Source organism: Lathyrus oleraceus, chromosome 2, assembly GCF_024323335.1.
Source record: "Lathyrus oleraceus cultivar Zhongwan6 chromosome 2, CAAS_Psat_ZW6_1.0, whole genome shotgun sequence".
In the NCBI taxonomy this organism is placed as follows: Eukaryota; Viridiplantae; Streptophyta; class Magnoliopsida; order Fabales; family Fabaceae; genus Lathyrus; species Lathyrus oleraceus.
The window spans coordinates 419,344,908-419,416,996 of record NC_066580.1 but is presented as its reverse complement, the minus strand read 5'-3'; the positions used below and the strand labels follow the sequence as shown (position 1 = coordinate 419,416,996).

Sequence of the window (72,089 nt, the reverse complement as noted above, 5' to 3'; positions counted from 1 at the left end):
ACGCGTATCACCTGCAGCATGTTTTCAAACTTAAAATCCATTTTATTTTCCCTACAATTTCCATATGCATTGTTTTCCAAACTTCAAAAATTCATAAGTTCTTCATTTTTTGTCCAAATTTGATGAGACTTTTTGCATTATTCTCCTTGTGATGTGTAGTTTTTTATGGTGATTTTTAATATCTTTTTCACGTGTAGAAAAATAAATTGCCTAGGGTTTTCTCATGTATGTCCATTTTTGATACATTTTGGCAATTTGGTCATGAAATACTCATATCATAAAATAAATGGCTGAGAATTTTTGTGGTGGTTCTTGACTCATTGAGGATTATTTATATGTAAATTTCATGAATTTTTGATACCTGGTTAGAGAGCAGCAAATTCTGGAACATAGGTGTGACCATTTGTGTCACACCTCTTGATGTCAACTTGTTGAATTTAATTGGATAACCTATGCATGTTAGAATTGAATGAAATTTGGCATGGTGAATTGTTGATATGTTAGGATGTTGTATGAATTTTTGTAGAATTTTTCACTGCCTTTTCTAATTGATCATGATTTTTCATTTCTGGTGATTGAAATTGCAAGCTCATGTGGTACATGTTGGTAGATTGATTGGGAAATCCTCATATTGTATTGTATGGCCATGAAATTTGATATGCATGAACTAGACACATGTTAGGACCTCCCTGTTTTGGTCTCATCCATTTCTTTTTTGTTTTCAATGAGATATGAATTTTTGAAGTGGATGTATGCATTGATGGTGTGAATTGAAGCATGAAATTGTGTCTGTTTTTGTTGATTTTCATTGACATGGTTCCATTTTCCCAATTGAGCTCAAATTTGACATGGTAGACCTTGATTGTCCCCTGTTTAGGTGTATTTAATTTGAGAATTTTTGGATTTATTTTGATAGGGATTTGAATGCAATACTTCTGTTTGTATGCTTGGTGGTTCATTTGACCTCATATGGATTGTTTTGTGCATGAATTGAACTTGATGGATGATATAAACATGAGACCAATGATGTTTGCTTGTGTTTGATGATAATTTGATGTTGGATGGTGGATACCTTGCTGTTTTAAGTTTTTTCTTGCTTTTGGACCCTAGGCTTGGCCTAGTGGTCTAGTTGCTAATATTTGCTTGATTTTTCAGGATCAAAAAAGCAATGTACATGGAGAATGATACAAGTTGATTTTAATTGATGTTGTGGATGTTTGTACACTAACATAACATTGTTTTGTAGGTGTTGGAGTTTGGGTTTAAGCCTTGAGCTTGCCTTGTGTTGTGTATAGTTTGACTGTTTAACTGTTTGCTGTACAATTTGTCTGATTGAATACTGACTGAGTTTGATTGTTTCCAGGTACTTTAGTTGCTCAGTTCCTTGTGAACTATTGCTTTGCTTTGCTTAAGCAACTTGCATAGAGGTATAACCTTCTTACTTCATGTAGTCTGGAGACCCGGCTGTTACCGGGCCGGGCAAATTGTCTGAAGTCCTCCTTAAGAGGCAATGCTTGTGTATGTTTATTTTTAAGCCAAGCAGGAAAAGTCCTTCAAGTAAGGCAATTGGTGGAAGGTAGGGACAAGCAACCTGTCCCCCACTATTCAGTGAGTCTTCTCCTTGCTCCCATTACATGGTTGTAGCATTGAGATCAAAAGCCCAAGATCTGTTGTGTCAGAGTCATCGAGTATAGAAGGGTTCCCCCATTCTGGACCCATGCTCATTTGTCAGCTCTCCCTGGTTAGGGATAAGAGCTGTGAGGTCTGATCCTCACTTCATCCTTTCATCTGCTTCACCTTAGCCTCGTAATGGCAAGGTTAAGAGCAAAACCAGCCTGTACAGACGATTGCTTAGGCAGTCAAACCTGATTGATTGAGCCCCTTGTTTGGCTATAGTGCGTGTTATGTGGATATCTGATTGACATGCTTGTTTGAGATACCTGTTCTCATTTGATGATATATGATTGTATGCTTGTGTGCTAGCTTCTTTCCTGGTTAGGTTAGTTTGCTTATGCAAGTAGGATAGAAAACCGAATTTAGGGTAACTTTGCATGACAACATTAGGCTCGAGTCCCAGCTCCCTAGTGTCGTGTTTTTCCCTCTGTTTCTGGTTAGGAGAGAGTTTCTCCCCTGTTTAGGGGAACTACATCGCCCTGATCCTCGTGCCAGACGAGGTATGTAGGCAGGTGGTCGTGCGAGACCACTCCGGGCGCCTTTTTATTTATTTGTTGGTTTGTTTGCTTTGTTATCTGATTGCATGTTTGGCTCGGATGCCGACGTAAGCCCAGTGATTGGCTGTCGGGCTCCACGTTTGCCCTTTTGAGTGTGTTTTGGTTCGGATGCCGACATAATTCCATCCAGTGGTTGTCGGGCTCCATGTTTGCCACCCTTGTGTGTTTGTATGATTGTTGTGTTGTTTGGCGTGCGTAAGCCGAACTACAGTGGCTCTGATTCTTGTCCCAGACAAGATATGTAGGCATAAGGTGCGATACCTTATCGAGCCCGTTCCTCTTAACCCCACCTGCGTTCCCCGTGTGTGTGTGTGATGTTTAGCAACCTTTTCTTTATTCTAGGACGTGGATCCCGTCGAGTACGACGGACGTGAGGGGTGCTAATACCTTCCCCTTGCGTAACCGACTCCCGAACCTTTTCTCTCTGGTCGCGAGACCATGTCTTTCCAGGTTTCTCTGAGCGTTTCCTTTCCCTATCTTGGGATAAATAACGTTTAGTGGCGGCTCTGTGTGTTTTTATTTTTAGGCTCGCCGGTTGATTTTTCGCAGGATGCGACAGCTGGCGACTCTGCTGGGGACTTGCGATGTAGACCTATGCTGGTCCATCGTCCCTAAGCGAGTCCTTCCTAGCGTTCTAGGATTAGTTTAGGTTGCTTGTTTGTGTTATTTATTGCATTTATTATTCTAACCAGTGTGTATATATTTGCATTAAATGTTTGCATGCATCATACTATCATGTTGTTGCTGTCCTCTGCAGGTGGTTCTGTTGTGTGGGGTGGGTGTTCTGAGTGGGGCTAAAACCCAGGCCCGAGTATACACCTAGGACTAGTGTGGTCTCACGTTGCCTCTTTCATGTTAAGTCAACATGTGCCTGGCGGCGTGATGTGCCACAAGCCGGACGAGGCTCACTTGATAGTGCTCATCTCTGTGGATATTCCGCTTTGTTTGAGTCACTCCATTTGAGTTGTTGACTCTGGTGACCGATCATTCCCGGATCTTTGGTTTAGACGATTTTAAGGGAGCTACAATGGCACACCCGAAAGGGCAAACCCATTGAGTATCTCCGCCCGATTGTCGAGACCATTATCCGCCTTAGGATGACTTGATTAGAACTTACCTGTGAGGGGAGGGTTGTTCTGTCAGATGTTTGTTCAGATAGCCTTCAGATGGTGACTTTTGATCTGTGATTCAGAGACATAATTATAAGTCGGATTTATGGTCATTTATTGCTGTGACGCCGGAGTGCTGTCCGTGACTTATCAGTGGGGATCCGTTTATTTCGGATTCCCCGGGCCGAGATATTTTATCAGTGGGGATCCGTTTATTTCGGGTTCCCCGGGCCGATTCAGATAAGGGTGATGTGTCTACTCGGATATGGTTTGGTGATGATGGTGATGATGATGTATCTGTCTTCCGTTTATTTCGGAACCCGTGGGTCAGAATTGGGATTGTACATTCCTCAGATGGTTATGATCAGTTCAGAGCCCAGATTCAGTACAAATGATCAGATGGCTTGGAGGATGGCAACGCATTGCATTCATTCATCAGCATCATTACATTTTGCATTAATTGCATCTAACCCATGTTTACCCATATGCAGGGACATTTTTGATCGACATCCTGGTTGAGAGATTTCTGCTCCAATATGAGGACCGGTTTGAAGAACAACATTGCTTACAGTTTCTTTGATCCAGAGATTGGTGTGCTCAAGACGATCTCTTTACCTCTCATTTGTCTCACTTTTTGGTCTTCGATTCGCAATGGTGATGTCTCCACAATCAAGTTATCTCGCACTTGCACATCATCCATTTGAATCACATGAGACAGATCTGACACATACTTCCTCAGCTGAGGCACATGAAACACAATATGTAGATTGGAAAGAGACAGTGGTAAAGTAACTCTGTAGGCCACTTCTTCGACTCGCTTCATAATATGATAAGGAACAATAAAACACAGAGTGAGATTTCGAGACTTCAAAGCTTGACCAACACAAGTTATCAGAGTAACTCTAAAAAAACATGATCTCCCTCTTGGAGTTCAAGGGATTTCCTATTCTTATCATGATAACTCTTCTAGCGACTATGTGAAGCTTCCATCATCCATTGGATCATCTTGATCTTCTTGGTAGTCTGGTGAACAATCTCAGGTCCAAGCACAACACTTTCATTATAATCATACCAACACAAAGGTGTCATACGCCTTATACCATACAAAGACTCAAACAGTGTCATTCCAATACTAATAATGGAAATTGTTGTTGTAAGTGAACTCCACCGACAATAAGTAATTGTCCCAATTACCTCCCTGCTCCAAAACCCAAGCCTTTAGCAAATCCTCCAAAGATTGGATAGTTCTTTATGTCTGATCATCCTTCAACTAATGATAAGCAAAACTCAATTTCAGCTTAGTACCCATGGCTTCCTTCAAACTCCCCTAGAATCTCGATGTGAATCTCAGATCTCTATAAGAAATAATGGTCGGAGGAATACCATGCAAGCTAACAACCTTCTCAATATACACTTCAGCTAACTTTTGCAGTGTATAATTGATCTTAATCGGGATGAAATGAGACGATTTAGTAAATTTATCCACTATAACCCACACTGAATCATTCCCTTTAGAAGTATTAGGCAAACCCGTCACAAAATCCATGGAAATACCATCCCACTTCCATTTCGGAATATCCAATGGTTGCATCAAACCCAACGACTTCTGATGTACTCTCTTTGAATTCTTACAAGTCAAACACGCATAAACAAACACGACTATATGCTTCTTCATACCTGACCACCAAAACATTTTCTTCAGATCCTGCTACATTTTAGTAGCATCGGGATGAATACTCCAACTAGTTTTGTGACCTTCCTCCAGAATACTCTTCTTAAGTCCTGGCATATCAGGTACACAAACCATGTCACGGAAACACATAACACCATTCTTATCTGTCATGAAATCATCTCCTTTACCTTGATTGGTTAACACCAAACGATAAAAAAAACTCAAATCCAATTTTTGACCTTCTCGGATTTCTTCGAGAATACCACTAGTTAGCTTAAACATACCAAACTTCACACTATTAAGAGTCATTTCACATACCAAACTGATATCTCTGAACTACTCAATCAACTTTGATTCTCGAACCATAAGCATCGACATATGCAACAAATTTCTACTAAAAGTATCGACTACAACATTGGCTTTACCAGGATGATAACTCAAACCAAAATTGTAATCCTTCATAAACTTAAGCCAACTCCTCTACCTCATATTCAACTCTTTTTTATCAAACAAGTACTTCAACTTTTATGGTCACTGAACACTTCAAATCTGGAACCAAAAAGATAATGCCTCTAAATATTTAACACAAACACCACGACTTCCAACTCTAGATCATGCGTAGGATAATTACTCTCATGAGCTTTCAACTGTCTAGAAGCATATGCCACAACCTGGCCATTATGCATCAACGCACCACTTAAACCCATCTTTAAAACATCACAATACACAACAAAGGATTCACTTGGACTTAGCAAAATCAAAACTAGAGTGGATGTCAACTTCTTCTTAAGTTCTTGAAAACTTTCCTCACATTGAACGCTCTACACATAAGTTTGACTTTTTCTATTCAATTAATTCAAAGGCAATTCCAACTTCGAAAAGCATTTGACAAACCTTCTGTAGTAACCAGCCAAACCCATAAAACTTCCAATATCAATAAAATACTTCATAGTTTCCTATTGCAACACTGCATTTTTCTTCAAAGGATCAACAACAATACCACCACTAGAAATCACATGACTAAGGAAATTCACTTCCTTAAAACAGAACTCACACTTATATAACTTCACATACAACTTCTTTTATTTCAAGGTTTGCAACACAACCTTCAAATGCTCTGCATGCTCTTCATCAGAATTAGAATATATCAAAATATCATTGATGAACACAACCATAAATTGATGTTGATACAGATGGAAAATCCTATTCATATGTTCCATAAGCACACCTGACGAATTAGACACACCAAATGGCATCACAAAATACTCATAGTGACCATATCTCGTTCTGAAAGCAGTCTTTGGAATATCTTCTGACTTCACATGAATTTGATGATAGCCCGCCCGCAAATTAATTTTACTAAATACGTAAGCACCAACCAACTGATCCATCAGAGGATACTTATTCTTGATAGTAACCTTGTTCAAATGTCGATAGTCAACAGACAACCTCATGCTACCATCTTTCTTCTTAGCTAACACAATCAGCGCTCCCCACGGTGAAACACTCGATCGAACAAACTTCTTCTCAAGTAACTCTTCCAATTGTTTCTTTAAATCACTCAGTTCTGAAGGATACATCCTATATGACGCCATAGACACGAGACTAGTACCAAGTACTAAGTCTATAGCAAACTCAACTTCGCGTTCTGACAGAAAATCATTAATGTCATTTAGAAACACTTCAAGAAACTCACACACAATAGGTAAATTCTTTATCATTCTCTTGATTCCCTCTTTCAAGGATGCGAACACCATAAGCACTTGAGCACTCTCTCTCAAGGGCATCCCTACCTGTCTCGCGATCATGAAACTTGACTCTATACTTTCCTCGGATTCAAGAAACTTCGCTGATTTATCAAAGCAATTTACATGCATATGGTTGAACTCTAACCAATTCATTCCCAAAATAACATTGAGTCGACTTAAAGGCAAACAAACTAAGTAAATCCCAAAATCTCTATCATAAATTTTCAAAGGAAAATTCACACACACCGACGAAGTAGTCATTGAACCATTAGTTGGGGTATCAATGACCATGCTATCATTCATAACAGACACTTCCAAATTCAATATTTTCACACACTCAGCAGATATAAGCGAATGTGTTACACCCGTATCAATAATAGTAATCAAAGAAATACTTTTAATAAATCACGTACCTCAAATCAAGTTATTAGATTTCAAAGTCTCTACTCCAAACAAAGCGAAAACTTTCCCTTCATACTGAGCCTTCTTAGGTTTCTCACACTAGGTATTACTATGACCATGCTCTCCATAATTATAGCAAGTCAGACTACTACTCATCCATTCAGCAACTTAGTAATCTGGTTTTCTACACTTGAAGAAATTCTTAATTGTTCTCTTACACTAAGAAATACGATGACGAAACTCACCATACTCGAAACATCTTACAAAAGCAGGAGTCCCTCCCTCACTTCTCTATTTCCTACCTGCAGTATTTGTTGGTGTAAGCCCTAGAGGCCAATACTTTTGGTACTTGTATCGAATTATTTATTAATTAATAAAAGGCTTTTTCTTTATTGTGTTTGATTAATAAAGTCCCTAGAATAGCTAGTCCGTTTAATGTATCAAGTATGACTTAATCATGAGATCATATTAAACATAAGGACACTATTCTTAAAGTATCCGTAGTCGAGCTTTATTGTGAAGTGGGATAACATTAAAGCATTAAGACTATTATGTTTGTAGACTGATGATCACATCTCATGGATCATGGATAAAGAGTTATCAAATCTTAAACATAGGTATGAATATTAAGAGTAATATTTATACCGGATTGACCCGCTATGAGAATACTATATAGAAAGTTATGCAAAGTGTCATAAGTTATTCTCATGGCGATAATGGTGTATACCACTCTTCGACCTGAAACCACTATGGATCCTAGATGTAGAGTCGAGTGCTTTATTGCTGATCCAATGTTGTCCGTAACTGGATAACCATAAAGACAGTTGATGGGTACTCCACGAAGCATGCTGAGGGACATGAGTGACCTAGATGGAATTTGCCCATCCTGCGTAACAGGATAAATGTCTATGGGCCCAATATTGAACTGGACAAGGATGACACAGTCTATACCTTGTGTTCAATATAGACATAAGGGCAAAGGGGTAATTATACACATAATTATTATCACAGGAGGTTTTGTCAGATCACGTGACATTTTCGTGTCTTGGGTAGCAGTGATGTGTTGCTAGATACCGCTCACTGTTTATTATGTTAAATGCGTGATTTAATATAATTGCCAACGTTGCGAAAACCTACAGGGTCACACACAAAGGACGAATTGATGAGAAATAGAGTAACTAAGGAACACCGTAAGGTACGGTGCACTTAAGTGGAATACGAAATATGGTAAGGTACCGCACGCTTAAGTGATTTTGGGCATATTATAAGATATGGGCCAAAATACACTTAAGTGGGCTTTTTAGCTTGAAGCCCACACAAGTGGTTCTATAAATAGAACCCTTGGGTAGAAGCATTGTCACTCAGACTAAAACTCAAGTGAAGACTTAGAATTTCGTTTCCCTCTCTCTCTCACTCAAAGCCTTCATTCGTACCAGCTAGCACTGAGATTGAAGGAACCCGTTCGTGTGGACTGAGTAGAGACGTTGTCATCGTTCAACGTTCGTGATCGCTCTGTGGATTTGTATCCAAGATTTTGATCGTTACAAGATATCTGCACCAAAGGTTTGAATTGCCACAAGAGGTAACGATTCTATCATTGATCATGCCCATTCGTAAGGATCACTAAATGGAGAAATTTTTAAATTCCACTGTGCCTTGGATGGCAATTCTCCTTCAGTGGTATCAGAGCCACTTACGAAACTATGAATCTGATAACTACTTTTTGTTCTGTATTAATATGATTAAAGACAGAATGGATCAAAGATTAAATTGAGATCGACCAAGTTATATATATATATATGATATATGTAATCTTGATGCAAAATACATTATATATGATATAGTGTTCTCGTTTCGTTCATTCAAACACTCAATGATTGTTTTCCTTTGAGCGATCAATGGTCATTTGCTTCTTGATCTGACATTAGTATGGTGAAGCAATGACGTGTTGATCAATCATACCGAATCAACAATCGAGATGTGTTCGACGGTCTAAAATTGGTGCATTAGGGTTAGTGACGGCACAAGGGTTGTGTTGTCAGAGAGTTATGCGATTGGGGTTATGACTGCACAAGAGTTGTGCTTTCTAAATAATTTTTGGAACAGTGTTAACCGGTTAACGCATATGGTTAACCGGTTAACGCAATGCGAAATAAATTTTTTAAGTTTTTCAAACAGTGTTAACCGGTTAACGCATTTGGTTAACCGGTTAACGCAAGACGGAAAACAGTTTTCCAAGAGATTTTCAAACAGTGTTAACCGGTTAACGCATTTGGTTAACCGGTTAACGCAACGCGGAAAACAATTTTTGAACAGATTTCAAACAGTGTTAACCGGTTAACGCATATGGTTAATCGGTTAACGCAAGGCAAAATTCACCCGTTCGGCTAACTCAGTGCCTTAAAATTCACCCGTTCCCGCTGACGGGGCAGCGGACCCCCGGCTAACTCTGCGTAGTGTGATCGGTCGTCGAAATTTAATTTGGTTTTAATTAATTAAAAGAATTAAAATTGATAATAATAATAATGTGTTTATTATTGCCTTGTGGTGATCGGTTATGGCCTTAGTTTTCCTTTATTTTGTTTTGGTTTTTAAAATACGACCTGCGTGTCGTGCCTCTCTTTTAATCTCTCAATGTAACTTCTTTTCTCATCTCACTCCCTCGTATGTAAAACGAGTTTCTTTTATGTAATGTAATGATATGAAGAAAGCAAAGAAGTCAGTGCCAAAGGAGGACAACCTTGAAGATCTTGCTTGGAGAAGCTTAGATCGTTGTTAGGTTAGCTTAGGTTCTCTTATTGGCTTGGGAGAACAATTACGCTAGGGGCCATAACTGTTTCATTATGTATGTATGTATGTTGATGCATGTGAATGTATGTTGATGCATGTGAGAGGCGATTTATATGATAAATAAGCCGGTGAGATCAGAAAAATTGCAATTCCCTCAAATTAAATATTAAGTTTATGCTTTCCAAGTTTTAACACTCATCAAGACTAGTATCGGATAATGTAGGTTTCGCCTACGCGAGGTGCATGTTCTATATTAGTAAGGTGCGATGGGATAATTGTAATATCCAACTGTTAAAACAATGGGTCAAACTTAACTAAACAAATTATAATAATATTATATATGTTTGCTTTCCAAGTTTTAGCACTCATCAAGACTAGTATCGGACAATGTAGGTTTCGCCTACGCGAGGTGCATTTTCTATATTGATAAGGTGCGATGGGATAATTGTAATATCCAACTGCTAAAACGATGGGTCAAACTTAATTATAATAATATTATATATGTTTAGAAGCAAGAGTTGGGAATGATCCATATGATGGATTGGAATAAGGAGTTATTCACCCAACTGAAATTTTCGAGAGTTGTATGAGATACAATTGGAAGGAGTTCCTACCTAAATAACCTAGTTTTGTGTAATCCGCCTACGCGGACTTAGAACGAAGTGAAATATGGATCTCGACCCACTAGAAAATCTTCCAACGGGATTTTCTGAATCAGATGATGAGGGTCATTTGTTTTGAGTAAAATAGTGGGAGCATATTTAATTAAAGGCCTAATTAAATATGTCAATGATACTTATATTTTCATTAATCCTTATGTAGATTACCATGACAACAAACACCTCTAACAACATTTTGCAATCAATCCTTGATAAGGAAAAATTGTCTGGGAAAATTTTTCTGGATTGGCACCGAAACCTAAGGATTGTCCTCAAACATGATAAAAAGTTGTATGTCTTGGAGACACCTGTTCCTGAAGAGGAACCTTCTAGTTCTGCACCTAAGGCAGAAAGAGATGCTTATAAAAAGCATGTCGATGATGCCAATGAAACTGCTTGTCTCATGCTAGCTACCATGAACTCATAATTGCAAAAACAACATGAGAACATGGCAGCGTTCGATATGATCGAACACCTGAAAATGCTCTATCAAGAGCAAGCAAGGCATGAGAGGTTTGAAGTTTCAAAATCCCTTTTTCAAGGCAAGTTAGCTGAGGGAGCCCCTGTAGGTCCCCATGTACTCAAGATGATTGGGTATGTGGAAAACCTTGAGAGATTGGGTTTTCCCCTCGAAAAGGAATTTGCGACTGATTTGATCTTGCAATCGTTGCCAGATAGATTCAGTCAATTTGTCCTAAATTTCAATATGAATGATATGGACAAATCTCTTCCTGAACTGCTCGCCATGTTAAGAACTGCCGAGCAGAATCTGAAGTCAAAAGGGAAGTCCATTCTGATGATCGGAAATGGAAAGAGACAAAACAAAAGGCCCACCAAGCAGGGTGATAAAGGGAAAGGCAAGGAAGTTGCCAAACCCAAACCCACCATTGCTGCTTTAAAGCCTAGTGGAGGCATAGCAAAAGAAGGCACTTGCTTCCATTGCGGTAAGACCGGACACTGGAAGAGAAACTGCCCAAAGTACCTGGAAGATAAGAAGAATGAAGTAGAGACTTCAACTTCAGGTATTTTTGTTATTGAAATTAATTTATCTACTTCTGCATCATGGGTATTAGATGCTGGATGCGGTTCTCACATTTGTATAAATGTGCAGGGACTAAAAAGGAGTAGAGATTTGGCAAAAGGTGAAGTCGACCTGCGAGTTGGCTATGGAGCAAAGGTTGCTACTTTAGCCGTAGGAACTTATGTATTGACTTTACCTAGTGGTTTAATAATTCAGTTAGAGAACTGTTATTATGTACCTGCAATTAGCAGGAATATTATTTCCATTTCTTGTTTGGACAAGTTTGGTTTTTCATTTATAATAAAGAACAATTGTTGCTCAATTTATTTGAATGATATATTCTATGCTTCTGCAAAAATGAATAATGGACTATATGTCCTTGATCTTAAAATGCCTATTTATAACATTAATACTAAAAGGATGAAACCTAATGAGTTAAATCCAACTTACCTTTGGCATTGCCGATTAGGCCACATAAATGAGAAACGCATTTCCAAACTCCATAAAGATGGACTGTTGGACTCTTCTGATTATGAATCATATGAGACATGCAAATCTTGTTTAATTGGAAAGATGACAAAGTCTCCATTCACAGGAAAAGGTGAAAGAGATAATGATCTTTTTGGCCCACATACATACTGATGTATGTGGACCACTGAACATGCCAGCCAGAGGAGGTTTTTAGTACTTCATCACATTTACTGATGATTTCAGTAGATATGGTTATATGTATTTAATGAAACACAAATCATAGTCCTTTGAAGAGTTCAAGGAATTCAAGAATGAAGTACAAAACCAACTAGGTAAGAATATTAAAACTCTTCGATCAGATCGAGGTGGTGAGTATTTCAGCCTAGAGTTTGATGACCATCTGAAAGAGTGTGGGATCCTATCCCAACTTACTCCTCCTGGAACACCCAATGGAATGGTGTATCTGAGAGAAGAAATTGAACCATGTTGGACATGGTCCGATCCATGATGAGTCACGCCGATCTTCCAAACTCCTTTTGAGGACATGCACTATTGACATCAGCTTACACACTTAACCGTGTTCCATCCAAAAGGTTGAAAAGACACCATATGAGATATGGAGTGGTAAGAAACCACATATGTCTTACATGAAGATTTGGGGTTGTGAAGTTTATGTGAAACGACAAATTTCAACTAAGCTTGAGCCCAAATCTGACAAATGCTTATTTGTGAGGTATCCTAAAGAAACAAGAGGGTATCACTTCTACAATCCTTCTGAGGGCAAAGTGTTTGTCGCTCGAACTGGAGTTTTCCTAGAAAAGGATTTTATTTCCAAAGGAATCAGTGGGAGGAAAGTAGAGCTTGAAGAAATTCAAGAATCACAAGGCATTGATACACCTATGGATGAATAAGAGCAGGAAACACAAATAGTTGTGTAAGAGCAACCTGCTCAAGTAGAACAAGACCAGCGTAGGTCAGGCAGGATACGTCACCTACCTGAGATATATGGATATCTGATCAAGGTGATGTATTACTCATGGATTCATCAAAAACGAAGATGAGCCTTGTGTCTACAAGAAGGTTAGTGGGAGCATGATCGTGTTCCTGGTATTATATGTAGATGACATATTACTCATTGGAAACGATATCCCTACCCTGCAACAAGTAAAGTCTTGGTTGGGGAAATGCTTTTCTATGAAGGACCTAGGTGAAGCAGCCTATAAATTAGGAATCGGAATCTATAGAGATAGATCACAAAATGCTTGGCCTAAGTCAGAGTACATAGACAAAGTGCTGAGACGCTTTAATATGAATGGTTCCAATGGTTATGTGTTTTGCTTAAATGGTGGCGCTGTGAGCTAGAAAAGTTCAAAGCAAGATACAGTTGCTGATTCTACAACCGAGGCCGAGTATATTGCTGCCTCAAGTGCAGCAAAGGAAGCTGTTTGGATCAAAAAGTTCATTAGTGAACTTGGCATAGTCCCTAGCATTGTGGATCCCATTGGTCTCTATTGTGATAACAATGGTGCTATCGCACAAGCTAAGGAGCCTAGATCTCACCAACGATCCAAACACATACTTAGGCGTTATCACCTCATTCGAGAGATAATAGATAGAGGAGATGTGAAAATATGTACTGTACCAACACTTGACAATATTGTTGACCCACTAACAAAGCCTCTTGCGCAGCAGGAGCATGATGGCCATACTAGATCAATGGGCATTAGGGGTATGCATGGTTGGCTCTAGTGCTAGTGGGAGATTGTTGGTGTAAGCCCTAGAGGCCAATACTTTTGGTACTTGTATCGAATTATTTATTAATTAACAAAAGGTTTTTTCTTTATTATGTTTGATTAATAAAGTCCCTAGAATAGCTAGTCCGTTTAATGTATCAAGTATGACTTAATCATGAGATCACATTAAACATAAGGACACTATTCTTAAAGTATCCGTAGTCGAGCTTTATTGTGAAGTGGGATAACATTAAAGCATTAAGACTATTATGTTTGTAGACTGATGATCACATCTCATGGATCATGGATAAAGAGTTATCAAGTCTTAAACATAGGTATGAATATTAAGAGTAATATTTATACCGGATTGACCCGCTATGAGAATACTATATAGAAAGTTACGCAAAGTGTCATAAGTTATTCTCATGGTGATAATGGTGTATACCACTCTTTGACCTGAAACCACTATGGATCCTAGATGTAGAGTCGAGTGCTTTATTGCTGATCCAACGTTGTCCGTAACTGGATAACCATAAAGACAGTTGATGGGTACTCCACGAAGCATGCTGAGGGACATGAGTGACCTATATGGAATTTGTCCATCCTACGTAACAGGATAAATGTCTATGGGCCCAATATTGAACTGGACAAGGATGACACGATCTATACCTTGTGTTCAATATAGAAATAAGGGCAAAGGGGTAATTATACACATAATTATTATCACAGGAGGTTTTGTCAGATCACATGACATTTTCGTGTCTTGGGTAGCAGTGATGTGTTGCTAGATACCGCTCACTGTTTATTATGTTAAATGCATGATTTAATATAATTGCCAACGTCGCGAAAATCTACAGGGTCACACACAAAGGACGGATTGATGAGAAATAGAGTAACTAAGGAACACCGTAAGGTATGGTGCACTTAAGTGGAATACGGAATATGGTAAGGTACCACACGCTTAAGTGATTTTGGGCATATTATAAGATATGGGCCAAAATACACTTAAGTGGGCTTTTTAGCTTGAAGCCCACACAAGTGGTTCTATAAATAGAACCTTTGGGTAGAAGCATTGTCACTCAGACTAAAACTCAAGTGAAGACTTGGAATTTCGTTTCCCTCTCTCTCTCACTCAAAGCCTTCATTCGTACCAGCTAGCACTGAGATTGAAGGAACCCGTTCATGTGGACTGAGTAGAGACGTTGTCATTGTTCAACGTTCGTGATCGCTCCGTGGATTTGTATCCAAGGTTTTGATCGTTACAAGAGATCTGGACCAAAGGTTTGAATCGCCACAAGAGGTAACAATTCTATCACTGATCATGCCCATTCGTAAGGATCACTAAATGGAGAAATTTTTAAATTCCGCTGCGTCTTGGATGGCAATTCTCCTTCAGTATTTTGTTCAGCCTTATGCTTACCCTTATCGGGCAGATTCCCATAAGATTTCCCACAATTCTGATCCTTCCCTCTCTTCTCACTAAGACTCTTCTAATGAGCAGACCGGGCTCTGCTATCGTCATCATATATATTGCACTTTTTTACCAGCACAGAAAACTAACAGATCTCTTGACACCTAATACCCTCCTTGATCTTGGAACGCAAGACGATTTTGAACTGGATACACTTTGACCCTTCAGTTGCCGCACTATTATAGTATGGACAAAATTTCACCAGCTCTTCGAACTTAGCAGCATATTCAGCAACTGTCGAATTCCCTTTTTTCAGTCTAAGAAACTCAATATCCTTCTTATTGTATTTATAAGACCCTAATTTTGACCCTAAGATCCCTCATGGCATCATTACATTGCATTTGCATTGCCTCAAGGATCATAAGCATCTTGGTTCCCTTTGCCTTTGGGTTGGGACCTCTTGTGAGTGGTTTGAGATCACCAAGCATGCTTGAATTGTATATCATTGTTTTTCTCATTTTATTAACTCAAAAGCACAAAAATATGTCACTAACATCTTTTGTTTGTAGCTTGAGCAGTCACAAGGTCTAAAGCTTCTAGGAGATCATTTGTGCAATGATATGGTCAAGAGAAGATGAAAGCAAGCATGGTAATGGTCCCCAAAGCTCTCATCCATCAAATATGCCTTCCAAGCATCTCAATTCATCATTTTGATCAAAGCAAGTCAAAGGGTTTGAGGTTTGTTTCCCAAGGAAACCCTGATTCATCTATTCATCAACTGTGCCTTGCTCTTGAAGCAACCTCAGCCCATGGTCAAAAAAAATCAAGGGAAGTTCTTTAATTCATCATTTCATGCATATTTGAACTTATTTGAGTGTCCTCAATCATAAATTCATCAAGATATGAGGTGTGGACTTGAGAAGTTGATCAGTCAATTCATCTGACTATTTTGAAATACACTGAGACCTAACTTTTTATGTGTTAATAAAATGGAGTTGATCCCAAGAGAAACACTGTTCTTAAGGACAATATGAACAACTTTCATGTTCATCAAAATTTTATTTGAAGCTTGTAAGGTCATCATCCATTCTAAGACATTATAGGTCATTTTGACTGAAACCCTAGTTTTGTGTCAACTTCCTAAGAACATAACTCCTTCATTTTTCATGATTTTGAGGTGGGACTTGATTCATTGGAAAGCTTAATGTTTATACTTCAAATGTTATGTTGAGCAAAAGTTCAAAATCTCAAAAGAAATACATGTGATAACGCAAAACATTATAGGTCACTTTGGACCAAATGCATTGAAATGTGAAAAAGTCCAACTTCAAGCGCCCATAAATTCTTCATAAATAATCCAAATGATGCAAAATGTAGATCCAAATTAATTGCCTTGAAAATATATACAACTTTCATGTTGAAGATTTTATCATTTGGAGCTTGCATCATTGAGACAGAAGGGCTTGAACATTGGCCAAATTTGGAAACTTCACATATGCATGTTTTACACCTTACACTTCAAGCTCAAATTTCATTAATTTCCAAGGCCCAATTGGAGTTTTGATCAACATAGCATTTGTTCCTTATGCAACAAGCTTTCCAACCATTACCCATAAGCCTGTGTTTAAATTTTGGAAATATCATTTTCGAAGAAGAGAACCTTTTAGTGCATTTTTGGAAATTCATTTCAAACACATTGCATGAGTTCATGATATCATATTTGCACGTCCATTCCTTCTAATTATGATGCAAGCAATCAATTCCAATCCGAATTGGGCCCTCCATGCACCTGTACAGGCCCATGCATGGAGGCCCTCTTCTCCCATGCACACTTTGTTCATGCATATCAGATGGCTTTGGCTATAAATACAAGTGCTTTGCTCTTCATTTCCTCAACCTAAAGACGCCTAAACCCCTGCTGAATTGAATCCACACCCATACCAAAGGAACAAATCTCAATTTTCTCTAAAAATTTCAGATCTAGAATTCAGTTTCCTCGACTGCTTTCTTAAGATCTAAAGTTCCTAGACCTCTTCACCTTGATCCATTGAAGCTTCTACTTCCAAAAGAACTCCAAGATAGTGACTCAATTCATCTCAATTCCGAGGTTTTGCTCAACTGCATTTTGCTTCGAAACAACTCATATATTGTTCCATTTGCCTTGATTGTGTGTGATCTGAAGTCCTCTGTATAGAGGCATCATTATTGTGTTCTTAATTTTTGAAATCAAGCAAGTTCAGTTGAACACCACCAAAGTTCCATCTCTGATTTCTCTCTCAATAGAGATCTAGAGTGGAATTGAGTGGCATAGGAGTGATGTACATCACTCCACCTTTCATTTGGTACCTGGATCGTGCGTTTTGGTGCACATTTGTTCTTCTGCAAATTTAAGCTCTCACCGGAGCTAGCCGGAGAAGACGGTGGCGCAGGCCACCGTCTGGTCTCCAGATCCAATCGTGACCGTCCATTTTCATTTCCAGATTAGATCTAGGTTGTCCAATGTTATGACCTTTTTTAAATGTTTATGTGGTTACATTGACTCACGTGTATTGTGGAAGCGCGCTCAGATCCGTCTGATCTGCCAGGTCAATTAATGAACTGGATCCAACGCCTCTCCTTTTTTCTTATTTTTAATTTCTGATTTCTATTTTCTTTTATTTCTTTTAATTCCATTTTATTTCTAAAATCCATGTCTCTTTCATTATTGGTCTAAAAATTATGGGACCAATTGCATTATTTCTCTTTTAATTTCTAGTTTCTAAAAATGATTTTTAATATTTTTTATTTTATCATCTGCTATTTTTTAATAATTTTCTCTTTTCTGGTTATTTTTAATTCATTTTAAATAGTTTTTCATATTCAAAAAATACAAAAATATTTTCTCAGCCTGTTTGAATGATGATAGATCTATGAAAAATATTCTCATCAATTTATTAATTGATTTGAGATTGATTTGAGATTTTAGTTCAATTAGGTTATTTTTATGCATTTTTATTTGATTTAAAATAGTTTCTGACTTTTAAAAATGCTAAAAAATTTTATCAAACTTTGTTTGACCTTGTTGAACTTGGGATAATTCACTTGGACTTTTCAAAGTTGATTTGAAGTGAGTTTGAAGTTTGACCTTTCTTCAATATTTTAATTCAAGTTTTATTTTAAATATTAAAAATGCCAAAAATATTTTGTTTATTTTTTGACTTTTAATCTTCATTTTGCTTCTGTTTTCTATTGTTTGACACTGATCTTCTCTATCTTTGGTCATAGCTTGTTGATTATCTCATCCTATTTCATTTAAGGCACTTTAATTCTTCATTTCTATTCTTCATCTTCTTCTTCCTCTTCTTTTCTTTTTTTGATCAATGAGTTAAAGGTTGGTGGTTAGCATTGATTAGGGAGGTTTAATCTTCCTTGATTCAAATCTAATTCATCTTGATCAATGATCAAGTGAATGGCTTTGCATTAAGGATAGATTGCTTTCTAAATCATGTAAAAGACCTAAATCAATACAAGATCATTTCTCATCTTCTTTTTTTGGCATGGCAAGTTGTTAGAGTTTGATTCACTAATCAAGACCTCTAACTTGTGTTGTTGCCTACATTATTATTGACCGGCCTCAGATAGTTGTGACTTCTACATAAGTCAAATTACGATTGTTTAACATAGCGCTAAATTTGCCTTATGGCACACTAACTATTAACACTAACAATTAACCATTAACATCTACTTCTTGCACTTTACTTTCATACAATTTACTATTCTTGTACATATTATTCATTTGCTTTTCCCCTTTGCTCATTTGAGCACATGTTTATGTTAATGCAATTTGCCTTTTGCTCACTTGAGCACATAATTATGTATATATTATTGTACTTGTGTTTTGTTTTGATTGTTGTGGACCAAATGCAAAGAAATGGACAAATGGACTTAGTTTCTAGGACTTTCCCTATGCAAATTGGAGTAAAAGGACCTTAATGTTGAAGATGGACTAGAAGGACCAAACCTCTAAACTCACTCTTGTCCATTCTTGATTTACTTCATGGAACTTTTGATGTGTGTGCTTTTGTGCTAGGGAATTCTATGAGAGCTCAAATTGAAGAACCATTGCCATGTTCATCCAAAGTGAAAGATACAAGATACATTGAGGATCTCCTAAGGAGCTTGTTTATTATGTTGATTGCTTGAGCTTACTTTTATTGTGATTGCTTATTCCAAAGGATGGGAGCTACTTGGATCATCAATATGATATCAAGAGAGGAACTCCATTTGTGGTCTTGTTTCTTATCCCTTATCTCTTGTATGATTAGGACTTTAGCCATTCTTCTTCTTCCCTCCACTCTAACCCAAGCCAAAACTTTTGTGCAAACATTTAACACTTGTTTTAAACATTAGAAACCTAAGCCTTGTGCTTTTGATTTTCAAACTTTCTTTTCATAACACTTATTTTGAATTGAACTTCTAAATCAACTTTGACCATATTTTGTAAATACTTTTCATTGGTAAATACCACTCATTCAAATACTTTTGTGGTTTCAATGGCCACTTTCTTAATCAAATCTTTTATAACCTTTAGCTACTAGGTTTGAGTTATCCTTGAGGTAGATGTAATACTCACCTATATCCTTAGTGATGGACAATGAGTCTTCCATGCTTATTATAGGGTTAACCCCTCACTAGCATGTTGAAGCTATCCTCACATGGTGGATTTGTGGTTCTAGGTTGAGTTTTCTCCCTTGGATAACAAAAGACCTTAAGGCTTTTGGACCAATCAATTCACCAACTCATTTTGAAAATTTTACCCCGAACTACGAGGTTTTGATCCTAATCTTTTTTAAGATGGTACGTAGGCAATGAATTTATCCATCCAAACACAAAAATGTAAATAATTTGTACATTCTCTTCTCATCTCTTCAATCATGTTTGCACAAACAAATTTTCACAAAATACCAACCCTACAACAAGTATGAAAAGGGCTCCCTAGGAGTACCTAGGATGTTTTGGGTGCTTAACACCTTCCCATTTCATAACCAACCCCCTTACCCAGATCTCTGACATTTTTACTAGTTTTTGATTCGATAAAACTTTTAGGTTTTTGTTCGCTTTCTAACCATTCCTTTGGATAAATAGAAGTGCGGTGGCGAATCGACTTGTATGGTTTACCTTGGATTTAGTCAATATCTCTAATGGTAACGAATACCCCGCTACAGAAAAGTCCTCTAGAAAATACTTTTCTAGAAAATTAGTTCTGAACACAACCCAAGTAACCTTAATACCTTCATCTTCCATTCTCTGACGTGCATTATCCCACCAATCTCCGACCTCCTCTAACAACATATGAGTACCAAATAACACTTTATGGTCTTCATTGCAAGTTATCACTTGAAAAATCTTCTCAATCTCTTTGAGCCATATTTGAGAACCTTTCGGATCATATCTGCCCTTGAAGGTAGGCAGATTGTTTCTTTGAAACTTCCTAATTCCATAGAATTCATCGCCAGCCTGATTCTGCTGACCCTATAGTGCCTTAGCTATCGCCTCCAAAGCATCAACAATAGCTTGGTCGTTTCTTCCTCAAACCATATTTATGCACACTAATAAATAGATATTAGAAGAAACAAGCATCGACAATGTTCATACACATGTCGCATACCAGGAAATAAACAACATGACAAAAAGTTGGTTGAATGGACCGACCTGCTATAATAACACTAATGTAACACCTTAAGATCCCCACTCCAAATTATACGAAATAAATTAATTATAAGCAAATATTTCACATAGGATGTCACACCATCTCCACATTCAACATGCTCTGTAACACTTATTAAAATAAAATATTTATATCAAAACACATGTTATCACATGCTCGCATTTACTTAGGCTCATCGCAGTGGAATTAATCATTAAAAACAATTACTTAATCAAATAAGTTCAAATATAACTTTTATTTAAACTTAAACTCAATCAGGTCAATATGGCTTCAACATCAAAACAACTCAAAACTAGGATATCTAACATTTAATCTTGCAACAATAACTCAGAATAAAGCAAAACATAACATTCGCTCACCCAATATTATCGATCAGAGCAACAATAATATAAAATGCATAAAACTGAAAAGGAAGAATAGCTTTGACGCCATCCTTCATCTATAAAGAAGCTACTCATCTACCTGCTTGTTTGTATCCTAAGAAGGAGTACAGAACACCACAACAAAACAAATGGGTGAGAATACACTCAAAAATTTATAATGGTGCAAAAGAATACAAGAGTATCCAAAAGGAAAAACATCAACATTTATATATTTCAATTACATAAATCAATACAACAATTACTCAAAAACACCCAAAATAACTCATTTGCACAACCTTTATGTAATGCAATGCAACAACGACTCAACTCATGCATGTGGTAGCAACTCAACAAAGGTTCTTCATACGAACCAGTGAGATTGATCAGAAACATCAAAGAAATAACATTTTATCATTAGCACATCATATACCTATCAATTAACATTCAATTTCATCAATTAATCATAACTTTTAAAACTTTATTCATCATACTAATGTCAACCATATGAACACAACTCACACCACTTTCATGAATGCAAACATCTATAGAAAATTGCGTTCACGTGCTCGTATGGTATCTTTTCCTATAGAAGAATGCCAGTTTGGTTATTCAATCCCCCTGCTACTTTTCAGAGATGTATGACATCCATATTCGCTGACATGCTTGAAAAGCATATGGAAGTGTTTATGGATGATTTTTGTTTGTTTTTGGTTCTTCTTTTGATAATTATTTGACTAACTTGTCTCTTGCCTTAGAAAGGTGTCAACAAACAAACTTGATTCTTAATTGGAAGAAGTATCATTTTACGGTACGAGAAGGTATAGTGCTATGTCATAAATTTTCCCACAAGGGAATAGAAGTTGATAAAGCAGAAATGAAGGTGATTACTAACCTCCCACCTCCTGTGAATGAGAAAGAAATAAGAAGTTTCTTAGAACATGCAGGTTTCTATAGCAGGTTCTTTGAGATTTTTCAAAAATTGCTAAACCTTTGACCATTTTACTTGTAAAAGACAAACCATTCACTTTTAACAAAGAGTGCATGGTTGCATTTGAGACATTAAAGAGTAAGTTGGTTTCTGCACCTATTATGATTGCCCCATATTAGTCTCTCCCGTTTGAGATCATGTGTGACGCAAGTTTCATTGCAGTAGAGGCCATTTTAAGACAAATAAGAGAAAAGTTATTTCATGTGATATATTATGCTAGTCATGTTTTTAATCCTACTCAAATGAATTACGTAACTACCCAAAAAGAGTTGCTAGTTGTTGTTTATGTCTTAGACAAATTCAAGTCTTAACTACTAGGGTCTAAAATAATTGTGTATATTGACCATGATGCTTTAAAGTATTTGTTTTCTAAATAGGAATCAAAGTCAAGGCTCTTGAGATAGATACTACTGCTTCAAGAGTTTGATCTTGAGATCTAGGATAAAGAGGGATATAAGAACATTATTGTTGATCACTTGTCGCGCATGTTCCCGATTGAGGAAACATAAGAGAAACACCCCATACAAATGCATTTTTTGATGAACTCATCTTAACAACTATTGGTGTTCCATGGTTTGCAGACTATGAAAACTATTTGATAGGTGATGTGATACATGATGACTTTGATTATAACAGAAAGAAAAAGTTTTTCCATGATTACATGTTGTATTTGTGGTATGATCCATTCCTTTACAAAAAGGGGATTGATGGATTAATCTGAAGGTGTGTCCCGGAAGGAGAGCAAAGGGACATCCTTAAGGCTTGTCATAACTCAGAATATGGAGGACATTTTAGTGGAGATATGACAGCAACCAAAGTGATCCAGTCAGGATTATATTGCCCTACTTTGTTCAAAGATTCTCACTTCATAGTTCAAGAATGTGATAGATGCCAAAGGACAGATAACATTTCAAAAAGAACCAAAATCCCCAAAATTCTATGTTGGAGGTAGAATTGTTTGATGTTTGGGTATAGACTTTATTGGATCGTTTCCACTATCTTTTGGTAAGAACTGCATTTTGGTGGATGTGGACTACACGTCTAAGTGGGTAGAAGTTGTAAGGTTTGGAATTCCAAGGGAACTGATAAGTGATGAAGGTACGCATTTCCTTAATCGCCTTATGAAAAACATGCTCAGAAAATACAACTTTAAGCATAAGATTGCCACCCCATACCATCCTCAAACAAGTGGGAAAGTGGAAGTTTTTAACAGGCAAATCAAGCAAATTCTGGAAAAAGACAGTGTGTGCCTCTAGAAAAGATTGGGCAAAAAAGTTGGACAATACATTGTGGGTGTACAAAGTTGCGTTGAAAACACCCATAGGTATGTCCCCTTGTCAGTTGGTTTATGGGAAATCTTGTCATTTACCTTTGGAACTGGAACACAAAGCATTTGGGCCTTACAATTCCTAAATTATGATATCTCCAAAGTTGGTGATTCCATAATTCTTCATCTGCATGAGCTAGAAGAATGTTAGGAACCAAGCTTACGAGAATGCATGATTTATAAAGAACAAACAAAAAAATAGCATGATCAGGACATTCATAAAAAGGAATTTTGGGAAGGACGGTTGGTTCTTTTGTTTAATTCTAGATTGAAGTTATTCCCTAGAAAGCTGAAGTCGAGATGGTCTGGCCCATCCACTGTCAACAAAGTGTTCTCGTGCGAGGTAATTGAGTTGAAAAATAACATCAATTGAGACACCTTCAAATTCAACGGGCATAGATTGAAACCCTACCACCAAGGATAAGAGAGTTTCCTAGTGGAAGAGGTGCAACTCATGGCACCTTAGACTGATCATACGATGAGTTATGGACAGTAAAAAGTGTTTCTTGGGAGGCAACCCAAGGGAGGTAATAGTAGTTTTATTTTTTGTTGTGTAATTTAAATTCTTGTTTGTCATTTTTCAAGAGTCGTGTGTCGCAGAACCGAGTGAAAAGGGAAAATTCTAAAAGGAAGAGAAAACACAAAAAGAAAACAAATTGGAAATTTTTTGCCTTCTGCCCATACGCATATGACCCATCCCATACGCGTATGGGAATTCCAAAATCCCTATTTTTGCAAGGTTTATGTTCATATGTGTATGGAGGTCCTCATACGAGTATGAAGAATCTCAACAAACACGTGGAATTTGAAAAAATTGGGCCATACTCGTATGCCCAGGAGATACGTATATGCAACGGTCACGTGGCAGCATACACGTATGATACGTGATCTAAAAACTATATTGATTTTTTCCTCTGTCCATACGTGTATAGGTTGTATCATACGTGTATGGCCTTGACAAGCAGTGTATGATACGCGTATGAAGCGTACAGGGCACTATATATATTTTTTCTAACATTTTCCTACCATTTTTCACCCTGATCTATACGTGTTACTTCATTCTCTGACATATTTCTCTGAGTTTTCTTATGTTTTCTACTTTTTTCTATGATACATAATAGATCTGCTCAACACCATCATCCATGGACACTTCTTCTTATTCATCTTTTGACTTTATTAGTTTTATCTATGATGAGCATCAAGAGTGATGCGTTAGTTTGATGGAAAGGAAAATTATAGAGGATAAGGCCTTTAATATGCATCCAGATGAGCACCCTAACATCCATAATATTCTGAAGAAGCATAAACTGACTTATCTGAACAGTCAAATACATCCAGTGGCTAAGGAGTTGGTAGTACAATTTTATGTTAATGCCTACAGACCCTTTAGAGGAGACACTATTGCAGAGCCTGAGTTGATTTCTTGGGTAAGAGCGAAGCAGATCCAATTTGAATGGAAGATGGTGAACAGGTTACTGAAGATGAAGTTCAGGGAACCTAACTATGAGTATCTGATGCAGAAGAATGCGTCTAGGATTAGTTGGCCGTACATAGTGATATTGGATCACCTTGCATTATAGGGGAGAGATTGGCAGCCTGCATCTACTTCTATTCCTAGGCAGATTGTAGTTGTTGACTTGGATGACGTCTCGAAGGCGTGGACGTACTTTTTGCACCATACTATGGTTATAAATAGGAGTGGCTATGTTGACCAAACGCCCAATGAACATATGGTGTATTATATCTACTGATATGGATGAGATGGCCAAGAGCATGAATAAGAAGTTTCTAGGACATGCTTTTGTGATCCTCTTGTTGTGCATGAAAGTAGGAGTCTAGGAGTTTATTAATGGCCGCATATTGAACCCGGAATGAGTATTAGATGCTCCTTGGATTATTGATCACCCCATGAGGGCAACACAAGATGAGGAGGTACCAGAGACAGAAGAGCGACCAATAGAGACTATCATACCCAACATACCTCATCTCCAACACATACATGAGGGAGTACCTCTTGCTGATGAGGACTCTCAGGCACACAGGGATTGGATGAGTATGTTTTGCTTCATGCAAGACTTCTATGTGCATATTGGACTACCAGGGCGTTATCTCACTCATCAGGTGGACATGTGGGCAGCATCTCAGCGCTTCAGAAACAGCTTATCAGGATATTTTCCACCACCATATTATGGACGCTGCCAGCATCTGGGGATTGAGACCTAAATTCATCTTGGAGCATCTGTCCAACAGTAACCCCATCAGACTCCCTTCACTCACCCCACTCCCCAGTAACATCAGAGCTCCTTCAGGAGTCCAGGGCAAAGAGACCAGAAGGGCCAGATATCCCTCGTCTCTACCTTTGTTCACCATGGTGACCTGACTGCCATGATCATCCTTGACCAGCATATGGAAGACAAAGGAGCAGATGATGAGGACTAGTTTTATTTTCTTTCTTTTGTCATTTTTGTTTATTTTTAGTTTAGTTTTGATGTTTTTGCTATCTTTGTCATTTAAATTCTAATGTATTGTCCCAAACTATGATTTGAATATTAAATCGGTTTTGTTTCAGTTAATTCATTTTGTACTTTCTGTCTTAAAGTGATGATTGCTAGCATGAGTCATTGACATAGATCACCCAAATGAAAGTTTTGGATACCCTATACTTGTCAATACCCATCAATCGTGATACCTCTGAAACTGAGTGTGAAGTTGCATCACGCAAGAGGTATTATGGATATTGTTTGCTCTTACCAACATGGAGATGACAGAAAAAGCCAAACACAGTATTCATCATAAGAGAGAGCTTTCAGGTGTGTTTTTATCATCTAGAACTTGCATATGCTCTTTTATGATATCCCTTGCATGATTTCACACACTAAGGCGCGTTGTTTGTTTTAGCCCTGACCCTTTCTAGTCATCCCATATATTATTGTTATCCTTTGTTAACCCAATTTAAGCCTGTACCCCATTGTTTGTGATTTTACCACATAATTAGACCATGGACTAAAGACTTCCCTACCTTGTTCAGAGTTTTTGTATTTTGTTTTTGGATATGTGTTCCATTCTAAGTTTGGGGGGGGCTGTTGGAATAACAACCTTTAAGTTTAGGGTAGTTGTACAACAATGAAAACAAGGTGAGTGCACCTAGAAAAAAAGAAGAGAAAAGTTGAAAATAAACTTAAAAAAAATCACTCACCTAAATGAGAACTCGGTTAGATGCCAAAAAATCAAGGAATGATCCAAAAACTGAGGAAGTCAAGCTGGCTAACCCAAGAAAAATCAAAGTCTAGAGAAATTCCAGCAATGATACTTTGGAATAAACATGGTGAAAAGAGTGATCGTAGTGACTTTAAACGATTAACCTATTTATCCATATAATATCCCACCATAGCCTAAGCCTCATTACAACCTGAAAAGATCTCAAAAAAGTGTGTGTATTATGCATTTGATAAGTGAAAGAGAGCTTATGCAAGCCTATGGTATGACATTGCGTACTGTGAATTTTGAGTGTATATACATTAACACGTGAGAGAACTAGTGAGAGTGTGAATAGAGATGACAGGAGAAACACTACCATCAAGTGTAGTTGTGGCAGATCATTCAACCTCGATGATCAGACCCAACGAAAAGTAGCAACAAAGGAGAATCATGGAAGATCTCAAATGTATATGTTTAAAGTCTTTGTTTTGTTCATGACCGGTGACATGATGTTTTTATGCTAAAAGTTGCTTGAGGGAAAGCAACAAGCTAAGTTTGGAGTTGTGGTCAGTCACCATTTGTGTTGGATTTATCATTATTTGTATGTCAAAAAGCATGTGAGTTATTGTTAGTTAGTAGTAGTTTAGGTCTGTTTTTAGTAGATCTCTATCAGGTTTTGATCTGTTGAGGTTTTATTTTTTATGATATATTTTACGCGCTTGAGATGGTGTTTCATGTGTTTACAAGTCTGGAGAATCAATAGGAAATTGTCATACGGTGAACTGACTTTTTGTGTTTTTTAATCGTTATGTCGCGGTTAGCAAGAGTCGCCACCGACTTTTCTTTTATCCAATAAGGAAAGGTGGAAAAGAACAGGAAAGACCTTAATTTAGATTCTTAGGTTCGGGAGGTACATTATACAAAGGGAAGGTGTTAGCACCCTTTGTATCCATGGTTATCCATGGGCTCTTAATTGCTCAATCATTTATGTTTTTCTAGTTTGAAAAAGTGTTTGAGAGATGTGTAGGAAATGTTTTGAAAAGAAGAATTTAACTTTGTAATGATTCTTGAATGAATGTATACAAAGTGGTTATCTCGTTTAGTTTTGAAAATAGTTTAGAAAAATATAACTCGGCAATGATTCTAGTGCGAATGTACGCCAAGTGCTGATTTTCTGATGGAGGTTTTGAAAGGTGTAAGGTGTGAAAAGTAGTTTTAAATTGTGAATAAGCAATTAAGAGTTATACCTATCCGAGGTCTTTCCGGGCATTTCTTATCCTTATGAGGGTAAAACTGTCCTTACTATTGAGAAGTAAGCAGTTTTATCCTTTGGATGTAAAGGGACATCGTAGGGTCATCGATTGGTCATTGAAGGCAACAGTTGTGAGGATACCTTAGCATTCGAAGGGACTATCATCATTTAACCGTAGGCTACACCGAAGGGTCATCGAGGGACAAAGGCAACGTTCGAGGGACTATGATGATTTAACCGAAGGGTCTTTGCTAAGTGCATCCCCACATTCGCGGGACATGACCATTATACCGTAATACCGTAGGGCAACAGAGAGGTCCAAGATCACATATTTAAAGGCCATATTTTAAAGTTAATTAGGTGATTAGGATGAATCTCCACATTAAAATCAATACATTAAAATTAATACATTAAAATTAATACATTAAAATTAATTAAGCAATTTAGGGTGGATCTTCATAAGGGTATCCCACAAATAAAGTGGAAGGCCTAAACAGCACTCTTTTCCTGGGATATGTGAACCTTTACAAAATTCAGCAAACGGGTTAGAATACCAATCAGGGTGCAATCGAGGATTACACCACAAAAGAAAACACAGCAGCATGAATGTCAGGCAAAACAGTGCATAATTAACATAGAATAGATCAGGTTACGCATAGGACATAACAAATATCAACGGCTGTCCCGTTCGCCTCTGTCTCGCCTAGCGAGGGCCTAGCGAATGCTCGCTACATACTCGCTTAGCGATGTGCTAGCGAGCGGCTGCGGGTTTTGAATTTCAGCACAGTATAATCTCAGCATGTTGCATGCCTTATTGCATTCAATTACAGAAATAATATGGTCAAACACTCAGGATATTCAGGTGTACTGGAATTCACATGCAACGTCTAATTACATATTCAAAAATTCAATCATGATGCATTATGTATTTAGAGATTTATAAATTGGAAGCATAAAACAATAATGATACACAAACCTGTTTGCAATGGAGTGGTAATGCTGAATTGGCAAGTCACTTTTGGTATCGGGTTGAGTTGGGCGGCGGTAACTTCGGTGCGGATGAGCGGCCGTCAGGGCTTCTTCACTCCGACTTCTCTGGGCTACTCTCCGGGGTTGCTATGCCAGGGTTTCCGGCCGTCTTCGTCTCGGTTTTTTCGTCCCCTTTTCGTTCTGGAGTTGGGGTATTTATAATACTCCTTTGATGACCTAATGGGCTCAGAATGAAGCCCGAAATTTTCTGTTGTCTGTCAGCTTCGCTAGGCGAGCGTGTAGCGAACGTTCGCTAGGCGAGCGTGTAGCGAACGTTCGCTAGGCGAGCGTGTAGCGAACGTGTAGCGAACGTTCGCTAGGCGAGCGTGTAGCGAACAGGCCAGTTTGGGCCATTTTCTGGATTGGGCCATTCGTGAGCTGGACCTTTGTTCCTTTAAGATCAGTGTCATAAAAATGAGTCGGAATGCCCTGAAAAATATCTTAAAATATGAATGGGCAAATTTTGGGGTATGACAGCTGCCCCTGTTCAATATTCTTGAACCGAGAGAGTAGAATGGTATGTGCACCATTCGTGGTCTGGAGGTGGAAGATTATTGAACACTAAAATGCCCCCAAAAATTTGCGTTTGTCAGCCGGGAGCTAGTCTTGATGGAGATGGGCTTAAAGATGCCATCCAGGGAATTTGATGATGAGAACTTCAGAGTGCGTCGTACATTAGACGATATCTGAAGACATGGATGTCGTACCGGGTCATACGCTAGCCCGTATAGTGAGTTATCCATTATGCTGTCGACTTCGTTGGGGAGTTAGAGTGTGTTATACGCTGCTGGGGATAAGGGATCAGAATGGATCATATGCTAGACCGTATCTGAATACCAAAGTGAGTTGTTCATCAGGCGGATGACTTTGCCGAGGATGAAAAATCAGAATGGATCGTACGCTTGATCGTCTCTGAGTTGCAAAATGAGACCTCCATTAAGCGGGTGATTTCACTGGGGATGGAAGATCAGACCGGATCGTATGCTAGATCGTATCTGAGTTGAAGATCCAAATGGGTCTTATGCTAGACCGTATTGGAGTTGCAGGATGAGTCGTCCGTTAGGATGTGTCTGATGATGAAAGGGGGTAGTCATATGCTAGACTACACTTCAGAAATATACCGTACACTAGGTAGCATCTGAGCAGATGAAGGTCTAATTGGGTCGTACATTAAACCGTATCTGAGCAGGATGAGCCGTCCATTAGGCTGAATCTGATTATAAAAGGGGGTAGTCATATGCTAGACTACACTTCAGAAATATACCGTACACTAGGTAGCATCTGAGCAGATGAAGGTCTAACTGGGTCGTACATTAAACCGTATCTGAGCAGAATGAGCCGTCCATTAGGCTGAATCTGACGATGAAAGGGGGTAGTCATATGCTAGACTACACTTCAGAAATATACCGTACACTAGGTAGCATCTGAGCAGATGAAGGTCTAACTGGGTCGTACATTAAACCGTATCTGAGCAGAATGAGCCGTCCATTAGGCTGAATCTGCTTATAAAAGGGGGTAGTCATATGCTAGACTACACTTCAGAAATATACCGTACACTAGGTAGCATCTGAGCAGATGAAGGTCTAACTGGGTCGTACATTAAACCGTATCTGAGCAGAATGAGCCGTCCATTAGGCTGAATCTGACGATGAAAGGGGGGTAGTCATATGCTAGACTACACTTCAGAAATATACCGTACACTAGGTAGCATCTGAGCAGATGAAGGTCTAACTGGGTCGTACATTAAACCGTATCTGAGCAGAATGAGCTGTCCATTAGGCTGAATCTGCTTATAAAAGGGGTAGTCGTACACTAGACTACAATTCAGAAATGTACCTGTCACTAGGTAGCATCTGAGGACTTGAAGGTCTAACTTGGTCGTACATTAGACTGTATTTGAGCAGCATGAGGACTTGAAGGTCTAACTTGGTCGTACATTAGACTGTATTTGAGCAGCATCTGAGGACTTGAAGGTCTAACTTGGTCGTACATTAGACTGTATTTGAGCAAAATCTGAGGACTTGAAGGTCTAACTTGGTCGTACATTAGACTTTATTTGAGCAGATGAAGGTCTAACTGGGTCGTACATTAAACCGTATCTGAGCAGAATGAGCCGTCCATTAGGCTGAATCTGCTTATAAAAGGGGTAGTCGTACACTAGACTACAATTCAGAAATGTACCTGTCACTAGGTAGCATCTGAGTAGATGAAGGTCTAACTTGGTCGTACATTAGACTATATTGGAGTTGTTGAAGGTCAGAATGGACCGTACGTTAGATCGCATCTGAGTTGAAGGAGTCATATGTTGGGCTGAATCAGAATGAACCGTACACTAGGCTATATCTGATAGTATTTGCATATGTTGTATTTGCAATGAATATTTGGGATGAGCTTATAAATGCCATCGTTAGGAGGATGTCAGAATGAATGTTGACATGGAGTATATCTGAAAGATGTAGTTGAAGAAGAAAGTAGTCGTACACTAGACTACACCTCGGAATATACCGTACGCTAGGCGGTATCTGAGGGTTATAGTTGAATCCTGAATGTAATTGATAAAGATGTCCGTCTGAATGGACCTTTGTTTTGACTGTGTCAGGAGGATAATTGACCTGAAAAATAAAGTTAGCTTCATGCTATGTCATGATGCATGAGATGTCTTATGTTTCTGAAACTAAATGCGAACAATGTATGCATGCGTATGTTGTGAAATGATGTAATGAATGAATTACGCGTCTGAAACTAAATGCGAACATTGCGTGCATGTGTATGATATGGAATGATGTAATGTATATGATGCGGAATGAAATTGTATGCAGGTATGTGATGTGAAATGATGTAATGAGTGAATTATGCGTCTGGAACGTTCTTCCAGGGGACTCTACTGGGGAAATAAATCTCAGTCTTCTGGTCGGAGATATTTGTATTGATGATCCTTCCTTAGCTAGGGGTATTTGACTTTTATCTGATGGCAGAGATATTCAACAGAGCCTGGCTGGGGGTAGAAGAGATGACCAGTCTAGTGATGCCAATTTCTTCTGGGGAATAACTGGCGTTGCCGGGGAATCGAACTAGCAACGGATTCATTGGGAAGCGTGATTAGACCTTCTCCTCGATCCTGAAGTCGTGTAGTAATCGCTATTTCTATTTTATGCACGCATTTTTGGTAAACATCGATCATATCCAAATGCATATATCAATTTAAGTTAATCAATGGACGTTTACGCAAACAAAACAGAAAAGGTAAAACAAAAGCATCTTTTTGGAAATGACATTGTATTGATTTTGAAAGAGGACCTGTAAACAGGCAATTTGTGTACAGGGAGACAGAAATCCTAGTAAGAGGAAATCGTCAAGAAAACAAAGAGAAAGCTATGCAGAAAAGGTCCTATTGATTTTAATTCCACTACTGTCATTATGTCTTCAAGCCTCTCATCTCCTGCTGTCGGATAGAAGTGATTAGCTTGTTCAGTCCTTTGAACTTGGATGAAGCTGTCTGAGAACGGGACATAGTCATACGCTTTAATCCCTAATTTTTGCCTGGACCGCCTTTTCAGGTTTTCAATCCACCAGGATACCCCTTTTTGCCCAAGCCGCCTTTTCAGGTTTTCGACTTGTCGGGTGTACGTTTTTATACGTTTATCCCTAATTTTTGCCCGAACCCTTTTGGTTCGCCGGGATGCCCTTACTTTTGCCTAGATACGTCGACCTAGCGGGTCTCTTTTATGCGTAGTATTTTTTAACTATGTCCGCGTTCACAGGATGCGGGAAATCTTCGCCGTCCATCGTAGCAAGTATCATGGCTCCACCAGAGAATATCTTCTTAACCATAAATGGCCCTTCGTATGTGGGAGTCCATTTACCTATGGGATCACCTTGCGGTAGAATGATACGCTTGATCACCAAGTCGCCAATTTGATATACCTGTCTCTTGACCTTTTTGTTAAATACCTGGATCATGCGCTTCTGGTATATCTGCCTATGACAAACAGCCGCGAGTCTCTTCAATCAAATTTATCTGATCGAGTCGAGTCTGAATCCGTTCATCTTCATCTAAGCCCGCCTCTTTCATAATTCTTAGAGAGGGAATCTGAACTTCCACTGGTAAGATGGCTTCCATTCCATAGACTAAAGAGAACGGAGTTGCCCCTGTCGAAGTGCGCACTGAAGTGCGATAACCGTGGAGAGCGAATGGTAACATCTCATGCCAGTCTTTGTACGTTACTGTCATCTTTTGTATGATCTTCTTGATATTCTTATTAGCAGCCTCCACGGCGCCGTTCATCTTTGGCCGGTACGGAGAAGAGTTATGGTGTTTTATTTTGAACTGCGTGCAGAGTTCAGTAATCATCTTGTTGTTCAAATTAGTACCATTGTCAGTGATAACTCTTTCAGGAGACAGCAGGTTTCTCAAGTAGATATTTGATAGAATCCATCTTAGAAGTCAATAAAGTGGTATGATTCAACATATACTGTCTTAGTCGGCGAGCAGCCCAAGCCAAAGCACAACAAGCTTTCTCGAGCTGTGAGTATCTTGTTTCACAGTCGGTACCTTTTGCTAAGGCAGTATATGGCATGCTCTTTTCGACCAGACTCGTCATGTTGCCCCAACACACACCTCATTGAATTTTCTAACACGGTCAAATACATGATGAGAGGTCTTTCTTCAACTGGTGGTATCAGAATTGGAGGTTCTTGGAGATACTTCTTGAGTTTGTCATTCATCATTCCATACCCTTGATTTTTCTTTTTTAGTAATTTGAAGATGGGTTTGCAGGTAGCAGTCAAGTGTGGAATGAATCGGGCAATGTAATTCGAGTTCCCCAAGAAACCTCTGACTTCTTTCTTGTTTATTTCAGTACCCAGATTTACAATTTCAATTGATTCCTCATGCGGCTGTATAGTCTTTTCTTCTTGCAGTAGTCGGGCAAGTTCTCCAGGGACTTCACAATCTTCCTCGCTTCCATCCTCGGCTTGGTAGATCGGATTTTCAAAGTCATAATGAACAGTAGCAGAGTCATTACCAACAGGATCCAGAGTGGATATGGATCGGCAAATTGTTGCGTGAGTGTGTGCAAGAAACATAGCTTATTTGAAAAATGACAGGAAATATAAAGAGCGCAATATTTGAATGCAAAAAGTCCATTGATTTATTGAATATGAATATGCTTATGAAAATGACAAACCCTTAAAATTAGCTATTATGCCCCGGGTATAGACACAATGCTTTTGAAATACTAAAATAGCAATAACAATTACTCCCGACTAAAGGAAATCGGGATAGTGTCTTCAGCCTTCCAATTATTGAGTCTGTCACCAATTGTTGGGAAAATCCAGCTATCCAGGTCACAATCGCTGTCAGCATCTTCTACAGCATTAATTTGACTCTTGGCTACCTTCTCAGAGCTAAACCCCAGGCCAAATTTGTCAGACTTGTACGGTACGTCGATCAGTTGACCCCAGCCAGTACAACCACCATCTTCAACCACAGCTTGAGCGTCCTTCAGGGAAATCATAGCAGGAGGAGTCCGAATAACCTTGGGCACACCAGAAGTTGGCTTAAGGACAGGATTGGTCGGGGGAACTACTTCAAATGACTGACAAGGAGTCTCAATGAATTCACCATCCATCTCGACGTATCTGAAGGCATGCACACTACTGACAATGTACTCTTCTTCTCCATACACGGTGACGATTTTGCCCTCTGTGGGATACCTCAGCTTTTGATGGAGAGACGAAGCTACAGCACCTGACCCATGAATCCAAGGGCGTCCCAGTAAGCAGGAATAGGCAGGACGAATGTTCATTACATGGAAGGTAGTATTGAAGACTTGAGGTCCTATCTTGATAGGGAGGACTACTTCGCCATGGACAACACTCTTCGCACCATCGTAAGCACGTACCACAATGTCACTAGGTTTCAGTTCGATGCTTTTACAGTCCAGCTTATCCAGCACAGCTGTTGGCAGCACATTCAAGGAAGAGCCATTATCGATCAACACATGAGACAAAGTGATTCCCCTACACTCAATGGAGATATGCAGGGCTTTATTGTGATTCTTTCCCGCTGGTGTCAGGTCAGCATCGGAAAAGCCTAGGCCATTGTCAACAGCCAAGTGAGCCACATAATTTTCGAACTGATCGACAGATGTCTCCTGAGGTACATGAGCGGTCTTCAAGAATTTTATCAATGCATTGGCATGAGATTCAGAAGATAACAGCAAGGATAACATTGAGATCTTAGACGGGGTATGCCCCAACTGTTCTACAATATCAAAATCACTCTTGCGAATGATTTTCAGCACTTCTTCCATTTCTTGTTTGGCAACATCTTCGGGAGTAACTTCGGCCGGTGTCTCTGACTGAGAAGGATTGACTGGTTCCTTTCCTCGAGTTTCAAGGACAGGAGGTGAGATTTCTGGAGAGAAGATCCTTCCACTTCGAGTAATTTTACTAGTCCCAACGATGCCATTAGGATTAGTAGAATTGTCAATTTGCTTTACGCCATGGACGTAAACATCACCGCCATAATTCCACGGAATAGCTTTGCTTGAGGAATACGGGATCGGGCCAGGTGCAGTAATGATTAGGGGAGCAACCCTGGGCTCAGCAGTAATCTTCACAGGCGCCCTGGTAGCGGTAATCTTCACTGGAACTTTGGACCTAGCAATCACAGATATTTCTTCAATAGGGTTTTCCGCCTTAGGAATCCTTTCAAAGAGAACTGTACGATCGTCCATCAGCCGTTGAATACCATTCTTCAATTTCAAACAGTCCTCGGGCCGGAGTATGCAGAGATTGCAATCTTCAGCACAACCTAGAAATAAACCAGCTTGCAATAAATTCCTCTTTATGATCGGGAGAGGAGATGTTAAGTCTGCCACATTGGAAATGTGAGAATCGTCATCCATAGCATTAACAGTCTTGTCATGGTTAGGCATAGGAGCAGTGATGACATTAGGAGTCTCCGGAGGCTCAAACTCAATTTCTCCAGCTTCGATCATATCCTGAATCTTATTCTTCAATGACCAGCAATCGTTTGTATCATGCCCGGGGCTATCGGAGTGATATGCGCACCTGGTATTGGGATTATAACGAGAAGAGGTAGTGTTGGGATTTGTAGGAGGATCTATGAGGGTGATCAAATTTGCCTTTAGCATTCCCTGCAGTGCCTGTGCCAAGGTCATATTGATCCTGGTGAACTGCCTTCTTGGCCTGTCTTGTTTGGGCTGGAAGTTTTGAGATGGTGGTGCTGCAATCGTAACTGCTCCAATGTCGTGGTCACGGTTTTTCTTGTTACGACCCTTTTGACCGTACACAGCATTTGATTCGTTCCTCCCCTGATAGGACCTTTTGGTGCTTGTAGAGGTAGCCGCCTGTATCTTTCCACTTCGGATGCCGCTTTCAACACGTTCACCTGTTAATATAAGTTCAGTGAAACCTGATGAAGAACTTCCCAGTAGATGGCTGTAGAATGGGCCGGTCAGTGTGCCCATGAACATGTCCACCAATTCTCTGTCAGTCATAGGGGGTTTGACTCTGCCATCCAAATCTCTCCACTTTTGAGCATATTCTTTAAAGCTTTCTTTAGATCCCATAGTCATATTCTGCAACTGTAGCCGGGTAGGTGCTAGTTCCGAGTTATACTGGTACTGTTTATAGAAAGCTGTTGCTAAATCAGTCCAGGTGCGGATGTCAGAGCTCTCGAGCTGATAATACCATTCCAACTGTGTGCCAGACAGGCTCTCTTGGAAGAAATGGATCCATAGCTTCCTGTCAGTGGTATGCGGCTGAATCTTTCTCACATAAGCTCTCAGATGCATCTGAGGGTAGGACGCACCATCGTACTTAGTGAAAGTGGGAATTTTGAATTTGCGAGGAATGGTCACATCGGAGACTAGACCCAAACTTTCAAAATCCAGACCGGGCGCCTTCTGACCCTCCATAGCTAGCATACGTTCTTCCAGCAACTTGTACCTATCATCTCTTGGAGAGTACTGTTCATTTTCATAATCTTCATCGTCATCCTCAGGGTTGGAGAAATCAGCATTCTCTTCCTCTGAATCATTCTCCGCCCCCTCTTCTGGACCATTCGGGATTCCAAACTTGACTCCTGTGGCCTGTCCTTTACGCCTTCTTCCCGGGTTAATGAAACTCACAGCTTTCTTGTCTTTCTTCTTTTCGAGCAAAAGAGCCTTCAGTTCCTCCTGCCCCTTGGATAAGCTTAGCATCATCTCCTTGAATTGAGCATTCTGAGTCTGGAGATCTTTGACAGTTTGTTCGAGAGCCATTTTTTTCTGTTTGCATGAAGACCGTGAGAACATTGATCCCTTTAGAACACCTGTTATGCAATGTTATGCTATGCAATGTATGAAATGTTTTCAAGGACTTTTGGAATTTAACTTTGCATAAACTACCAAAAAGGAAACTTTTTTTTCTTTTTTTTTTTTTTTATATATTTTTTTTTTACAAAATAGAGCAAAGTTAAATCCCTAAGTCCTCGAAATGGTTAGTTCAACGCCATGATGTTATGATGATGTTATGATGTTATGTAAATAACAAGCACAAGCAAGTCACACAACCATCATTCCTAAGTTTTAAGGCTTGCATGAGTTCCATAGGTAAGTACCCTCCCCACTGAAGTTTGGTTGGTTCAACCTGTCCTAGAATAGTAACCGGGTTCTAAAAGGATCTCCAATCATTGACCTTCCTTTAAGTCCACTTCAGTGCAACGCCAAGTGGTTGACCGAAGCTTCCCTAAAGTCCAATCTCAAAGAGTGTAGTATCGAGTCTCAACCAACCCCAGTCGGAACCGAAGTCAGTTATCTCACTACTTTCTAATGGCTAGGATGAGTCAATTAGGGTTCTAAAGGTCTGGTTAACGCTTTGATGACACCACGCGAATGCCAAATTTTTCCTCAAGTAAACATGAGGAACATCAGGACATCCAAAGTGTCACATTAACCGTAGCCATCATTTTAACCATTCCAGTATACGCCGGATAGTCGCGATGATCTATTGCTACTTACCTAAGGTACACTAGATCCGGGTGTAGGATCTTTCACTCAAAAATTCCCTTAAAAGAAGGCACAATTTAAAACATAAATGATTTTTAAGGTGACCTCTCTTTGTAGTCCCCAGTAGAGTCGCCAGTTCTGTCATACGGTGAACTGACTTTTTGTGTTTTTTAATCGCAATGTCGCGGTTAGCAAGAGTCGCCACCGACTTTTCTTTTATCCAATAAGGAAAGGTGGAAAAGAACAGGAAAGACCTTAATTTAGATTCTTAGGTTCGGGAGGTACATTATACAAAGGGAAGGTGTTAGCACCCTTTGTATCCATGGTTATCCATGGGCTCTTAATTGCTCAATCATTTATGTTTTTCTAGTTTGAAAAAGTGTTTGAGAGATGTGTAGGAAATGTTTTGAAAAGAAGAATTTAACTTTGTAATGATTCTTGAATGAATGTATACAAAGTGGTTATCTCGTTTAGTTTTGAAAATAGTTTAGAAAAATATAACTCGGCAATGATTCTAGTGCGAATGTATGCCAAGTGTTGATTTTCTGATGGAGGTTTTGAAAGGTGTAAGGTGTGAAAAATAGTTTTAAATTGTGAATAAGCAATTAAGAGTTATACCTATCCGAGGTCTTTCCGGGCATTTCTTATCCTTATGAGGGTAAAACTGTCCTTACTATTGAGAAGTAAGCAGTTTTATCCTTTGGATGTAAAGGGACATCGTAGGGTCATCGATTGGTCATTGAAGGCAACAGTTGTGAGGATACCTTAGCATTCGAAGGGACTATCATCATTTAACCGTAGGCTACACCGAAGGGTCATCGAGGGACAAAGGCAACGTTCGAGGGACTATGATGATTTAACCGAAGGGTCTTTGCTAAGTGCATCCCCACATTCGCGGGACATGACCATTATACCGTAATACCGTAGGGCAACAGAGAGGTCCAAGATCACATATTTAAAGGCCATATTTTAAAGTTAATTAGGTGATTAGGATGAATCTCCACATTAAAATCAATACATTAAAATTAATATATTAAAATTAATACATTAAAATTAATTAAGCAATTTAGGGTGGATCTTCATAAGGGTATCCCACAAATAAAGTGGAAGGCCTAAACAGCACTCTTTTCCTGGGATATGTGAACCTTTACAAAATTCAGAAAACGGGTTAGAATACCAATCAGGGTGCAATCGAGGATTACACCACAAAAGAAAACACAGCAGCATGAATGTCAGGCAAAACAGTGCATAATTAACATAGAATAGATCAGGTTACGCATAGGACATAACAAATATCAACGGCTGTCCCGTTCGCCTCTGCCTCGCCTAGCGAGGGCCTAGCGAATGCTCGCTACATACTCGCTTAGCGATGTGCTAGCGAGCGGCTGCGGGTTTTGAATTTCAGCACAGTATAATCTCAGCATGCTGCATGCCTTATTGCATTCAATTACAGAAATAATATGGTCAAACACTCAGGATATTCAGGTGTACTGGAATTCACATGCAACGTCTAATTACATATCCAAAAATTCAATCATGATGCATTATGTATTTAGAGATTTATAAATTGGAAGCATAAAACAATAATGATACACAAACCTGTTTGCAATGGAGTGGTAATGCTGAATTGGCAAGTCACTTTTGGTATCGGGTTGAGTTGGGCGGCGGTAACTTCGGTGCGGATGAGCGGCCGTCAGGGCTTCTTCACTCCGACTTCTCTGGGCTACTCTCCGGGGTTGCTATGCCAGGGTTTCCGGCCGTCTCCGTCTCGGTTTTTTCGTCCCCTTTTCGTTCTGGAGTTGGGGTATTTATAATACTCCTTTGATGACCTAATGGGCTCAGAATGAAGCCCGAAATTTTCTGTTGTCTGTCAGCTTCGCTAGGCGAGCGTGTAGCGAACGTGTAGCGAACGTTCGCTAGGCGAGCGTGTAGCGAATGTTCGCTAGGCGAGCGTGTAGCGAACGTGTAGCGAACGTGTAGCGAACAGGCCAGTTTGGGCCATTTTCTGGATTGGGCCATTCGTGAGCTGGACCTTTGTTCCTTTAAGATCAGTGTCATAAAAATGAGTCGGAATGCCCTGAAAAATGTCTTAAAATATGAATGGGCAAATTTTGGGGTATGACAGAAATTGATCAGAGAAGAATCCAGAAAAAAATACATGAGCAGGAGAAAAAGAGAAGAAAATGAGCATCTCTTGCCCATACGTGTATGAGGGGTCTCATACGTGTATGGCCACCTAACCCCTCCAAGAACCATACACGTAACACCAAGGAGAGTGAACAAAACATGTTTCTACCCATACACGTATGGGAAGGTCCATACGCGTATGGGGCCAACCACCTGAAGCCCCATATGCAGGCCATACTCTTACGCATGGCTTTAGCTAGGCCATACGTCTTGCCCTGGACCATACACGTATGAGGAAGTTAAAAAATGTGTCATACTCGTATAAGAGAAGACCATACGCGTATGACACCACCCAGTTCTGAAAATCCCGAATTTCTCCTATTAGCCGAAAAACGCGAATTTCTAAGGGTTGGACGAATTTTAAGTGCAAAAGCACGTTTTGGAGGATGGAGAACTCAAAACCACTTGGTGGATCAAGGCTTTCATGAACCCTAAGTGATTTAATACGTCTTTTTATCCACTAATTTGTAATGTTTACATCTTTTGTTTTGTTTTTCTTTACTAGTATGAGTAGCTAAACCCCCAAATGCTATGGGGGTAACCCTGATTCAGATTTATGAGATAATGTTGATTTGAACCTTGTAATGACAATAATTTGATGATATTTGATTTGCTTTCAATTTCCTCTTAATGTTTTCTTTTTCAGAAAATTGAGTTTGATTTATGGTTAATATTTAGGCGGGACCGCCATTGTTAACGCTCAATTGTAAGTATTTCATAGTAGATATCACCTAGGACTAGGGATACCCTATGGAAACCAGAATATTCTTGATTAAAATAATGATTAATTTCATCTATAATTCACTATGGACATAGGAGTTAATTTGAATAATTAAAGGTTTCCTCACTAATGACTTAGGAGTAAACCCCCTTAAGGACTGGTAGTCAGAATTGTTAAATTAAGTTGTTGCAAGGTCAGGTTACTATTGTCAAAGAATCCAATCACACATCTTCCCTAACATGTTCACTCATAATCGTTTTAAATCGTTCAACTGCTCTATTTACTTTTAATTGTAAATTATTTTCTTTTTTTAAAACAACAATTCAAAACCCCCCAAGTTTTTTGTTTAACTAATTTAGAACCAGAACTCTATATCGTCAAATAGTCCTTGAGATCGACATATGACAACTTTTCCTTATTACTACATTGGAAAATTAGTACACTTGCTAATTTATCAATCAAAGAAGAATGTGAATTATGGAGTGACGTGTGTATGTGTATTTTCTTTGTGAGTGAAAAATACACACATGAGAGAATTATTTTGTGGGGAATGAGTGTGTGAGGGATTCCCCTATTTTTCTAATATGGTGAAAATTGGTGTTAGTGTGAATTGGTTATTTGGTGAATGATGTTAAAAACATGAGGTTTGACTTGTTGGGTGTGACACTTTTTGCTTTTGATTGTGTATGAGAGGTATTGTGGTGTATGAGAGGGAGATTAATATGTTGTTGTTTATACGGATGAGAGGAGTAGTGTTTGAGCAAATATGATTTTTTTTCCTTCCTCTTTATGTGACTTTAGTGAATATTTATATTAGTTAAATTTAGGTTAAAAATTAATTGACACATTAAAAAAATCAAGAAATGATGGAGAGAAATAAAGTGATTTGAAAAAAAATTAAACATATACTTTTTTGAGATTTTACTTGTTTAAGAAAGGAAATAATAATAACAATCAATTTTTATTTGATTTTTTTAAATTTAAAAAAAAATAATAAACATGGTAAAAATTCAATAATAATAAAAACGAAAATTAAATATAAATAAATTTAAAAAGTCAACTTTTGACTTTGATAAAAATAAAATAAAATTTAAATTTAAATTTAAAATGAAAATTAAACTCTTTTTTTTTTTACTTTTAACAAAAATAACAAAAAAAATAAATGAATGGTAATGGGATGCCTTTAAAAACTGAGTTACTTGACCAATTCAAAATATAATGTCTTTAAAAACTATACAAGGGAAACCAATCAAAAATTAGGGTATGACAGTTGTTCTTGTGTTGCTTTACTTACACACATTTCATTTGAAATGTCGATTTCTGGTAACCCTGAAACCATATTCTTCTTTTTAGATCCCTGATGTCTTTGAAGTTGAGATGGTCAAGTCTATAGTGTCATATCCATTCATCCCTGCTAGCTGCAGTTGCAAGACACTTGTGCTCCATTATATTAAGTTCAATATTGAAGGAGCTATTCTGACACATGTGAGCCTTCAAGATTAACCTTCCACATGAGTCGAGAACTCTCATCACCTTATCTTCAATCGAAACTTTGTAATTTTTTTTTACCAACTTCATATGCTGAGCAAATTACTTTTCATGCTTGATATATATATTACATTGGAAATTGCTTACATTTTGTCATCTTTTCTCATAATCATAACATCACCAATACCTTCAGCTGCTAGAGTATTGTCATTTGTAAATCTCACCATGTTCTTCATCGTGGGTTTTATGTTGACAAACTAATTTTTCCTACCAGTCATGTGTGACGAGCATCCGGAGTCCAAGTACTATTGATCCTTGAGTCTTTCTTCATCTCTTGTTCTGATCATCTTCAACATCTCTTCTTCTTCATGCTTTGCAAACTTTGCATCATTTTCTTAATTCTTTTATTTTTCAGGACAATCACTAGATTAGTGACCATACTTCTAACAATTGAAACACTGAATATAACTTTTGTCAGGTTTTCGTCCACCACCTCTTCCTTTACCTGCATCACCACCTCTATGGTTGCTTTGGTATGAGGGTCTTATTTGATTCGACACATTTTCTTCTTGTTGATTTCTTCTACCAGTCAAATTTTTGTAGTCTCCTCTACCTTTGTTGTCACATCACTTTTCGACTTGCTTGCAGCTCTTTTAGTCATTCTTTGTTCGTGAGATTCAAGTGTCACTTTGAAGCTCTTCCTTTGTCAATATTGACAAGTCTTTCGATTCTTCTATGCCTACTATCACGTGATTGAAATTTGGAGCCAATGACTTCAAGATCTTTGCAACAACTAATATTGATGTCAACGCTTTTTCGCATACCTTGATTTGATTCACTAGTTTCGTAACCCTAATGAAAAAATAAGTTATGATTTCACTTTCTTTGTTCTGAAGCAACTCATACATTTTTTTCGTCTCTTTCACCTTCTCAGCGCCTCCAAACGATTTCTCCAAAATTTCTCATGCTTCTTTCACTGATTCATTATCACTCAACTTTTCAAAATATTATGGATCAACACATTGATGAATTATAAAGAGAGCTTTATAGTTTTTCTTCTTCAATTCTTTGTGTGCGGCATTTTCTTCATCCATCGGTTTTTTTGTAAATGCCATTACTCCTTTCTTCACAAGATCTCACATGTCTTGATAACAGAAGATAATCTTTATCTGCTTACACCAATTATCATATTTTTTACCATTCAAAATTAGAAGACTTACTGAAAAATGCTCGTTCGAATGATTCATTGCACTATGCTTCCCAAGAATCACACAGCCAATGCTTTAGATACCAGATGTTGGAATTACACTCAAAACTTGGAGAATCCCGAATCAATCTTGATGAACAATAATCAATTCTTATGATTGATTCTTCATCTTGTTCTTCACTCTTCACTTGAGTGAATCAACCACACCTTGGTTGCAAGATGATTCTGTTGCACAACGATTATTAAATAAGAAAAGAAAAGATGAATTGGGGAAGAAAATAGAAATTAGGGTTTGAGAGAAAAGAAAAAAAAAGAATATTTCTCTAGGATTTCTCTTTGCCTTCAAGCTGAAGTTTTTCAATCTTTTCTCTATGCAACTGCATTATTATAATGATAGGGTACCTTCCTATTTATATGTTGAGATTGCTTGTGCACCAAACAATCTACAACTAACCTGACTAAGCTAAAACATAAAATAAAGTTAAGTCTTAATTTTTTGTCAAGATACACTACCTCAACATTTCGATAACTAAATAATTTTTACACCGAACATTTCGACAACAACACTCTATCGAAATGGTATCTTGACATAAAAATTATATTCTAAACACATAAGAATATCAAGGTACCTTTCTATGTTTACACAAAAGACACTTTTTATTTCTATGTTTACAAATACTTTTTTCACGATTTCTTTAAGATACTTTCTATGTTTACAAATACCTTAAAGACAAGTTATTCGATTACATCAATTATGTTATCGTTAAACTTAAGGAACCAAACTTCATCACTCATCTAGTTCCAACATGTCCAAGCAAGAATTTCTTCTAACTTGAGAAGAAAATTTAGCACAAGAGTTTAAAAAAAATCATTGCTCGACTCACCTAACTTATTAGTCCAGAATTCTCATCACATTGTCATGCCTAGTCAACTCTTTCGGCTGATAATAAATTCACAACAATAATAACAATCTCATTTCATTTTAGTAGTATGGTCATAACTCATAAATCCTTACTATGAGAATATTCAACATTTGGACCTTATGAACGGAATCCACCCTGTAGATTCCTTTATTACAATATTCAATATTTAATATTTAGATACCTTCTTAGTTTGATTGAATACTTAGGAAAATATATAGCTGCTGCATATGTATGAAGATAAATAATATGAAATAACTAAGTCAAACAGTTCCTTCTTTCATGGATTCTTCATCACAGTGTCCACCCTTTCAATTTTCTAGCAAGTACTATCATGTGTCTGAAAATGGAGGTGGATGTGTAAGACAAACAAGTTTCTTTGAAGCCAAACCTCTTCTTAACCAAGGAGTTGGATATTCAATCATTCTTGGTTTTGGTGCTTTCTTTGCTCTCTTCACCTCTTTCTTGGTTAGTACTACTAACTTACTAACCCTTTATTAAGTTTCTTCCTACAAGTAGAAAATCACTTCCTAACATTCCACCACATGTTTTTCTGATAGCTAGTGTGTACTTTCATATGCTTTCAGATCATGCTGAATTTACTTTTTATTGTTTTTTTTATCGAATCGTAATTATAGTTCTTTGGCTCTCCAATAGAATCCTGAGGATCCCACAGCTTCGATCCTTTGGCCGACTATAGGACTAATCGTCGATTTGAAAAGACTTATTTGGTCGTCTCTACTGTCATAAGACGATTTGAAAGAACTTGTTAAAACAGTATATGACATGTCTATAAGTTGTTTTCGTCTTACTTACGTAAGTTCTAGGATAGCTTATGAAAACGGTTTATTTTGTGTTGCCAATTGAACCACATTCTGGTATGCTTGTGGAACAGGTATGGCTGGAGAAAAGGTATGTCGGGTCCCGCCACACCTCTGAATGGTTCAATACAGCAGGAAGAAATGTTAAGACAGGACTCATTGCTAGTGTCATTGTGTCTCAGGTGATTGATTCTATACTAGTCTCTTCTTATTCCACACTTTTTACAAACCTCAAGTTAGCTAAATTTTCTTATCTCTTCTCAACATTGAATTTGTGCTTCTGCAGTGGACTTGGGCTGCTACAATCCTGCAAAGCTCTAATGTTGCTTGGGAGTATGGAGTTAGTGGACCTTTCTGGTATGCTAGTGGAGCCACCATCCAAGTATGTGAAGTTTCTTATAACTCTAAATTTTGATATTTTGGAATTTGGACAATGGAAAATGAAATAAGGCTGATACTTGACAATGATTAGGTGATGTTATTTGGAATTATGGCTATAGAGATTAAAAGAAAGGCTCCTTATGCTCATACCGTGTGCGAAATTGTCAAAGCCCGGTATGTTACTTTGTTTACACTGGCGTCTGATCATATGACTGAACATGTCTGTGAAACCTATTAGTGTAAAAGTGATTCCTTTTGTTGTTCTAATATGGTAACAATGTCTGTTTACCTCAGTTGGGGGACTTCAGCACACATTGTATTCCTTTTCTTCTGTTTCATGACAAATATAATCGTAACGGCGATGTTACTTCTTGGTGGTTCTGCTGTTGTAAATGCATTAACTGGAGTCAACATTTATGCTGCTAGCTTTCTAATACCACTTGGAGTAATTGTCTATACACTAGCTGGTGGATTAAAGGCCACATTCTTAGCAAGCTATATACATTCTGTCATAGGTACAATGCTTCAACTTTTAATCACTTTTTTTTTAATTGTATTAACTTTTTGCTTCATTCATGGATCATATTGTTAAACTGTGTGTTTGTTTTTTTTTTATTTTCAGTGCACATTGTTTTGGTCATTTTTGTCTACCTTGTCTATACTTCTAGCAGCGAGCTTGGTAGTCCGAGTGTCGTTTACAATCGGTTGCTCGAGGTTGCGAGCAAATCGAGAGCATGTCAAGATCCTATATCACACCATGGACAATCTTGTGGTCCTGTTAGTGGAAATCACAAAGGCTCTTACTTAACAATGCTTAGTTCAGGTGGCTTAGTTTTTGGGATTATAAATATTGTTGGCAACTTTGGCACCGTGTTTGTCGACAATGTAAGCATGACTTTGAATGCTTAGAAATACTCTACATTAGTTACGATTTACTATTGATTGTTTTAAACTTGAAATGTTTAGGGATATTGGGTGAGTGCTATTGCAGCAAGACCTTCATCAACTCACAAGGGCTACTTGTTGGGAGGTTTGGTCTGGTTTGCAGTTCCATTTTCTTTGGCTACCGCGCTTGGTTTGGGAGCACTGGCCCTTGATTTACCACTAAATGAAAGTGAAGCAGGTCGCGGACTTGTTCCCCCGGCTACTACTGTAGCTTTGATGGGGAAAGGTGGATCAATTCTTCTTCTTACCATGCTTTTTATGTAAGTTAGAATCTACTTCCTGTTGAAAATACTCGACGCCTACAATTTTATGGACTAAATCGGCGATTCACTCATGAACAACAATTTTTTTTTACCAGGGCAGTGACTTCTGCTGGTTCATCAGAGCTAATTGCTGTATCCTCATTGTGCACATATGATATTTATAGAACTTACATAAACCCAAATGCAAGTGGAAAGAAAATCCTCAAAGTATCAAGAGGAGTTGTTCTAGGATTTGGATGTTTCATGGGAATGTTAGCAGTTATACTAAACAAAGTAGGAGTTTCTTTAGGATGGATGTACCTTGCAATGGGAGTTTTGATTGGTTCAGCAGTTATTCCTATTGCTTTCATGCTTCTATGGAGAAAAGCAAATGCAATCGGAGCCATTCTCGGAACAGTATTCGGTTGCGTTCTTGGAATAGTCACATGGTTGTCTGTTACAAAAATAGAGTATGGAAAGATAAACCTTGATACAAGTGGAAGAAATGCACCAATGCTTGCTGGAAACCTTGTTTCTATATTAACAGGTGGAGGTGTCCATGCTGTATGTAGCATGCTGTGGCCTCAGAATTATGATTGGAGTACTACTAAACAAATCACTGTGGTTGAAAAGGAAAAAACTGATTTGCCAATGGAAGAGTTTAAAGAAGAAAAGTTAATAAAGGCTAAAGTATGGATTGTGAAGTGGGGTGTTGGTTTTACTGTTTTGATAGTTATACTATGGCCTATTCTATCCCTCCCAGCAGGTAATTTTGCATTGCATGCCGCTGTTTTAAGCAAAGATTATCTTCAAGTTCATTGAATAACTGATGTATCTGATCTAGAGATACATCAGTTATTCAATGAACCTGAAAAGAAAATTTTAGATACATCAGTTATTCAATGAATCTAAAAAGAGGATCTTTGATTATAATGTGATAGGGGGCTATATGAACATGATTTTGCAACATAACACATTTTTGTTTGTTCATTATCACAGGGGAGTTCAGCAAAGGATACTTCTATTTTTGGGCAGTAATTGCTATAGGATGGGGAACTATAGGTTCTGCTGTGATAATTGCTTTACCAATAATAGAGAGCTGGGATACCATCCAAACTGTCATTCAAGGAATGTTTACAAATGACAGACTCATGGAAAAGATAGATGAGTTAAATTTCAAGTTGCATACAATCATACAGGCAGTTCCAGAAGCTGAGAGGCTTTACTTGCTTGAGAAGGAAAAAGCCAAAAAATCAGAAGCCTCAGAACAACAATCTTTTTCACTTCCTAACTAATATTTTAAGGGACCAAATTTGTATTAAAGTCGCAACATCTCTAATCCTTGAAATCCTCTTTCTCATACAATTGTAGTGATTCTGTAAGTATTTTTAAACTACAAAATTTCACTGATTAAAAAAATCAATGTGTTAGACTCCTTTAAAATAACCAACATATCTATGTTTTTGATTAAAATTACCCTTTATATTTATATAGAATATTCCATAATATAAGGCTATGGCACTGATGCTGATTGAGTTTACTCTCTCATATTAATAGATAATCCACTTTTGGATATTGTGTACTTTTCGGAGGAAATCTGATATTGTGGAAAAGTAAGAAATAAAACGTATTTGCAAAATCAAGCATCGAGACAGAATATAAGGCTATGGCACCGGTAACATGTGAGCTCGTTTGGCTGAGGCAGTTGCTCAAAGAATTTCAATTTGAAGAAGCAAGACCAATAACATTTATGATAACAAAGCTACATTCGAAACTAGTTTTTTATAAGAGAACAAACATATAGACTGTCATGTTATTAGAGAGAAGATTGAATCATGCAACTTTGTCACAAATTTTATCAACTCTAATGATCAATTAACATGTGCGTTTACAAAATCTTTACAAAGTCCTAGAACTAATTATATATGTAACAAACTTTGTGCATTTAATTTATATGCTCAAATTTGATATTTGTATATATAGAATATTCTTAATTTATCTATGATAAAATATTACATAATCCGTATGTAATTGATACGATGAGCTATATATTTCAATATATATAAAAAACTTTCGAATTGTTATTCAAACACAGGTTTTTATACAAATATCTTCCATTCTCTCGTATTTCAACAATTTTATATATATATATATATATATATATATATATATATATATATATATTTGTCGGAGTAAAATCAATCCGATACTCTTGCTGCGAAACCAAACATAGAATGAAGGGTTTATGAGTTCAAAATGTGGAAGAGTATGTGAAAGAAAGCTAAAATTACACACTCAATATGGGTGAAAAAATTGTCATGCCATACATATACATGTTAAGACCAAAGAATTCATCGTTGTGTATCAACATATCTTTGAACTACAAAACACCTGCTGCTATATTACAAATAAGTACAGTATTCGATAGTATAAGGAAATTTGAATTTCTATTTTTATATATGGCCTCTATTTTAAAGAGGGGCAAAATGCCTCATGAAGAATAAATAAACATGAGCAAAATGAATTTTCTATATTTAACATTAGTTGTCTGTGTGGTATAATTACAAGAGACCTCCAGCATGTTGATGTATTTCGCCTTTACCAGTAGCACAAGAGGAGATGCATGCACCTTGATATGACGGCCAGCATGGTCGTGGAAGGTATCGAACCCCAATAGTGCATGCATGCGTGCATAAACACGTGAATTGCATTTGAGTGCAAATGGCATAGTTTAACTTCAGCGAGCTTGAACTGAGAGTAACCATCCTCGTGCGTGTTTATAATATTGATCGAACAACATCTTTTTTAGAATGCATGTTATTTGCTGCCTTTTCCTTCATGGCTTCTTTTTCTAATTTCTTTTTCTCGGCATCTGCTAGCCTTTCATTCTCCTCCTTAGACTTATTGAAGGTCTTTACAAAGACAATAAGTATTTGTGTCACTGCAACAATAGCAGAGGTTTAAAAGAAGAAAATCTTTGACATGATTTATGTGTGATAAGCTGATAAAAGCATTAGGCGACTATTTGCTTTGTGATTTACAATATCAAGGTGCACAAAACAGGCCCCGATAGTTCTAACTAAGAATCCTTGTAGGATTAAGATCAACAACATAACCAATAAGAGTTAAACCAAACTAAGAGTTAAAGCGAAGTGATAAAATAATCCTAAACACCAAATAAGAGTTAAAACAAACTCAGTCCTGAAGAATACAACAGACCTTGTTCAAAGGGGCACCTAGCTGGATCCTCCCCAAAGTATTGGGACAAAGAATCGGCACTTCTTCCCTACGAGAGAAAGTTTCAAAGTAAAAAATGATAAATAAGTAGTAGTTGGACTTGGAAGAGCATTCAACTTTTCTCAGAGTATGCAATCTCCCACCATCCTAGAAAAACACCCTGAAAAAAGAGGGGGAAAAGATAAACTGTAACAGGACTCACCACATCGGCATACAATGATATAAGTGACCTCACATCAGCTTCGGCAAAATCAAGAAAACTCTTCAACACCTGAGCAGACAAGGGAAACATTACTCATAAAATCACGAGCATGTGCAATCAGTTATTTTCTTTAATAATCAAATCAAGGATTTCCTCATTGGACAAAACAACAAGCTGTATATAAACAAAATTACCTCGACGCATAGTTCAACAAGATAAAAATTTCTTTTAATTATCAAATCAAGGATTTCCTTATCGGGCAATAAAACAAGTTGTATAAAAACAAAATTAGCCCGATGCATGATAACGGGATTTGTGTTCAATGAGATAAAAAAAAAAAAGTTGCCATTTCTCGTTGAAAAGTATCTTTAGGTAAGAGCAGTATTTCCTGTTTCAGATAAGTACAAAGGCTAACGTTTATATTCATTACCTTGCGAAATCCTGAAGATATAGAACCATCATTTTCAGAAGCAGTGAGTTCTTGCTCAACCTTCTCTAAACCTTTATGCACAGCTTGCATCTCTTCAGCTAATGCTTTTAGTTGGATCTAGATATTGGACAGGGGCACAAATGCATAAACAGTTAACCTTAGACAAGAAAAATACAGTGATTGTCTAGCATTACTGTCAAGGAGAATACCTTAGAAGCAGCTTCCAAATTGAGAAGATCCTTGTCAAAATCTATCAGTTCTGGCATTTTCTCAGCAAGAAGCTAGCAACACAAATAAAATTCTTAGAATTAGGGGAAACTTCTTTTGTAAGGATATAGCATCAAAAGAACACCGGCGAAAAACAAAGGACAAATTTTTGCTATAAAATAACACTGAACAAAAATGAATTAAAAACTCATGTATTGAACCAAAAGGGAAAATAAAAAGTTAAAAATTGGATATCAGAGTTAATATAAGAAACTTAAATAACATGACTATTAATAGAGCTAGTAAAATATTAGTCTCCCAACCATGTTTCTAAAGTTAGCTCTATGATAAAAGCACTGATAATGATAGAGAAACTAAGCAACAAGCTCCTTGCCAAAAGTTTGAATACATGAAACAGTGAAAATAAGTGAATATTTTTGTAATTATTCGTGAAAATATGTTAAGTAAAAGCAAAAAACACAAACAAACCAAACACTGTCTGAAGTGTTCGATAAATCAGAAGTTACAGCAACAAATTTTTTCAGAATGAAAAGGGAGATTCTTGTCCGTGCAACTTTCCATTAGATGTGTTTTGTATGATGTCAAAACTAGTTGTACATTGGACGGTATCATCTGAGTCTAGTTGTGCATTTTAACATTAAGAAGTGTTAAGAGTCTCACATCGGATAATATATGATTTGAACATGTGTTTATAAACGGGGGCAGTACTCACTCTACCAACCGGTTTTATAAGGTTGAGTTAGGCCCAACCACACATTCTTATCATGGTATCAAGAGACTTTGGTTTAAAGATCCGGTGGGCCACCTATAATGAGGTTTCCGCTATCGGATCACCCACCATTTATTTCCACGCTCCAGATGTCCAGTCCTGGGCGATCAGAAAATCGAGTTGGGGTTTTCCTCCAAAATCTTTTAGGAATTGAAGGTTTTGGACAAGGAAAACTTTGAAAAACAAGGGGTTTCTTACAAAGAAGTAGCGTGAGACGGTGAATCGAAACGGCATTGTTGGTTACTTGATCAAGCTTTGATCAAGGAAAGAGAATGTGTCAGAATCAACATCAAACTTATGGTTTGTAGGGTTGGATTGCTACATCTCTCTTGTATTCATACATTTGCAAAGTAAGATATATTATACTATCTCAATTCGAATTCGAATTGAGGGCAGACGTACACATAGCGAGATCGATTGGAGAACTGTCTAAACAAATCCTTGTGTACTCTCTCTCTATCTCTCTTTTATTTACGGTTTGCAAATTGTCGATTTCATCGATCTTTCGATCAAATTGTTTGGATAATAATTTTTTATTACGTTTTGAAATTGGTGTTGTTGAATTGATCACAATTCCTTAGGTTGTGATTGGTTTTTAATATCAACAATACCACATAAAATTTCAAACAATAGTGATTGCACACTAAGTGTTCGACAAATTGCTTCAATTGATTTTTTTATGTGAATTATCATTAGAAGTAGACTTTCCCTATTGTTTTGCATTCAATTAGTTGTGATTAGTTGTGTTTGATCGATTTGTGAATCATTATCATACCGTTGTCGCTACTACGCATATCCGAGTTTTTTGATAGCAGGTTTGGTTAAATGATTTTGACCCGGGATATTTTAACTTGCTTCCGCGCCATAAAATTTTCAAAACTATTTTTGTCAAAAATTTTAACTCGGGATCTATGCACCCCCCTCTAAATCTAAGCCTATCGTCTAATAATTCTTGTCTTTCACATGATCGTTTATGGGTGTAATATTATATCAGGATAGTCCACAACTACATTATCAATATAATAGTACAATGCAAAATATGATTTGAAGATTTTGAAATACGCACCTTACACAAATAATGCATTAAAGTCATTTTGTTATTTCTTGCACGGGTATCAGATAACTTGAGAAGACTGTCCAATTTGAATCCTACTGCTGATCCTGCATTGAACAACATAGAAAATGTAAGCTAAAGAGCATAATAATACCCATCTTAAATTAAAAATACATTCAAGTATAATAAGATATCATAAAGATACCTCGGGCTGTTCCCTGATTCAAGGCATTGCCCAACGTAAGAATAGTCTGCATTATTTGACGAAGTTTTACAGATTCCTTGACCTGTACGCATGAGTAATAATATAACCAATTTAATGACGCAGCCCAATGATGGTATGTGTTTGTCAAGTAAGAGCCATTAAACAGTACCTCTCTGGTTGCATCTTTGATTGTATTCAAATTTTTCCTTAAGTCACTCACCTGGAGAAGAAAAAAAAAACAAGTCTTTAAGCATATATCTTAATAGCATGCAAAAATATGCACATGTAGTAATAACCTAGATAACGTACCTGACCAGAAAAGGTGATTTTAAAAGCAAACACCCTTAACTTGGATTCTACTCGTGGAACCTTCATCAGCTCCATAAAAAACTGGTGAAAATATTAAAGTAAATAATTTGTTAGAATAGACATACAACGGTTGCAAGGATTCATTTACAAAAGGGTATCAAGAAGGAGAGAACCTGCTCACACTTTCCAAGCATATCCTTGTTCCCGGTATAGTTCTGAAAATAGAAAGATATTTAGCAGTGAAATATAAAAAGACAATCTCCTTCTTCACCATTAAAAAACACAGCTACTTCTAAACTTTAGGTATCTTTTTATATTAATATTCAGTTTCTTCACCTTCAAAGATAGTTTTTCTCCTTTCAAATATATTTATTACATGAAATAGTCACAGATTGCAGTTCACGGAACATTTTATAGGTTATTGCACAAGGGGGAGAGGAGTACCTTCAGCACCTCCATCTCTTCCTTTGTAGGACAGAACTTGATGAGGTTCTCAACCTGATCAATATCCAGAACACAAGAATCCAATGCCAAAATTGCTTTCTGGAACCAAAAACAAAACCCACAAAAATCAAAGCTAGAAAAAATATAATAAAATAAACCCAGCTAACACCAAATTTATTTTTCATGATGAGAGTCTCTTGTCTTAATCTCTACTTAGTTCTTTCAAAACTTTGTAGCAAGACTGATGATGTACTTTATCTCATTCGTTCCACATGCCCTTATACCCTCAAAAAGTATTTTCCTCCTATTTAATTTGTCCTTCTATTTTGTGATAAAAAAAAGAATTTAATGAAGGAAAAAAGAAAATAGAAACAGGAATATGAGAAATTCTCCTTTGAAATTCAACCCCTCTGGGTATCTTTTTAGAGAGACGAGCTGAGCATCAACTCACAAAATTGTCCGTATTTAACATCAATGTCAACACTAATTGGCTACATAGATAAATGAACACTGTAGGACTCTATCTAATTCTATATTTGTGATATGACACAACAGAGAAAAACATCTAAAACAAGGAATGAAGAGTTGGTTGCATCCGGTAAACTACAAGTCCTAAAATCAACTGAATGCAGGGTTAGGGGAAACTTACAAGCATATCTGGCAGAGGAATTTTGACTTTGGAGAGCATTATTTCACAATTATATGCTCTACGCAGGTCAACCTGACAGTGAAACATAAATTAAATTCTGAACTTATTAGTTATATATTTCTTTTATCAATCAGACACTAAAAATCAGAAAATAATTATTAAGGCATCTTAACTCAATTAGGTTTAGAGAGCACATAATAATACTAAGGTGCCATATCCTAAAACCTCTGCAAACTGCAATGCGGAATAGTTGTTTCAACAGAAAACTGCATACCGATTCAATCCAATCCAATCCAATATAAAACATATTAGCAATCAAATTTTCTGTACTTGTCCCTTTCTTAAAGGCGTCAATTAGTTGACCGTAAAAAAATATCTGGATCTTTGGAGACTGCAGTTTTGATGATTAATGTCTATTGATTTCCATTTTAATAGTGATCCCTAATTATCATTACATAGTATTATAATTATAATTACATATAAACTCTAAGCAGAAGGTAATAAAATAATTTATGACAATGAGGAGTAGCTTACCAATTGTACTTTCTCAGGTTTGTTAATATTAGAACCACGCCGAAGTCCACCTTTAGTACTATTTCCATCAGAAATAGATGCTGCTGAAAACAGGGTCTCAAGTTCTGATATGTCTATTTCAGGGGCCCTAAAAATATTTCATTATTTGAAATCAGAAATATATCCAATGAAGGGTTTGGGGATGCATACTATTGGTCATTACTAGATTAAACAGCAAGTCTCACAACATTTTCATAAAACAAATCTTTAACGATAATACCTTGTAATTATGAAACAAATCATAGGAAAATTAAGTCTGATGACATCAGTATGAAAAGTCAAAAATCAGTACCTTGAATCACTGCCTTGTTTCTGTGAATCAGCCCATAGACTACCTTGTGCTGCTCGAGAAACTTTCACCCAATGTAGAGGCTTTAATAAAGTTTTCTTAACAGCAATAGCACCAGTACCACGACCTCTTCCCACATTTGTTGTTGCTAAAGAAGCTTTGCCTGGTGGTGGAGGCACACTAGAGGCCTTGCCTGCAGTAAGAGGAGGTGCCAGCAACGAACCACGACCAGGTGGTGGTGGGGGAGGAGCATTAGGAGGCGTTGGTGCTGGAGGACCTGAACCCCTTCGTACACCAGGAGGAGGTGGAGGTGGTGGGGCGGAACCTGTTCGTGCAGGACCTGGTGGTGGTGGAGGTGGTGGGGCTGAACCTGTTCGTGCAGGTCCAGGAGGAGGTGGTGGAGGTGGTGGGGCTGAACCTGTCCGTGCAGGTCCTGGAGGAGGTGGTGGAGGTGGTGGGGCTGAACCTGTTCGTGTAGGTCCCGGAGGAGGTGGTGGAGGTGGTGGGGCTGAACCTGTTCGTGGAGGACCTGGAGGAGGTGGTGGAGGTGGTGGGGCTGATCCTGTTCGTGCAGGTCCTGGAGGAGGTGGTGGAGGTGGTGGGACTGAACCTGCTCGTGGAGGACCTGGAGGAGGTGGTGGTGGTGGAGGTGGTGGGGCTGAACCTGCTCGTGGAGGACCAGGAGGAGGTGGTGGTGGAGGTGGTGGGGCTGAACCTGCTCGTGGAGGACCGGGAGGAGGCGGTGGTGGAGGAGGCGGGACTGCACCAGTTCGTACCGGAACTGGAGGAGGAGGTGGAGGTGGCGGAGCAGAACTTGTTCGTCCTGGAATTGGAGGAGGAGGTGGAGGTGGCGGAGCAGAACTTGTTCGTCCTGGAATTGGAGGAGGAGGTGGGGGTGGCGGAGGGGTTAAACCTATGTGTGTAACACCTGGGGCAGGAGGAGGAGGAGGAGGAGGAGGAGGAGGTGGGGCTGATCGTGCAGGTCCTGGAAGAGGTGGAGGGGGTGAGGATGAACCAGTTTGTACATGACCTGGAGGAGGTGGAGGTGGAGGTGGTGGGATTGAATGTGTTTGTACAGAACCTGGAGGAGGTGGGGGTGGTGGGATTGAACTTGTTCGTATAGGACCTGGAGGAGGCGGAGGTGGTGGGATTGAAACTGTTCGTACAGGACCTGGAGGAGGCGGAGGTGGGGTTGGGGGAGATGAACCTGTCTGTACGAGACCTGGAGGTGGAGGGGTTGGAGATGAACCTGTTTGAGCAAATCCTGAAGGAGGTGGTGGTGGGGGTGGAGGTAATGGGACTGAACTTGTATGTTCTGGTCCTGGAGGAGGAAGTGAAGACAATGTGGAAGCACTGCTAGCGTTGCTGGCCATGGAAGGGAGAGGGGGTGGAGGTGGACCAGCAGCATTATCAGTGTTCCAACCAAGAGGAGGACCAGAAACGTGATGTGGTGATGAAACATTATCTGTCAATAAATGATCAGACATTCTTGAAGTGGGATTTACAAAACTTGCACCACTGTTTTCTAAGGCTAAATGATCCAAATCAGGGATGTCAGATGTCCATAATTTTGAAGAATCGGCAGAAGACTTGGGAGTAACATCAAAGGCCTCATCTGAACTATCAGCAACACTTGATTCATTAAATTCTTCTTCAGAGTCAGCTGGCGACGAAAACCAACTTCCTTTACCTTGCAACCTCGAAAACTCTTTGGCATCATTTAAGACATTAAGCTGTCTAAGCAGCCACACTGCCGCTGCATCACCATTGTCACCCCAATCCACTCCACTAAAAAGTTCTTGAACTCTTGAAAAAGCTTCAATGGGTAATCCACCTCTCTCCTCACCATTCAAAATGGTTGTTTCCGCCGAAGCTCTCTGACAACTTGAGTTTTCAACCTCCCCAAATAAAACCTATATTTAGAAATTAAACACAATCAGAACAACCAGTAACCTTCCTAGACCAAATTCACAATCATCACAAGTGGTAAACAGTTATAATTTGTATATAATACTAGAACACGCACTCACCTCAGCCCGGAAGCCTTTCGGATACCGCTCCTTAGAATCCCAAAGAATGTCTAAGTTTTCAGCGGTCAGCATCAATATATTCGATCGAATAAATGCCGTACTAAACATCACACGGAACATCATCACTTCCCTTTCCGGATCCAAATCCAAATGAACACACTCCAAAACCACATCTCCTTGCACTAAACATTGAATATCAATCTTAATCACATCACAGTCTACCTGAGATTCAAAAAGTAGACAACAAATTCCAACATCAACTCTATTAACCAACAGAATCAACTCAACAAACACATTAAACTCAATCACTACCAAAACACACAAAAACAAAACCGCAAACCTGACGATAATGCCTCAAGTGCTTCTTTTTATGCATGTTATAAATCATCTGAGTAGAAGGTCCACCTTTGCTAAGCAAATTCCTCCCAAAAATCCTAAACATTGGCCTACATCCATTCGACGAATCAAAACTAGGAATTCCCCTAAGAATAACACAATCCAAAGACAAAGCCCTCTCTGGCGGAGGCCACTCAGGAGCAATATTCCTCCTTGCAACATACTGAATATAACGAAGCTGCGAAGGCAAAGGATTCAAAGCCGACAACAACTGCAACAAGCCCTTAGGTGCTTCTCTATGAACCATTTCAAGCGTCTTACGCTCACCACTATGAACCCTTCTAAAAATCAACAAACACGCCAACAAAAAAGCCAAAAGTGGCCAACCCCCTCTCTCACAATGAAACAAAATCACATTCTGATGGTTCCCAAGTGAAAGCCAACTCTCACAAACACGAAGAAAATGCTGAACAAGAGAAAGTGGCAAAAGAGGACAACCCTCGTGATTTTTCGGATAATCCATAACAATAACATCGTATTCACACATTAACTCAGCGAAATTGCTACGCTTCTCTCCGTCGCGAAAATTAAAGGCTAGAAACGAAGATTCTGGAAACTCTTCATGTAATTCAGTCACGATTTCGTGAAGGTATAGCTCGTACATTCCATCTGATAATGCTTCAGTGGAGAAACACGAATCGAAAACTACAAGTGAAAAACATAAATGAACAAAATTGAAGAATTCTGAATAATCAAAATTGAAAAGGGGAAAATTTTACCGTAAACTCTATGGATGAATTCGAGTAACCCATCTGGAGGTCTTTTGTAGAAGAATCGACTGAGGAGAGACATGATAATCGCATGTAGGTTGATCGAAGAAGAAGAAGAAGAATGAAGCTCGGAAAGTGGAGTTCGTAGCTATGGAGTTTAGAGAGAGAGAGAGAGAGAGAGAGAGAGAGAATTTTTGAAATTTGAATAAATTGAATTTGTTATAAACTTAATGATTATTTTTTCTAACTAATCTGAAGAAAAAGAAAGGTTAACAAAGAAATTTAATTTGATTTTAAGTTTAGTTTAGTTGTTTTATAGTGCGGTAATCTGATTTTTGACAGATGGTAATTTACTTAGTTAATGATGTTAAGAATTGTTCAACTTTTTACTATAGGAATATTATATTGAAATTAGAATTAGTGGTTGAAAATATGATTTTAATTTGTATGGTTGTGATTTAACACGTTCAGTTGTTGATTAACATAAATAAATGTTGTCAATTCTTGAAGCCATGCGAAAATTTTATATTTAAATAAATAATAAATAGTAATAAGAATATTTTTTAGTATATTCTTAAAATAGGATATTATATAGTTTTTTTTTTAATTAAGACACTTAATTGTGTTATTTTCTATAGAATAGAATTTCTATGGTGTTATTTAGAAATATGGTTTTGGCATGTCTCACGTTTTTTGGTTCTAATATGGTAGAGTATTTATTAATTGACATGCAACTTTAATTAATTTTAAGGTTGGGAATAGGTTAGATACTAGAATTATAAGATCGTTTGGCTTATTATATAATTTTAAGATAGGAATATGATATATATTGTATGTGTTGGAATTAAATATAAGATTTTGAGTAATTTTTAATCAATTTTGATGAATAAGATCTAATTGTATCAATTAAATTTTTTTGTTATTCTTCACTCTTAACTCAAACGAATCAACTAACCTTAATTGCAAGATTGTATCGCTGCACAATGATGATGAAAACAAAGAAAAGAATATTGAATTGAGAAGAAAAAAGTTAGGGTTTATCAAAAGAAAGAAAAAGATAAATTTTCTGCAGAGTTCTTCTTTGCTCATAAACTGTGATTCTTTATTAGTTTGCAACGGTAAAATTCAAGTATTTACAATAATTGAAATTACTCCTTATTTATAGATTTTGTTTGTTTGCTCCTTATGCAAAGCCCAAAAACAAAAACTCAAAATACATAATTTTGTCAACATTACAAAATTAGGTTTAAAATCAAATTCACACAACATTTCGACAACAACAGACTTTGTCGAAAATACTGTTTTGACACAAAAAAATATAATTCAACAGTATGTATTTTTTTTACTTGCTCGATCTTTTTAAATGTTTGGCTTGATCGTATAAAAATATAACTTACATTAAGACTTTAAAAACATGTTTTACAATATACTCAAAACTAATATTTTTCAATATAAAATATCATGTTATCTTGTATAAACCCCTCCTCATACATCTTATTTCTCAACATAGTCTTTATAATTTTCGTTGTTGTAAAAAAATCTTTCAGTTTGTGATAAAACGGAGCAGTCTATTAATCAAAGAGTAAATTTCAATATGTCTAGTTGCAATCAAACTTGAGCATAATTCTTGAATAGTTTATAATTATTCAAAATTGATGTTTGGCAAGTAATAACAAGAAAATATTGGAGTTGAAATTGCAAATTCTTTTTCTCTTGATCATTAAAAATCTATAGAATAATATTTTTCAAGTAGAGTATAAATAGTATTTGTACTGATCAAAAAGTACATGTGTGTGTGTTCCTCTTGCAAAGGCAGGGGGACTCAGAAACCTTAGTAAGTTTATAATAATTCGGGGTGGTTAGGGCTTGCCCGCAATAGTGAGAACTCTTGTACGGTGGTCTTTAGTGGTGGTTTTAGGAGTCATGCTCACGTGAGGTGAAAGACTCAATTGATGGATAATGTGTTTGTAGTAAGCGCTTAAGAGGTACAATCAATATGTTTTATGATTTGGCCAAGTATTATGCTTAGGGTGTAATGATTTCTCGTTTCTCCTGTTATGGGGGAGGTATTTATATAGGCCTTTTGGGCCTAGGTTTTAGATAACCCTAAGTGACGATAATTATTCCCTTATGATTATGAGGAGTTATTAACCACCTAACCTTTCGGGAGTAGTGGTAGACTTCCCCTTTCTTGAATAAAGACTTCAAACGTCATAACTACTGAGGTCAAATTCTTAGGTCATCGTCTAGGCAATACCATTCTTAAGCGAGGGCGTCCTCATTTAGGATTCTCACAAATATAAGACTACATAATCCCTCAAGCATGAGGGTTTTGTTAAATGTGAGGGGGGTTTAAGACCCTACTTTTGTTCAGGATGTGCCCCTTACCCCAGTAGTAAGTTCTTGGGTTTACATCATTCTTAGAAAAAGGGATGAGTCTCTTGGCTGAAGGTGACTATATTTAAAGGCAAATTTCAGAGCTACGGGCGAGTCCCTCAATTGAAGGCTATTATGTTTAAATGCGAGTCATGTAACACCCTAAGCCCCATACTCTAATTTTTAATGATAAATGCATACATATGATGTTACTTCATCAAAACTCTCATACATAAACATACAATTAAATAATTCACAACGGGAGATAAAATAAAAACATATCATAAGTCTGAATAAAGAAAATTCTAAAAGACTCCATAAATGAGAGTTACAACTCAAAATATGAAAATACAAGTGCCCAAATCCTCGATGTTACAAACCAGAGCATTTATTTGACTAAATAAATAAATAAACAGTAAATGATAAAAGGGCGTGGAACCAATCTCACGATGTATCACTCATGTTGATTACCAGTATAACAATACACAAAGCCAATCCAACAAAACAAACAAGGGGTGGTAATACATTTACAAATAATAACGGTGAAATTTAGCAACAGGATGATAACAAACAATAGTTTTAGTACACAAACACATACACCAATACAAACACAAATATGATTCTCAACATACTAATGTTATTATGCACCAACTCCTTCACCTATATGCATATGGTACCAAATTTTTATGGACATCAGAGGTATATTACTGATTTCTTCCACAGTCTCCGGTCCTCACCTGAACCGACAATCCCCACCAAATAGATCTGAGACCCGCCTATGGTCTCTCAACTAGACCAACGATCCCACCAAATAGATCTGAGGCCACCAAATGGACTGAAGTCTCACCTAACTCCAATGTACATGCATGCATGGAAATGCTAGTAGTCAAACAATATAGCTCATCCAAACAAGTATAAATCACCCATAATTATTTAATTAATTATTCACAAAAAATAGGCTCCAAGTATGAACCATATATCATCAATAAAATACCTCTAAAAATAATCATTGTTTTCAATCATATTTCAATTTTATTGCTCCACAATACCACCCATTTTTCACTTTCTATTATATTTTCAAATAAAAACTATAATTCTTAGTGGTAAACTTCCCCTTTCTTGAATAAAGACTTCAAACGTCATAACTACTGAGGTCGAATTCTTAGGTCATCGTCTAGGCAATATCATTCTTAAGCGAGGGCGTCCTCATTTAGGATTCTCACAAATATAAGACTACATAATCCCTCAAGCATGAAGGTTTTGTTAAATGTGAGGTGTTTTTAAGACCCTACTTTTGTTCAGGATGTGCCCCTTACCCCAGTAGTAAGTTCTTGGGTTTACATCATTCTTAGAAAAAAGGATGAGTCCCTTGGCTGAAGGTGACTATATTTAAAGGCAAATTTCAGAGCTACGGGTGAGTCCCTCAATTGAAGGCTATTATGTTTAAATGCGAGTCATGTAACACCCTAAGCCTCACTCTAATTTTTAATGATAAATGCATACATATGATGTTACTTCACCAAAACTCTCATACATAAACACACAAAATAGATCTGAGACCCGCCTATGGTCTCTCAACTAGACCAACGATTCCACCAAATAGATCTGAGGCCACCAAATGGACTGAAGTCTCACCTAACTCCAATGTATATGCGTGCATGGAAATGCTAGTAGTCAAACAATATAGCTCATCCAAACAAGTATAAATCACCCATAATTATTTAATTAATTATTCACAAAAAATAGGCTCCAAGTATGAACCATATATCATCAATAAAAGACCTCTAAAAATAATCATTGTTTTCAATCATATTTCAATTTTATTGCTCCACAATACCACCCATTTTTCACTTTCTATTATATTTTCAAATAAAAACTATAAATATTTTATTTTATTCAGAAAAAGAATTTAATCTCAAAATAATGCAATTTATCTTCAATATTACACAAAAGTCAGAGAAAAGATCTTTGAACTCGAAAAATGACAAAACGATCGAAAAACACACGAAAATTCTCGGACAGCTCGAACCTCGGCCGCCGTCGCCGCCAAGATCTCAAGAAGATGTTTTGGTGACCAAGGATGAAGAGATATTTTGCATGATTTATGTGTGCATGTTTGACTTGCCATAAGGCAAAGATTGAGCATCAATAGTTGTTTGGACTGATGCAATCGTTGGATATTTTTGAATGGAAGTGAGATAGTATCTCGACAGATTTTGTGACTAGTTTGCCGAGTACTCCTAGAAAGAGCGATGCGATTTTGGGTGATTGTGGATAGACTGACTAAAGCAGTGCACTTCATCCTGATTAAGATCAATTTTTCATTGCAGAAGCTGGCTGAGATCTATATTAGTGTGATTGTGAAGTTGCATGGTATTTCGTCGAGTATTATTTCTGATAGAGACCTGAGATTCACGTCCAGGTTTTGGGAGAGTTTTCAGGAGGTTTGGGTACTAGATTGAGGTTTAGTTCTGCATATCATCCGCAGACAAATGGTCAGACTGAAAGGGTTATCTAGTCTTTGGAAGACTTATTGAGGACTTATGTCTTAAAGCAAGGAGGTGCTTGGGACAATTATTTGTCATTGGTCGAATTTACGTACAATAACAACTACCATTCTAGTATAGGAATGACACCATTTAAAGCTTTGTATGATAGTAAATGTAGGAATCCTCTGTGTTGGTATGAGTCTGGAGAGTGTGGTGTACTTGGACCAAAGATTGTTCAGTAGACTATCGAGAAGGTGAAGATAATCCAATAGAAGATGAAGGCATCGTAGATTAGGCAAACGAGTTACCATGATAAGCAAAAGAAGGCTCGTGTATTATGAGGAGGTGATCATGTATTTCTAAGGGTCACTCATCTGACCGGTGTTGGACGTACGCTGAAATCTAAGAAGCTTACTCCTTGTTTCATTGATCCTTATCAGATTACCCAGAGAGTTGGAACGGTTGCCTATCGAGTGGCCTTACCCCCATCTCTTTCAAACCTCCATGATGTTTTCCTTGTGTCTTAGCTTCGGAAGTATGTTCATGATCTGTCACATGTGACCTAAATGAATGATGTACATGTAAGAGACAATTTAACTATTGAGGCATCATCCATGCGAATTGAGGATCGATAAGTGAAGCAATTAAGAGGTAAAGAAATTTCTCTGGTGAAAATGGTGTGGGAGAGGACCTGCTGGAGGGAGTATTGCATGGGACTTGGAGAGCCGAATGAAGAAGTCTTATCGGAAGTTGTTTTGCCAAGTAATTTTGGATGGCAAAAATCTTTTTAGTGGAGGAGAATTGTAACACCTTGACTTTAATTTATTAATTTATTTAAATTATTAGATTTAATTTATTTAAATCATTAGACTTAATTGAGTGAATATATATTTTTTACTTGAATTATTGAGTATTTGTTATTTCATGTGTTTTATGGGAGTTAATGGTGTTTTAGTAATTTAAATGATGGAAATATAAATTATTGAGAGCGGAGAAATAAAATAAAAATTATTTAATTTGGAAATAATTAGATAATTTAATTATTGGAGGTAATTAAAGAAAATATCATATTAAATAAAAAATAAGTATTTATAATGATTATATAATTTGGATAGGGGTGGCAAAACGGGTCGCCTGTCCCGCCACACCTTAAGCCCGCCAAAAAAAGTAGCGAGACGGGCAAGCCCTCCAAGTGAAGTTGAGTTTAAAAATCTAACTCGTCCTGCCAAGGTGGTGGGTTGGCGGGCGGTGGGCTTACCCGTCTATAGATTAATATGCTTATTTCTACATTTCAATTAGATTTTTCACTTATTTTTTAGAATTACTTTTTTATAAAGTATCTTTTTAAAAAAAATCCTTAAAAAAATATTGCATATATTCGTTAATAAATATATAAAATACAATCATCAACAAGTATCATTAAAAATATTGCATATATTCACTAATAAATATATAAGAATTATATTTTGAGTGTTTGATAACTAGGTTGGCTGATCAACCCGCCCATTTATTTGGCGGGCTGAACGGGTAGGCGGGCACAAAATCTCAACTCCACCCGCCACAAATGGCAGATGCGCGGGTCGGCCCGGCGGCCACGACCCGTTTTGCCACCCCTAAATTTAGATTTTTATTAAACAATTATTTAGTAAGATTTTATTTAAATGAAATAAATAATTATTTTATTAAAATGAAATATTAGTGTAGTGGAAACAATTTGGAACTTTAGGGTTACATAAAAACTAACTTGAAGGCTTGGGAATTGGTATGAGAGAAATTGGAATTTTAAAAAAGAGACGGATTTGAAAAGGGAAAAGAGATTTTTGGAGCGATTGTAAGAACCATGAAAAAATTCCACCAACCTTTAAATTTTGAGGTAATGGGGTGGATTATTTTACTAATTGGTGATCATAGGCAACCAAGATGATGAAGGTTTCTTATCCTCCCATCAGCGTCATGAGTGATTTATGTGTTTTCTTTAATTTCTTATATTGGTCTGAAATGTTTAGCCAAATGGAATTTAGGAAAAACCCCATTGGCATCGATCGTAAAATATTTTGACTATGTGTGTTATTGTGTTTGCCCAAATAGGGTTTGAGCAAAACGTTATTGGTGACCAAATGGGATTTAGGGTAAATCCCCCACGTTCATCGTAATATCATTTGTTGTTGGTTGATAGATTTTTTGTGATATGAATATATGTTTTGTTGGATTGTATATATCTTTTGTGGGTTATACCCTTTTGGGTTTTTTGTGATGTATGTGAAATTCGAGCGACCTCATTTGGTTTACTTTTCCTAATTTCTTCAATATGTGTGTTTTCTCAATTTTTTCCATTAAAAAGTCATAAACTTATTTTTTTCTTCAAAAAATCAGACGTTTTGACCACAAAATTGAAAATCGGGTGAGGATCGCGATGGCGGCGGCCAAAATCGGGGTTACACAACGACGATGGAAAAAAGGGTTAGGCGGCATCAAAGTCGTGACAGCTGGAAAAAGAGGGGGCGTCATCAGTCTAAGGCGTTTTTCGGAAGTGTTCAAATTTAGGGAGTTTTTTTGCTAATTTTTGAGTAATTTTTTACATCGATGATTTTGTGGTGACCTTATGCTCAACTTTGAGAAATTTGATTTAAATTATCAGGCCTTAGAGCAGTAGAGTTATTACCTGTGAGAAGTTGTCCATAAAACACCTTTGAATACTTTAGAGTACTTTAATATATTCTTTCAAGTTTTTACAACTCTGTAAGTTCAGGGTTCAGGACAAGGCATCCTTTGCATAAGGATGGCCCTGCATAAGAGGGAAAGATATTATAGTAAATAAAATCATAGGCTAGATGTTTTATGCTAAGCTTGTAACAAACTATACTTAGTCGGCATAGTCCTAACTTTGAGAATGCAATTCACAATTCAATTGCATATGGAATATAATCCCCTTCTCTGCCATTGAAGGAAAAAAGCTAACAATTTAGATTTGAAAATATGCACACAATGAAGACTTTTTCTATTAAAGGAGCATCTAATATATTGATAGAAAATTATGGTTGTGTATAGGTTGGATAAACCCATTTGAAAATACGCACACAGTGAACACTTCTATCATATAAGAAAAAAACATGTTCTCAAAAGACCCAAATAACCTTTCTTATTTATCTGCCACATCTTATTTTTATGGGCAAATTGTATCTAACGTAACTATTTGTCAACGAATTTCACGTTCTGGTTTCAAAGTAACTGCATCTCTTAATAGACTCTACTAAACTTCTTTTAGTTTTCATTATAATAAATATATTAGGTAACATGTTATACTTATTTTTTCTGTAGATGGTTGCATATTTTCCACTTTAACGATACATATTTCAAAAAAATTCATCCTTATGCAAACGCATCATATGTCTATTCTCGCCTATCTCTTCCTTCTTCTAGAACTTTTTAATCTCGTGTATCTCTTCCTTCTGCAGCAACGAGATTGTTTTCGGCAGATTCTGAGTGTGGTTGTTCACTCTATCGTTGGTGATATGCTAGGGAAATGAGGGGTGGATCTATTATGCACAATGGTGGTCGATTTATATGTTAAAATAATGGTGATGGTTTGAGCGTTTTACGGCGGTGTGTGGTTTCACAGTGGTAGATCTGTGGTAAAGCTCTAAACTTTCTGCACATATTTGATTTCTTTTGATGCACCTCATTCATACTACGACCATAAAAGTCAACATTATCACAAGATATGAATAATATATTAGACTTCTTCATGTTTTACTTTCACAATTCGGGCTTAGGTCGATGATATGTGCGTCGTGTCTCGACGTGCAAAAGACGATGAATCTAACAACTTCTATTTCAATTTATATTCACACTTTCTTTCAATTTTATTGGATCTTCAAATGTTTTGTTTTCTTTCATTGTTATGCAGAGAATCTATATTTTCATGGATTTAAAAGAAGACAATACATGGTATACATAGACATGTTAGTGATTTAGGAAATATCAATGTTGGTGATGATGATATGGATTTGTTCTTTTAGTTATTTACTTTTCCAAGTCATTTGATTTTGATTTTTGGTAACAGTCGTGCTTTAAAATGTGTTTGTTTGATTTTAATTTTAAATAGTTTTCTCTAATTGTGTAATTTCGGAACTCTAAGCTTCACCATTACTGACAACTAGGTATGTTATTCATCTTTTGAACATAAATTCTGATGAATTATTATAAATTGGCTACTAAATGTTGGGAAATCCCTTTCACTAGAACGAAACAGCAACTATTGTTGGAGATGCCTCTGTTGAGTTGGTTAGGCGTTACAGGCATGCAACTGCTGTTATTGGTGACCTAACTTTTATTTATGATGGTTTACATGGTGGTAAGTCATAAACAAATGCTTTTGTTTGTAATTACTTTTGAATAGTTTTATTCCTATAATTTTTGTCGAATTTCATTTGGTATTAGTTATCTTAACACCTCGAACAATAGAAAAATGAGACTATAAATACTGGGAGTGTCAAGTTTAATTTATTTTTTTAAATAAACAACCGTTTACCTCGATTTTAAAGAAAAACGAGGGAGTAGAGCTATAATGGAGCTCACTTCGACACCCCGTCTTTGCATTTTATGCTTTTTTTTCAAGTTGTTTAGTTAGTATTTCTCACTTGACGCTTTTCCAAGTTCCATTTTTATCATTGTTATTTTTTTTATTAGTATTTACCCCGGCTACATGGTTCAACTAAGAGATAACATATTTTGCATTAATCAATTTCAAAATACTATTTTCAAAATCTTATTTTTAATATTTTATTTAATATGTTCAAACCCCTCGGTTATACAAAAAACCCTACATTATATATCTTTTAATTGAATTCTCAAAATATGACGCTATTGTGTTTTTTATATTTTATATTTTTAATTAATATTGTCACATCGGATTTTATATAAAATCGACGTGACACATATATTGCATGAAATACTTCAGACTACAATCTAGCTAGTTTCTAACTTTTCATTTACCTATCCATGCTCAAACGTCATTTCGTCACTCTCATTTCGCAAAAAAAAAAAACTAGGCGATTTTCAAGCTGATATTCATCAAAACTCTTCCAACAGATATTAATCAAACGTCATTTTTGCAACAGATTTGTTCTTCACTGAAACGAGTTATATATTACTTCATTTTTCGCTGATCATTTTGTCTAGGGTTTTACATTAGTTTGTCTTTTGATCATTTATTTCTATGATTTTCCATTTGGTTTTATTAAAACGTTAGTTAGTATAGTTTCTCTTGATCATTTTGAATTTTATTTAGATAGTTATTTCGTCAACATATATCATTTTTCAATAGGTTTGTTCTTCACTGAAACAAGTTATATATCACTTAAATGAGTTATATATCACCGAAATGAGTTTATATTATTCTGTTTTTACCTATTTTTCAAGAGATAGTCATGGCTGATTCGATAAGTACATCCCTTGTAACATCTGCTGTAACATTTGTTAATACAAATCGTAGAAGAAAAACTATAGGTGCCACAATGTATGCCGAGGTGAAAAAAGCCCAAGAAACGGGTGTTCATACCCAATTATAGTTGATATTGCAATCGACAGGGCTTATGGTGAACACGTTGAATATTTTATGGGTTACATTGCATTACAAGATAGAAGTAAACTGAGCATTTTGATAGATAGTTGACACGATGTTGAAGAGGAATTGAAAGACATCATATGGGAAGATGTTCAAGTATTTTATGATTTGTTTGCAAGTGTATATCATCATTTATTTTTTGTTTAATACTAATAACATCTCTATTGGGTAAATATATGATGTGTTCATTGTTAGTCCAAATGATGATAATGTTAAAAAGAAGATGATTACATATTAAGGTGAGCGTTTGAGGGGCTTTAAGACACAGTTCACCCATGATTATATTAAACATAGAGAAGATAAAGAAAAGCCTTCATATGATGTGTATTCATTTATTGATCAAGATGTTTGGGAGAAATTTGTAGAGTCCCGCATCACTCCCGCCTTCTTGGCAAATATCCAAAAAAGAAAGGAAAATCGAGCTAGAAATATCTATCCATATGGATTATCTCGTGGAGAATATCAAAAACTTGAAAAGACAGTGATTGAAGAAAAAATAAAACAAAGGGAGGAAGATTCGGGAAGTTCTATAAGTTTTGATCGCACTCCATATCCACCATCACGCCACAAGAAATGGAAGAGGGCGCATCAAAGAAAATACGACGAGTTCGTATCAGATACTACGCGCGAAGCGGCTCAAAGGATTGTACTTAGATACTTTTCTCAACAACATTTATTTTAGTTAAATCAATTTGTTAAAGATTAAATTTCATATGTGTCGTAGGATGATTTGGTTGAAAAAACCAAAGTTGGCATCTTCACTTCACAAGATCGTCATGACATCATGGTATAAGCGATTGGAACGGAGGAGCATCATAGGTATGCTCGTGGTCTTCGAAGAGGTGTTGGCTACACACAAAAATTTGGACCATCTAAATCATCTGGTGGGAAAATCCATAAGAGATATTAAAAATATTATTGTTGTTGAGTTGGAGAAGGAAAGGGAGAAGCAGGATAAGAAGTTGGAGGATGATAGAAAGAAGGTTGAGGAGGAGAGAAAGAGGTGGAGGGAGGAGCATGATAGGAAGTTTGATGAGGGTAGGAAGAAGTTTGAGGAGGAGAAGAAGAGGTGGAGGGTAGGAACATCCATGACTTATGCATTGAAAGGAAACTTCAAAACAAGTATTGCATCTTAGATTCAGCGCGCATGGGTCTTACTCGCGGTTCGACAGGAAAGAATATCCTTATTTACTTAAAAGATAAATTGAAAAGGAACATCAAAGATTTTTATTTTGTCCCATTTTACCGTAAGTAAGTATATATTAATTTGTGTTTTCATTTATAAATCAATTTTATACATATTAATTATTCTGAATATTTATGCAGTGAACATTGACAACTAATTGTTATATGTCCTAAGAAAAAAACTATAATTCTATTTTTCTCATTGCACTATGAACTGCCCGAAGAAGCGTTAACGCTTTGAATGGATAAGTGGTGTTATTTTTAACTTTACAGTTGAATCATTTTTATCCATGTTTAATTTTAACCGACATGTGCAAAGCAATGGAGGAGTATAATGCATTCAAACATGATGTACTTGGTAAAAGATCATTCTATGTTTCTCCAAAAGTAAGTATATTACTTATACATCTATTGACATTATATTATTTGTATGTATTAGTGTGATATAAATATATGAAAATTATTTGTAGTGGCGAAAACAACCTGACAGACATTCATGTGGATACTATGTTAGGAGATACATGCTCTATATTGTCTCCACATGCATGAGAGATGGATGGATGAAGCATAAGGTGTTAACTTAATTCATATCTTCTTAAGTTCATGTTGTTTTTATTGTTAGCCTATCATAATTTAACTTTTGTTCTAAATATAGGAGTTTAACAACCAAAAACCTTACTCAAAAGAAGATATGGCTGACATCGGATCACGTTGGGCCAAAGTTTTTTTTATCTTGTTATGATTCTCTAAAACAATAGTTTTTTCTTGCAATAATTTTTCTTGGTTGTAAATGTGTAAATTTCCTTAATTTATTTTGTGCAAATATTTAAATGTGTGTATTTTGTCTTGATGATCAGAACAATGTAAATTTCTAACTTTGGTTTAAATGATATGATATATTCCAATTTTATCGCATATTTTATTGTTCATGTGTAAAAAATGATACAAGCATGTGAAAATAAGATTTAAAACAATGTAAATCTTGTATTCATTGGTTAATAGATTTATAATGATATGATACATGTCAGTGAAAATTATATAGGCCAATGAAAATGATACATGCTAGTGAAAATGGTACAGGCAAAAAATCAAATTGTATCCCTCGATTATTACATAAAACTGAGAGGTATATGACGCGCGCAACAAAATTTAGAAAATAAAAATTATGTAGTTGATGAGGATCAAACTCATGACCTTTTAATTATAACCTCAATTTTATAAACACCAAGGTGACAAGTGATTGATTTTTATGTTATCCTTCTTATCTCGGTTATGTAGCCGAGATTAAATGTATTTTGTGACCGATGTTGGATGTGTTATTTGTAGTAGTGTTGCAATGACGAACTTCGTCTTAGGGAAGATGAGCTCCATAGATCCTCAAAAAGAGATGCAAATCATTATATTGGTATGTATCATTATGTTCCAAATAACACACTTTTAACACTATTATCAATTTTTTCCTAATTGGAGAAAATTTTAAATAAACACCGATGAAAACAAGAGATTACAAGCAATTAATTTTTCCTCAAAACTTGTTACAGTCAGCCACTTCAATTACCACTAGTTAAAGCACTTCCACATAGACATGTTAGTTCGATTTCATGTTAGGATGCACTCGAAATGAAGAATTGAGATTTTTAACTTCATCGATTTGATCATTTGCTAAGGTATGAAGTTATTGATGGAGAAGGTAGAATTAGAATTCGTTGTTTATGGATTTTAATTTCTTCTCCCTTTTCTCCAAAAATATAATAAAGAAGAAGACAAATATCAACTCGGCAACATTACCTGAGAGATCAACAACATTAGTATTACATAATCATTTTTGAAACGAGTTTTTTTAAAAAGG

The 72,089-nt window shown here is 37.1% G+C and overlaps 2 protein-coding genes across 7 annotated transcripts; one reads left to right on the top strand and one right to left on the bottom strand.

The window, feature by feature from the left end:
• The first annotated feature begins 44,535 nt into the window (after positions 1 to 44,535).
• On the top strand, positions 44,536 to 48,485 carry LOC127119865 (urea-proton symporter DUR3). Its single transcript, XM_051050224.1, has 9 exons — positions 44,536 to 45,118; positions 45,546 to 45,653; positions 45,758 to 45,853; positions 45,944 to 46,026; positions 46,147 to 46,367; positions 46,475 to 46,737; positions 46,819 to 47,057; positions 47,156 to 47,805; positions 48,039 to 48,485. Exons 1-9 carry the CDS (start codon positions 44,933 to 44,935, stop codon positions 48,332 to 48,334), a joined length of 2,142 nt encoding a protein of 713 aa, XP_050906181.1. The 5' UTR covers positions 44,536 to 44,932; the 3' UTR covers positions 48,335 to 48,485.
• An 855-nt stretch (positions 48,486 to 49,340) lies between these two features.
• Positions 49,341 to 58,784, bottom strand: LOC127119864 (formin-like protein 14). Of its 6 annotated transcripts, none has more exons than XM_051050221.1 (17): positions 58,574 to 58,784; positions 57,799 to 58,499; positions 57,459 to 57,680; positions 55,943 to 57,341; positions 55,432 to 55,846; positions 55,101 to 55,227; positions 54,567 to 54,638; positions 53,918 to 54,016; positions 53,647 to 53,688; positions 53,474 to 53,554; positions 53,165 to 53,384; positions 52,972 to 53,066; positions 51,118 to 51,189; positions 50,909 to 51,025; positions 50,479 to 50,547; positions 50,259 to 50,325; positions 49,341 to 49,980 (listed from the first exon to the last, which is right to left on the bottom strand). In XM_051050221.1, the coding sequence occupies exons 1-17, from the start codon at positions 58,644 to 58,646 to the stop codon at positions 49,817 to 49,819; spliced, it is 4,035 nt and encodes a 1,344-aa protein (XP_050906178.1). In that variant the 5' UTR covers positions 58,647 to 58,784; the 3' UTR covers positions 49,341 to 49,816. The 6 variants fall into 6 exon arrangements, with proteins under 6 accessions (XP_050906178.1, XP_050906177.1, XP_050906180.1 ...); XM_051050220.1 differs by having other exon boundaries at positions 53,165 to 53,246; positions 53,334 to 53,384; positions 55,432 to 57,341; positions 58,574 to 58,783; XM_051050223.1 differs by having other exon boundaries at positions 56,039 to 57,341; positions 58,574 to 58,783.
• Positions 58,785 to 72,089: the final 13,305 nt, after the last annotated feature.

What these genes read in the sequence shown, in the direction of transcription:
- LOC127119864 (XM_051050217.1), bottom strand. Translation starts at nt 58,646, where the DNA reads ATGTCTCTCCTCAGTCGATTCTTCTACAAAAGACCTCCAGATGGGTTA. An exon ending in AAACAAGGCAGTGATTCAAG is followed by an intron (nt 55,228 to 55,431) that starts GTACTGATTTTT and finishes AAATATTTTTAG; the next exon opens with GGCCCCTGAAATAGACATAT. An exon ending in TAATGCATTATTTGTGTAAG is followed by an intron (nt 51,190 to 52,971) that starts GTGCGTATTTCA and finishes TTGTGTTGCTAG; the next exon opens with CTTCTTGCTGAGAAAATGCC.
- LOC127119865 (XM_051050224.1), top strand. Translation starts at nt 44,933, where the DNA reads ATGGATTCTTCATCACAGTGTCCACCCTTTCAATTTTCTAGCAAGTAC. An exon ending in TGCGAAATTGTCAAAGCCCG is followed by an intron (nt 46,027 to 46,146) that starts GTATGTTACTTT and finishes TGTTTACCTCAG; the next exon opens with TTGGGGGACTTCAGCACACA. An exon ending in CTATATACATTCTGTCATAG is followed by an intron (nt 46,368 to 46,474) that starts GTACAATGCTTC and finishes TTTTATTTTCAG; the next exon opens with TGCACATTGTTTTGGTCATT.